General features: G+C 37.2%; 1 pseudogene; it reads right to left on the reverse strand.

Moving 5' to 3' along the window:
• Nucleotides 1-4,265: 4,265 nt before the first annotated feature.
• Nucleotides 4,266-16,821, reverse strand: LOC149996036 (NEDD8 ultimate buster 1 pseudogene; annotated as a pseudogene).
• Between the last annotated feature and the right edge of the window lie 55,268 nt (nt 16,822-72,089).

The following is a 72,089-nucleotide window of genomic DNA, read 5'->3' on the forward strand; positions in this document are numbered from 1 at the left end:
TTCTGATTTTGCGGTAGTTGTATTCCTTCTTAGTGGTGGAGGGAGACAGAGCGCATCAGTCTAGGCCTCCATCGTGGCCAGAAGTCAACACAATGATAACTTTTTATATACACGCTTTGTATCTAAACAGGTGTTCGAGGCATGAAATAATTTCATTTCTTTTGATATTTGTTATAAGAGAAAGTGGAACAAGACAAATTGAAGGCCATGCTGTAGCTTTTGGAAAAAAAAATTATAAAGGCAAGCTCAATGACAATTCCACAAACTAGAAGCCCTGAAATGAACAAGAGCTTGGTGACAACCAAGATAATAGAGAAAACTCCAGGGGTCATTCTTTGGGGTGTGAGTGGAAAGAAAAGGAAATGGGTAATTAGAGAGACTGCTGAAGAGATATTTCCAGAAAAATAAACAAGATCAACCTGTTCACATATCTACTCACTTTTTTTCTTTATACCCAGATACCAATTTATTCCTATATTCAAAATCCTGGTATATATGATTCATTTTTATCGATAACCCTTATGCCTGTCCTTGTTAATCAAGATCTAGCTTTGACCTTAGAAGTCACTAAAGGGGACTTGTGGTGGTGTTGGGTGAGAGGTAATGTGGGCAGTGACTAAGGAGGGTATAGAACTTTGAGTAGATGATTATTCATGCTTAATTTATAAATATGTCTCATCATAGAAATAAATTCATTCTGGTTTAGATTTTAAGTCAATCAATATATTACTGTTGCTCAAGTTCATTATTTAAAAAATAGACTTTTTGGGTAAAACAAGAACATTTCAACCTAATATGAGATAATGTGTTCCATACATTGTTGCAACTTTCACATCTTTGAGTTGCATTAGAATCTCACATATTCTTGAGGGCTGCTTGTGTATATTAAAATAATCTTTTAAAATCTTATTTTGAATAATTGGTTAAATGACTAAAATCATTACTAATCAAGTTCTGTGAATTAAAATGGAAGGGAATAATTTAATATTTTTTCCATTATTTAACATGTTGTTCTGATTATTCTTAAATATTGTGAACATGAAGAGGCAAAATACATAGATAGGTGAAACACAAAATACATGAATTTTACTCTATATTTTACTTGAAACCATCAGTTGGAAATGAAGAATTAAGTAATAGTAAGTTTTTATAGTCAATAAACATCAAAATGAGAGGCAAATAAAAACTATGCATTTTTAGTGCCAACATAGAAACTACTTGAGCAACTATTTACATTTAAATATCTTTACTCATTTTACATGAACATAATTTGATTTGTATATTACTTACATGTTTATATCTCATGAAATAGTTATATTTTTAAAACCATCATTTGGCTAGGCATACTGAAAAACTTTGCCATACATAATATAATTGAAGACATGGATTTGAAAAAGAGAGAAAATAGTTTTGAATATTTTACCATTTTTAAGATGACAAACAAATATATAAGGACTAGACAAAAATATTATTTTTAAATGGAATTTGAAATAAGAAAAAATCTTTAGAGATTTTTGGTTTTGAACATACCGCTGTCAAAATTAGAATTTCAGAAATGAAAGAAGTAGGGATTGTAGAAAGTCAGTAATGTGACCCTTTGTAATACAGTTCACTTAAACAATTTACTAAAATTTATATGTCTTGTACAAGTCATAATTAGGCAATAGAAATGTAAAATTACTAACTGCAAAATGTATTTTCTCACTATATAATAAACTGGACAAATATACACATTTATATGGTATGCCAACTTTGCTTGTCAAACCTTAATTCATTGGGAAAAGAATTTAAACATTTCTTAAGTTTTCATTTCAGATCTAAATCTTCAAATATCTTAAGAGCTCAATTAAGATTTACTGACATACTCAAGTAAAATTACTCCTTTGGTTTATTCACATTTGTTTTTCTGCCAAAAGTAATCTAGACCTTTAAATTTTTTAATGTATTAGAAATTTACCTACCTACCCTTAAAGCCTTATGTCATGCAATATAAATGGTGTATATATAAATATAGAAAACAGCTCTGCCTTCAAAAATCTTGACGTAAATATATGTCATTATTAGATAATAGATTTGTTCAAAGGCTCAAATAGAATATTAAAACCACAAATGAGAAAAGTCATAAATATTTCAATCAATGAGAAAGGTAAGACTAAAACTTCTTGGTCTTACATCTCTAGAAACTATATAGAATAATCTCTCAGTACTCATTAATCCATTTCCCTTATTTATCCAGACATATCTAGTGGCTCCTTCTAATATACACTCATATTCCTGTCAGTGTTTATAGTAAATCAGTCTTCACCCAACAGCTATTCTATTTTTCTAAAGTCCAGTTACAGTTTTACCTCTTCCTCAGGGACTTTCCTGATTAGTCTTCTTTTCTTTAATGTTGAATTTCTATAAAATAATTATTTCATTCACTCTTTTTTTAAATATATTTTATTGATTATATTGTTATAATAGTTCAAATTTTTCCCCTTTGCTCCCTTCCACCCGGCACCCCCCCAGAAATCCCTCCCCAAGTCCATGCCCATGGGTCATACATACAAGCTCTCCCGCTTCACCCTTTCATATATTCTTCTTCTTTTTTTAATAAATAAGTGATTAATTAATTATTTTAACAATAAAAAATAGCAATCCCTCCCTTTCAGACTTAAGACCTTTTATAATCGTATAAAGGACAATGGGCGAAGGTCTAGAGCTCCTCTAGCTGCTTTGAGCTGGACATGGTCATCGTCTTACCTACCCTTGGGTCCAGAAATCCTTAATAAGAGTGGGGGTGCGGAGGGGAGGGTGGCCTTTCCACATGGGGCAGGATCGTGCAGACTCCAGGTCAATTGGCTGTCCCCAGACAACGGCGTGTTTGGTTTAACAGGCTGGCATCCTTGTATTCTGGGGGCAACAGATTTGGCAACAGGTTTAAAATACATCATTCAATCCATAACCACTAGATAACAGAAGGCAGGGATTAATTTTTCAATGTCCCACATTAGGTAAAAAAAGGGCTTCTTTGGAGGAAGGTATGCCAGGCACATCTCACCTGTCCAAAACCCTTTTGCCCATTATGCTTAATTTGGGCTGAGGGAAATATTTTAGGTTTCCCCCTTTCAGACCTCTGGGCCCTTTTTGTCTAAGCCATTAAGATAAAAAAGAGAAACCAGAATGATATAGTATTTTACACTTAAATGTTTGGTGCACAAGGTCTTTTTTTCTTTTTTCAATTACTTGTCACACACCTGGAAACTAAATTCATAACTAATATTTCGTTTGTATTCCTCAGTACCCAGAATCAAAACATGTTGAAAAGCTTTCTTAAAATTCATATTTTGGATGAATGAATGAATGAATAAATTGCATAGAACTGAGCACTTACTTTTACACAGGATGAAATTGTCTACAAATATATGTGTCTGTGTTTAGGAAAAATAATGAGTGGTTTTGTGATATTTATTTCAACCAAGAAATTTAAGGTATTAGAAGTTATTACTTTTTCATTTTTATTTTTAATTAGTATCTCTATACTCATTCGGATCATTTATTTAAGCACCAGTGCATATAATACAAAATGAATAAAATTGAATTTGAACATTTTAAGTCATCGTCAGTCATTGGCAGCCGTCCGTCTCGAGAGACGATGGTGTAGCTTCTTAAGAGTCTATCTGCACCGCCGAGAATGGTTGTGCAGTCCAACTCAGGAGTGACACGGTATCTGTCTCCTCCCATGTTGAATCGACATCTTGCGATGACGCTGGAGTGTCCTCTCCAGTGAAGCTGAAGCTACAGAGCCTGGGCAGGGTGATATGGAGGGTCTGCTGTTGCCCATGCAGCAGACCCCCCCTCTCTTCGCAGCTGAAGGATCCAAGGGAAAGACGGAGTCAATACAGCTTGGCTTCAGGTGCGCAGCAGGAGTTGCCGGTGTTGACTACAACGTCAAACCGCCTTAGGGACTCCGGCTCCGGATTTTCTGTCGGGGTTTACTCCCTTAGCCTTTCCCCTGAAGAGGTATGCCACAAGGCAGCGGAGGTTTTTTGGAGTCAGAGTTTTCCTTCTCTGATGTGCCCTGACTGGAAGATCGAACCAGCGACACTTAGCTCGCAGGCCGACGCTCAATCCACTGAGCCAAACCAGCCAGGGCAACATTTTAAGTAAAGCTTAAAAAAACAATAATAGTTGCATGTGATTAACTTTTTCAGGTTTTTAATAATGATAAAATTTATATGCATAAACTTAGTTTATGTATACTTATTATTTAGTCTTTATTTTTAGATGAGTTTATATTTTATACATAAGTATCGTGCAAAGATAATTTCTTCATCTTCCAGAGCTGAATCAATATAGTCTTTTTCATATTCTGAAATATCTTCCAATATATTCTTGATGGCCTCTGTATTCATATCTTTATTTGTGAGGCACTAGGCATTTGTAACTGTAGGATCTGAAGAGCACATGGAGGGTGTTGATGACGAACCTTCCACTTAGTGCTATAGGTTAGGAGAAACTTTCTCCATTGTAAGCAAGGGTCTGAGCAAGCTGGACATTTCTCCAGAATGATCTAAGGGCAGCTTTGGCTGCTACCACCTCAAAGCCCATGCACACCAGTTGCACACTATTTTCCAGAGAAGGACTTTCTTGATCGTTGTTGGTTTCAGGATCTGAACCATTTAACCACCAAATCTGAGGATTACTGAGAATAAACTTCAGGGTTTTGTCTAGGTTCCCGGTGGTTTTATGGGAGCCTTGCTTGGTTATGTGCATGGATTAGCCCATTCCTTTCAAAGAGTTTATGTTCTCTAGGCAGGGTCTTTCTCTCTCTCCCTCTCTCTCTTTCTCTCACTTTCTCATATATTTCCTTATTTGGGCCAATTCTTCTGTACAGTTGGTAATAGGGTGACTACCTGATCCACGTTCTTGCTGTACACTCTTAGGACAAGCCAAGCTTCCAGGACAGTGAATTCCAACTGGAACAAATTGTAAACTTTTGATGGATCAATATATAGCTCCTTAAATTTAGTGTTGACACATCTTGTTGAGATACAATCTTTTTCATCATTTCCACTGTAACAATATCAGATACCTTGAATCAATTTTCAACAACTTCCTTTTATTTGAACCAGTCTCTGATTTTCTCCATAATAATTTTAAAACATTTCTGAGCCAAGTTTAATTTATTTTTTGGCATTGTGAAGGCATTCCAGTTGTTCCAAGCAGAATTAACACCATACTAAATCCAGCTGCAGTACTGCATAGTTATCTACTGAACCCAATGGGTCTCTACAACACTCACAGAAATATTTATCAGACTCCAGAAGACATGGCAAGGCTATTCCATATTATTTAACTTTGAAGAAAGTTCTGCCCTACTCATGATATCCCATAGCTAACACAGTGCTTTTCTTTATGCTGGAGGAATTCTGACTGATCTGCCTGTCTGGTTAGCTATGTGTAGTTTCTCATTTCCCATCCATCTCAGCTCTCTCTGTTGTATTACTAAGCCTCTCTTGGTCCTCTGGATTTCTTTTTTTTACGTTTACATAGGCTTCATTTTGCTCTTCTTCAACCTAACAGTTTTTTTCTCACATCTTTTCCAGACTGCTTTAATTGGAGCACTACTGCTTTTACATTGGTCTTCAAGTGTTTACTCTAGTTGAATTGTTTCTTATTTATGACAATTTTGATATAATTTTCTTGAAATACAAATGTTTAAGCAATTTTAAAACTTAGTTATTTGCTGGTGTGCAATTGGGTCTCCAACAAGTTTTTTTTTCTATTTTTCCTTAATCTTGAAGGTAAAACACACACACACACAACTTCAATTTTAGAAATTCTTGTGGCTTTATAACTTTAATTTTCTGCTTCACACTCAATTGCTTTGCAACATGTTCTTTCTTGTTATATTCTCTACTTCATTTCACAACCTTCTAGTTTCTGAAAATACTTAGCAAGGGTCTTCAATGCTAAACGAGCTTCTTTACTTTCATCTGTACATGGAGGTTGAATTCCGTCTTCCCTTAGAAACTGGGCCAATTTTTCCTGGAGACATCTTTTTTGTGTGTAATCCTGTGCTATCAGGGCATCTGCCAGGACCCAACAATTACCTGGATACAGCAGAGGAGGTCACAGTTTGTTTTCATTCTGGAAGTGGCTGACCCCACTCCTACCCACATTCAATGTACTTTGATTATGTATCTGTGTAGCAAATGCTCTACCTAATTTTTGAATATTGTTTCATCACACGCACACACACACACACACACACACACACCACAAAACAATAATTTTAGTTATTTGGTTAATGAGATTCCTAACATTTATGAAGATAACAATAAAGTTGTGAATCTAGGATCGATGATGTTCACACATGCTTTTATTCTTTCTACCACTAAGATTTTTGACTCTTTACTATGGTAATTGTTTTCATATTTCTGCACTATCCTGCTTTTTTGGGTAATAGAAAGACAGCAGAAGGGAAGAGCTTTTGTCATTTAACTTACAACTAATTGGAACTCAACCATGCAGGACAATCTGGGCACAAAGAAAAGTGACCCAGCTATAGAAGTTTTTTGTTACAAAAGTTTTTCTTAAAGCACAGTCTTGCAAATGAGGTTTGGTCAATATATATTTGTCCTTAGCACTTGATTACAATTGTTCCTTGTTATCAGAGGTTACATCTTATTTGCTTTTTTATTATCATATTTCACAGTGTTTGTTGAGGAGTGAATTATCAATAATATGGATTGATAACTGACTTGTCCACATCAACAATAGTCAGTCTATAAACTTAGATCTGAGAACAAGCTGTAGTTATGAAAGAAAAAGACTTGGTCATAGCACTGCTAAGGGCTTTAAGTTATGTCTATAAACTGCAAGGAGTAATAAGGGACTCAGAAGAGAGTAGGGGCAAAAGCAGACATTTAATTCTAGAAATACTTTGCCAAAATGGGATAAAACAGATTTATAAGATTAAATTTGGATTTGTAATAACAGTGAATGAAATAATTTTCTCTAGAATCACTAAATACTGTCTCAATATCTAAGGTGACTCACTGACATGGAAGCTCAGAAACCTTGAATGGACCAAAATATCCCAGATGGATAGAGGTCTGAGGAATCTGAGGCTTTTGGAAATATTTTTTGCTTCTTTCTGTATAGGTTTAGAAATTGGGGTTAGAGTGATTTGAATGCAGCAACTCCACCTTTTATGCATTTACACTCAACTACTTCAGAGGTCCATTTACATAACATGACTCTGTACCCAAGTCTGTACATAAACATGTTGACTTGCATAATTATTAATTGAATATATTTACTCTCAAAGGTGTCTCATGTTAAATAATAACATATACTGGTTTTATGGAAACTTTATTTTACTTATATTTGCTTTATTTATAAGAATGTATCTGTCTTATCTACTACAAAAGAATTCAAATTTCTGGACAAGATTCTCTCTTTATTTTTAACCTTTTGCATTTTAATTATGATGTGTCTGGGAGTGTGGCTCTTTGCATCCATCTTGTTTAGGACTCTCTGTGCATCCTGGACTTGAATGTCTATTTCCTCCACCAAATTAGGGAAGTCTCTCATTTTTTCACATAGATTTCCAATTTCTTGCTCTTTCTATTCTCCTTCTGGCACCCCTATGATGTGAATGTTGAAACACTTGAAGTTTTCTCAGAGACTGCTTACACTACCTAGTTTTTTTAATTCTTTTTGTTTCTTGTTGTTCTGATTGGTTGTCTTTTGCTTCCTGATGTTCCAACACATTGATTTGGTTCTCAGCTTCATCCAGTCTACTGTTGTTTTCCTGTAAAATGTTATTTATTTTAATTAATGTATCTTTTGTTTCTGACATGATCTTTTTATGCTGTTGAGGTTCTCACTAAGTTCCTTGAGCATCTTTGTAACCAGTGTTTTGAACTCTGTATCTGCTAGATTGCTTATCTCCCTTTTATTTAATTAATTATTTTTTAAACATAGTTTTGATCTGTTCTTTCTATCTCCTCATTTTGGCAACCTCCTTATGTTTGTTTTCTATATATTAGGTAGGGCTTTTATGGCTCTCTGCCTTGTAGTGGGTGGCCTGTAGTGTCCAGTGGCACAGCCTCACCTATCATCCATGCTGAGTACTTGAGGTGCACCCTTTGTGTGGGTTGAATACAGCCTCCTCTTGTAGTTGAATCTTGATTGCCATTGGCAGGTCAATGGAAGGGATTTATCCAGGCCAGTCGGCTGCAAGAATTGGCTGTGACAACTAACCTCCACCCTCTGTGAAGGATCAGCTCTGCAGGGGCAGGGTGGTGGTGCTCTTAAATGGTCTGTAGCTGTCCACTGGATGTTCGGGGTTTCCCCGGTGGTGCAGGCCAAGGTCAACCCCATCTGTGTTCTTCCCAGGGCCACCCCACCCTGCCTAAGCTATAAAGCAATCTAGGATGGTTGCTAATTGTGCTGGGTTTGGAGATTCCCAGGTGAAGCCAAACTGTGAATCTAGCTTGGCTGCTGCTAGTGCCTTGCCTGGAGCCACTTAGCAAGAGGCATGGGGGTTGAGGTCTCACTGACACTGGCTGTTGCTTGTTTGATAACGTTTAGGAAGTTGTGAATCATGAGCCAAGACAAGCCATTCATAAGGAAAAGCAGCTTGGGTGGCCCTGTAAGTTGGGTGGGACTGAGTCTCTGAGGCTCTCTATGGCAGCACAAACAGTGTTAGCCAGAAAGATGGAAAGTATCAGATATAGTACCAACTGGTAGGTTCTGTGGCACTGTGGGGGGGGGGTGGTCAGAAAAGAGACAATGGTCTCTGATATTTTGATGCTAGATACTTCAGTTCCTCCCCTATGCCATTGGTACTTTCAAGCTGCCTCCCTAGTGCTGGAACTCATAGTGAGTGAGTCTGAGTAAGTGAGTCTGTGTGTGTATTCTTTAAGAGGAACTGCTTGGGACTCCAGAAGTTTCTCCCACCAACTCAATCTCTGCTGGGTTTTACAGCCAGCAGTTGTAGGAGCTTATCTTCCTGGCACTGGAACCCTGGGCTTGGGGCCCTGGTGTGGAGCTGGGACTCCTCACTCCTGAGATATCCCTCCCAAATTTTATCCACCACATATGGATTTGGAACCATCCCATTTTATATCTCCTGTCCTACTATCAGTCTGGATGGATGTGGTTTCTTTAATTCTGTAGTTGTCAGACTTCTTTTCAACTTGATGGTACTGAGTAATAGTTGTTCTATATTTTAGTTGTAATTTTGATGCAGTTGTGCAAGGAGGTAAGCCCTGTCTGTTTATGCCAACATCTTTGGATGATATTAAATTTAAGATGCTTGTGGGCCATTTAACTATAGTTGTTCAGGGAATACATAAGTGTTTTAGAGCTAAAACTCTTATAAATCCTAAAACTTTGGATATATTTTTGCCAATATAGTTAAAAATACCTATTATCTTGGAAATGAATGGAGTACAATTATAGTAAGATTTTTTTCTATTAATTATCATTGACTCCTTTACTTACTTTTTTCTAAGATGTGATGCTCCCTTGTGCTACTGCTGTCATTCTTCAAGAATTCACAGTCACCAAAAGAAAATCTACTTTTAAAATATACTTTCAAACTACATATTTATTCTTTTATTTGGTCTTTATTCCTGATTTTTCCGTTAAACTATGTATATTGGAGTACCATACATTATAATCACTGAGTCCAACAAAACTCATCCATTCTTATATTCTTTGTGTTAGTTAGCACCTGCTTCATGATCAAGTGTTATAGTTTTTAGTGTTTAAGCAAACAACATTATGTCATAGTTTCTGTGGGTTGAGAATCTGAGCATGGTTTACCCAGATCCTCATACTGTCTCTCATAGGGTGCAATCAAGGCATTCACCAAGACCAAAAAAGTCTTAAGGCTCAGTTGAAGGTGAATCAGCTTCCACACTCACTCAGTGATTCCAGTTCAAGGACTGCTAAAGCTCACACACTGAATGTTTTGTTTAAATGAATTTTATTAGATATTACATAATGTTAATTTTATTAAGATAAATACTGTGTATGATTCTGCAACAAAAGTGTGAAGATCAAGCAGAAATTGAATTGATGCAGTTATACTCAAGAAATGCCAAGGCTTGCTGGCCATCACCATAAGCTAGGAAGAGATTCTTCTCTATAGACTTCAGAGGGTGCATAGTTCTGCTGACTCCTTGATTTTAGATTACTAGCATCTAATATTCTTGAGAGAATACATTTCTGTTGCTTTAAGTTATCCAGACATATTGTGGTAATTTGTTATGGAAACCCTAGAAACTAATAAATCAATTTAGTCCTGGAGTGAAATATTAAGAGACTGATGGAGTTCTGTGACAAGTTCTCCAAATTGCTATATCAGGGATGTGTAGTTACTTCTTTGTCTTCCTTTAAATATAAACTTGAGTAGAAGGGAAAGAAAGAAGGAGAGCAAGTATGTAATTTAAAGTTTCATTAAAATATGAACATATCATTTCCTCACTAGAAAGGCCAAATTTATTAACATAAATATACTAGGAATTACAAATGCACTCTGTAAAATTTGCTGAAGAGAAATTTCTAAGATTGAACAAATGAAATAACCAAATACTTTGTGGTTTATCTTAGTATTAATACGTTTTCTGGTTTTATGGCTACTTCTTCAGTGTATTTGTTGCCATTTATAAATATATAAATATATATCACTTCCCCCACTGGTATGTGAGCCCCATATTTTTGAAGGACCATGTTTATGATGCTTGTTATATTTTCCTCTGTTTTTTGAATGTCAGACATGTGTACCATTCAATAAATGCCTATTTAGTTATAAATTGTTAAATTAATGTGCAATTTGTTTTAAGCTTTCAGGACACTAAGGTGATATTTTCACAATATAAATATCATTGTGAAACCCAAACATACATAGTCATGACACTGGCAACATAACTAGTAGGAGATAGGGATAGAAACTTCAAGAAAAATAATGCAAATGGGCAATAACTTACACATAAAAATATATTTCTTTAAAATATTCAAAGAACCTAAAAAGTTTCTATTTTTCTCCCTTGATTGGCAAGAATGAGATAAATAATAATACCTATGAAAAGAGAGAACATGGAGGAGATAAGACTGACCCTATTGGTAATAAGACAAATACACACACACACACACACACACACACACACACACACACTACATACTATAAAAAAAAATTTCTACCTTGATTTTTTCTAGATGGTGGCATTTTATTTTATTGTTATTACTAAGATGTCTAAGTACTAGCCCATGAGTATACATTATTTTTATCTTAAAAATTAAGACTATATAGTGATTAATCACAATTAATTTCAATGTATTTATTATTCAATTCTAAGAGTTGTAATCAGTGCCTGATAGACGGCCATCATTTTATAAATAGTAACTGCTATCACTGCCTTTTTCATCACTGGAAATCGCCAAGGGACAGCCTGTGTTATGAGAAAACACAAGGCTCAAGATGAGATCTTGGGGATTAACAACATTCACTGTCACAGACAAAATTCTTTGTGTATATGTGTGCATTTACAAATACCCATAAATGAAAATAAGGCTTTTATTTTCTTATTTGTTTTATAATTACACATGTAATCTCTAAGTGATTGATGCCCTGTGAGTAAAGTGTGATCTATAAGGAGAAACTGAATCAACAATGTTCAGAAAGGAATGATCTGATAAGCCATCAAAATTATTCAATTGATGAAGCCAAGTTCAGATTATTCTAGTTAATAAAATGTAACTTTAATTGACTGATTTGAAAGTCAAGTATCCTCTTTTAAGTTAGAATGTTCTTGATTTAAGTACTACTTTAATCTAATAAAGGTACAGTTGGATGTTCAGGTAGCTTGATTTTACTTTGCAAAATCCTAATGTAACGAAAAATATATATCAGCTTAAAATCAAGCTATTAAATCCTTAAAAACTCAACATATGCATACTAGACTTATCATGGTGATCATTTCATTAGCTATTTAATTGTTAAATAACTATGTTGTACACCTAAATTAATATTGCATGTTAAATATATCTTAATTTAAAAAACCTAGAGTAATATTAAGTTAAACAAAAACAAAAATTGTTTTTTAAAAATAATTAAAGGTATAATTAACAGGATTATAAAGTTAGTATCAGCACGCATGGCAAAAAAGAAAGTACAGTGTAGTAGTACTTATTTACTTTTGCTAACAGCCTTTTTACTGTAAATCCAATTCAGGAGGTATTCATTGAGAAACTGTTACCTGTAAACTCCAAGTAGGTTAATAGGTTCTGAAAAAATAGGGTTTATATGAATAAAACAATATTTTAGTTTCTATTATAAGATTAGGTAAAAAAAATCTCATTCTCCCATGAAATATTTAATACAAGGCTAAATAACTGACTTAATTCTACATCAATAGTAAGATTTTAAAATTATTGTTATTCAAAATATATTAATCACTTAATTTTCCAATATTATTTAGAGGATAATATAAAAATTGAATTAATACTTTACTATTTTCTGCTATATCTCATTTTTATGGTTATATTATTTTTATTTTCAGATATAAACTTTTCTTTATTAACATCTACATTTTTTTACATTTTATTTTTATTGTTTATGCTGTTACAGTTGTTCCCACTTTTTCTACCTTTTCCCACCTCCTCCCAGGCCCATCCCCACCCCCAACATACCAGTTCCCATATTATTGTCCCTGTCCATGGGTTGTGTGAAATGTTCTTTGGTTAATCCCTTCACCACCTTTCATCCTGTCTCTACCCCAACCTCCTTTCCAGCAGCTGACAGTCTGTTTAATGTATCTAATCTTCAATTACTACTTTGTTAGTTTATTGTGTTCATTAGATTCCACATATAAGTGAGATCATGTGGATTTTTTTGTTTGTTTTTAAGTATATTTTATTGATTATGCTGTTATAGTTGTTCCAATATTTTTTCCCTTTGCTCTCCTCTGCCCAGTACCCTTCTTCCCTCCAGCAATCCCACCCCTCTTAGTTCATGTCCATGGGCCATGCATGTAAGTTCTTTGGCTTCATCCTTTCCTATGCTATTCTTAACTTCCCCCTGTCTATTTTGTACCATCCAATTATGCTTCTTAATCCCTGAACCATTTCCCCATTCCTCTCCCTTCACCCTCCCCACTAATATCCCTCCAAATGATCCCCATACCTATGATTCTGTTCCTATTCTGGTTTGCTTAGTTGGATTTTGTTTATATTTTTTAGATTCAGTTGTTGATAGCTGTGAATTTGTTGTCATTTTAGTGTTCATAGTTTTGATCTTTTTCTTAAATAAGTCCCTTTAACATTTCCTATAATAATGGCTTGGTAATGATGAACTCCTTTAGCTTTACCCTGTCTGGGAAGCACTTCATCTGCCCTTTTATTCTAAATGATAGCTTTGCTAGATAGAGTTATTTGGGTTGTAGGTCCCTGCTTTTCATCACTTTGAACACTTCTTGCCAGTCCCTTCTTGCCTGCAACATTGTAAGGGGTGGAGTCTTAGGTATTCATCAATATGGGGTGACCTGGATCATCATGTCGTGGCACTGTATGTGGGGTTGAGGTTTGAGAGAGAACAATGCTGCTTGCTCAGCACTTGCCCCTTTTCTGGGTATTTCTCCCGCTTCCCATATGGGACTGGTGCCCCTCTAGCTGTTACCCTGGTTGTGGTTCCCAGAATGGGTAGGTTTGCCAATGTTCTAGGACCATGGGAGCCCTCTAAATAAAAGAACTTTGCTGAGAGACCAGCAGATTTTCCTCCACCCCAACCTCCACTGGTTTTCAGAGTCAGAAGTAAGGAGGCTTCATTTTCCCTGGCACTGGAGCTGTGAGCTGTGCAGTCTAGTCAGGGGCTGGGATCACTCCCAAGGTGTCCCTCCCAACTTTTATGATATGTGACTGCATTTTCTGTCAGATGGCCACAGCCACTGCCTTGTTGCCACTGTCAATGCCACCATCACCACTGTCACCACACCACGTCCTCTCTAACATGGCTTTGTCCCTCCTACCCGTCTGGATGAGTATTACTTCTTATATATTTTTTGGACTTCCATGTGTTTTGATTTTCTGGTAGTTCTGGTTGTTTTTAGTTTGAGGTAGTTGTATTCTTTTTATTGTGAAGGGTGGAGAAGCATGTCTACCTATGCCTCCATCTTGGCCCTATAAACTTTAAAAGATTACTTTCAGAAAAGTTTTAGGTTTATAAGAAAATTGTACAAAGTGTAAAGAGTTCCCATTCATATCTCCCCCACCCCCACTATATCCTCCTATTAGCACCCTGCATTAGTGTGATAAATTTGTTACAGTTGATGGACCAAATTCAATACATTATTATTAGCTAAAGTCTATAGTTTGCATTACAATTCACTGCTTATGTCGTACAAGTCCATGAGTTTTGACAAATGCATAATGTCATATCCACCATTAAAGTATCACACAATGGTTTTACTGACTTAAAAATGCTCCGTGCCCCACCTACATGAATTACTTATTTTATTATCATCTCTTATTAAATATTTTATTGATGTTATATTAGTTGTCCAAATTTTCCCTCTTTGCTCTCTTCTACCCAGCATACACACCATTCTTACAGTCAATCCCCACCCTGTTGTCCATGTTCATGATCATTTATACATGCTTCTTAACAAGTTCATTTTTATAGAACTATTTATCTGTGTATTGTGTATTGTGGGCATATTTATAAGTGGTTTCTTTTGTGTATGTATACTGATATAAAAATGGAGAGATTTTGAGTAGAAATTTTCACTTCTCTATCTTATATACAGATCAATGAACTTGAATTTAGATAACCATGGTAATAGTAAGAAGATTAATAGTAAGAGTATACATATTTGTAATAAATATATACATTCTAACACTGTGGAAACAGGCTGTCAGTGTAAGTACCTACATTCTCTAGATGATTATACTAGAAAGTGAAAAAAGAATACTTATATTTATCTTATTTTCAAAAGATAAAGTGTGTATCCATTGAAATAAATTATTATTCATTTAAAAGAAGAGTCCTTTAAAACTACTTAAAAATATGTGCTTTCCTTGGGAAAAATCTGAAGTAGACATTGGGGACACAAATACAATTTGAAATATTTCATTTCTACATTGATAGTCTCTGTTATTACAACTTCTCTCATAGTTAAAGAAGAAATGAAGTACTGAACTTTTTGTCAACCAAAGGGAATAGAAAAACAGTCCACAAACTCAATACTGTTTAGTCTAATTTATGAAATGATTTGAGGCAGGAAATTCAGATACTGAAAAAACTGTCTTTCATTTAAGTACCAAAAAATCCAATTTAATGCAGTTGATATCTTTAGTCAGGAAAACTGTTTCATCTTTATTTTAATCTAGATTGCTACAATATGAAGTGACAGTAGATTTACATGCTCTGATTGTGTATTTATTTTTTGAAAAGAGCTGAGATGCCATAATTTTTCTATTTCATTTGCCATTTCAATTCTTATTCTAGAAAGGCTCAAAGCAGGAAATGGACATGATGATCTCATTATTTTAAATTAACTCAACTTCAAAAAGAGAGAATGATTAGGTAAATCATTAGCACATGTCTAAAAATTGAAGCTGTTAACATGTCTCCCACTCTGATATTTTAAATGAATCAGAAGTATTTATTAAAACCTATTCTATGAATGCCTTTAAATAACTGCTACCAAGGTTTCAATGCCAAGCCTTTTTGAATTGTTTTTTACCTTTCTTCTAATCTCTACCTTAATTTTCTTTTTCTATCTATAGATCATTTGCATCTCTCACTTAAAAGATAGTTTATTATAAAAATACTGAAACAAATGAGTACTGAATAATAGAAAAAAGAAAGTTAACTATAATATATAGATAAGCATGTTATTTCAAAACATATTAGAATCAGAAATGAGACTTCATCTGAGCAAATATATCAGATAATTCAAGTAAAAGGATGATAGAAAAATGTGAAATGGACTTTACAAACACACGGAATAGCTGTAAAGCAGAAAAAAATGATAAAATTATACTTATTACCTGTATTTTTATCTATTTTAGTTCATGAACAGCTTGTTTATAAGTAATTTAACTTGGGTCTTTTTCTGGCATAAAATGCTACCTTTCTAATATATCTTGAATATCCCTTTTTTTCCAGATGTGATCTAGTCCTTCAGTACCAGGTTCATTTTATATTGTTTTATGTCAAACAGTTCATCTATCCACTATTAATTTATTTTCACTGGAATTGTTACATTGTTTCCGTAAAATCACCCCTATCAATATTCTATCATCATCCCAATGTTATTGGATAAAGTATAAACTAAATTGTTTAAAATTCAAGTAATTCTACAGTCTAGTCAATTTAGCTCTGATAGACATTATCAAGTCTTTTGTTCATATTTTCAGATAATAGTTTCAGAGGAATCATCATTCAAATCTGGAAATTAGATGTATATAAAGTTTATAAAGTCAAAAGCCTATACATTCAAAATAAATCTCAAAAATTTAAGATAATTCATAAATATAACTAGGTATCAACTATCAAAACAAACAAGGAAGTAAACAATAAAACTGTAAGATATAAGTATTTAGGACTCTGAAGTTAACTCCGTGTTATGCTATATTTATTCTGCCATATTTGTCAATACTGTTTGACTCACTTATTGAGATAATGTGCTGCTTTATTTTCTATTATTGATATCAATTTTTTTTTGTATTCCTAGACATGTGATTCTCATGAAATTATACATCTTCATCAGCACAATTACCTGCAAGTGTCAGAAAAACACCAGATTTAAATTCTGCCATGTCTGTCCTGTTTTTAATAAAAAGTGTCCAAAATCACAAATAATGAGTGCAATCAGTGTGGTGGTCTGAAGAGATAATAAAATATGTTGTACATATCAGATATGAATATAAAATATGTAATACCCAAACATATTTTAAGAGTGAATAAGGTACATATTTAAAGAGATTTGCTTCAGACTGAAAAAAAATGGAAATAAAAAATTTAAAGTCATTTTACATCAGTCTGTTAATGGAACCCACTGCATTATATTGGAACTATGACATGCTTAGGCAGGACCTAGTTTTGACAACTGTGATATGAAGTGAATACAATTTCAAATTTAAATATAAATAAAAGTAAAAATAACAAGAATTATTTATTGCTGAAACAGTACTGAGCTAGATTCATTTAAACCTATTTTATCAATATTTAGATTGGTCCTGGGCTCCTGATTCACAGTAAAATATGAAAACTTCTGTGAATACACACACACACACACACACACACACACACACACACACACACACATACACATGAGATCTGTCCAGAAAATGTCCAACCGTTGTTAATATGATGAAAATTGTTTGTGTAACAACAATGTAACCTAGAAGCCAAAGAGAGTGGACTGGAATGCACATGTGTGAACAATGACAACTTCACTGTACTAGTCAATAGGAACAGTGGACCCAATTGAGTGAGCATGTGTACTGTGTGGCCATCCTATTCAAAATGACTGAGTAAAGCAACAAATCTGCATCAAATTTTGTGTTACCCTTGAACAATCCTCAGTAGGAATTATTTGGATAATTCAAAAGGCTTTTGGGGATGATGCAGCCCAAACAAAATTGTGGCAACTGGTCATTAGCATCTTCATCAGGACAGTGTGCCCAGTCATGCATCACATCTCATGCAGAGACTTTTGGCAAAACATTAAATCACCCAGGTGATTTCTGGCTTTTTCCAAAACTAAAATCACAATTGAAAGGTAAGAGATTTTAGGCCATTGATGAAATTCAGGAAAATACAATGGGGCAGTTTATGGCAATTCCAACAAAGGATTTTGCAGAGTGTTTTGAACAGTGGAAGAGATGCTGGGAGAACAATCTGAGGTCCCAAGGTGCCTACTTTAAAGGGGATTGAGGTGTCATTGTCCTATGTACCATGTTTCTTGTATCTTGTATCTTCAAAAAGTGTTTATATTTTTCATAATACATGGCTGGATAATCTCTGCACAGCTCTTGTGTGTGTGTGTGTGTAAATACATTTACTATACATTAAATGTATAGTTAAGTGTATATGTATAAATATTTGATACTTAACTACAACATCAACCTTCTCAAAGTTGACCTTCAACTAATGTAACAACATACAAATAAATTATGTCTGTAATTGTTTTCAGTATTCATCACTTAAGAACCTCAAGAATCCCAACCTTTTAGAAAACAGGGGAAAAAAAGTTTTACCTACTTAGTAATTAAGGTTTAGTTTTTTTTTTAAGTAAACTTAAAATATTCTTAAATGACTGTGTTTCTCCAAAATGAATATAGGAAATTTATATAAAAACTACAGGAAGTTTTTTCTATCCCTTATAACATGTGTTTTCTAATTAGTACATATTAGTCTTTATTTTAAATTTGTGTACAAACTCTATATTTATTTTTGGTTATAGAAAAAACTGTAAATATGACATTGTCAAGTGTTTCTTGACAAGGGCAATAAAAAACATTAATTCTGTAAAAGTAGCTAGCTTCCTGCTTTTCAGAAATAGGCTTCTGAATTCTTCTCTGTATCTGTGTTTTCATAACTTCAGAGGCACAGTGCAAAGGAATAATTAGCTCTCCTGGTGTCTGAAGCTGTTATAATCAATTTACCCACCGATATTTTTAATCCAAAACTTACAGTGGATCCAATAGTATCACTAATACTTAGACATGTAAACCAAGAACTCTAATAGGGTATACTAATGGTAGGATGGGCAAATTGCTTTGGGGGATAGCACATATATGTCTGGTTGTGGTCTTTAAGAAAATTACTGTTAAGAAGATGACCTTTGGGGTGATTCTTCACAATAAAGACATTATTGGCAGTGAAGACATCACAAAAAACCTAGACATGGACTTAAAATAATATGGGGCATTTGGAGTATAGAATACAGTATTCCCTCAGTTATTGCAAGTATTAAGTTCTAGACCACCCCTGCGATAGATGAAAATCTGTGAAGTAGGAACCTTACATTTATTTTAGTATTTATATATATATTAAGGCTTTATAAACCCTTCCCACACACTTATAAACCATTCCAAGTCCCTTATTAACCTTTACCACTCCCTTATTAACCTTTTCCATACTTTTATAAACACTACTTATGTTCTTAAACATATTCTACACTCTTAAACCTATGTAAATTTAATAACATACGTATACAGTACCACAAAATCCTGTGATATAGTAAAAAATTTGCAATAAATAATTAAATATAATATTTTTTAAAATCCCTCGATCCAGTGAGGCCACGATAAGTGAACTGCAATATAGAGAGGGACTCCTGTACATGTAGGATTAGGTACAAAGGAGGCAAAGAATATATATCTTAGAGAAACAATTATTTCAATATAATTAGCTAAGTAGTGGAAAATGATCTGTTTATTGAAGTAGGGACATGCATTATTATATCCATTCCAGGCTCTGAACAAAAGAAGAAAATCTCAATACATTTATAACATCAGCTTTACTTTCATTTCAAAATGATAGAGAAAAAGAAAATAAATAACTGAAAGGGCAACCATAGGCCATCTCACTTAGGGAAAGTACCTAATTAAATTTTAGCAAGTTAAATCTTAGAATATCAAAAAAGAATAAAATCTTAGAAATTAATCAATATAATTCATTGCAAACACAAATTAAGTGAATAAAATCCAATAGCAATTTCTAAAATATCAAACTAAAATAAATGTAGAAGACAATAAATAGAATATGATTAATTGGTAGTTATTTTCTCTCAGGATATTGACAATATTATATCACTGTGTTTTTACTAAATTTGTTGATGCTAAGAAGTTATCCATGGGTCTGATTGTTCTTTTTCTCTGTGTGATTTTTAATTTTTAAAAATTGTATTGTATTTTTTCATTACCATTTATCCCCCCCATACCCTCTTTCATCTCAACCTACTCCTTCCCCCCTGATAATCACCATTCTGTAATCTTTTCTTACTGATTATTGATTCTGTGTGAGGTTATTAATTGAACTTCATTGGTATAAGCACAGTGCCTTGGGTTTGAGAACTTTCAATCATCAATACAATGAATTTTTTTTTCTTTTCATTATTTGTTATCTCTAATGAATGGAACATCAATGTAATCTTTTCATTTTCTCATTGGTGATTTAATGTCTTATTTCTTGTTTCCTGTCCTTTTGTTTCACTGTAATGCAGGGATCCCCAACCTCCAGGCCACGGGCCTTTACTGATTCAGGCCTGTTAGGAACCAGGTACACAGCTGAGGTGAGTTTGAATGTAATGTGCTTGAATCATCCAGAAACCATCCACCCAATCCTGGTCCATGGAAAAATTGTCTTTCATGAAACTAGTCTTTGGTGCCAGAAGGGCCAGTGTCTGCCACTATATGGTACTTTGGATAATTTTTTTGAATCTATTTTCAATGCTCTAATTCTATCTTCTGCTGACTTTTATCTGCTCTTGCTTACATTGAGTTTTATATTTCAGTTATTATAACAGTTTTTCTTAAAAGTTTTTAATGGAGTGTGTTAAATGAATTTTTCATTATCATCATTACCTCTTGTTTCATGTTCAATTAGTAAGGTACCCTTTCACTGAAAAAAAATCGAACATGCTTATGTTATAATCTGTATTGGATGATCAATATAATAAAATATATGAAACTCATTTTTCTGTCTGATATATGTCCTAACTTTACCGCAAGGATACTGTTCTTGTTTCCAGGTTGATTTTGTGATTCTGACAGTGAGCGGAAGTTGTCTTCTCCAGACAGAATGCACATTCAGTTCTACCAGTCATTCAGTCACTTCTAACCCCAGAATATTTTCAATCAAGTTCTACCCATGAGGTGTTTTGACCCAAGGTAGCATGGATTTGGGACATAAACTCATCTGATGACTGACTTGTCATAAACACTCCCATAAGGTGCACTGTCCAGTACCAATCCATACAAAGCCGTTGATAGGGGAACATTTACTTTCTACCTTGTATTGTGAATATAATTTTTATTTAACTTTCACAATGGGTATATCTTATTGAATCCTAAATTCTGATTAGTTTTCAATTAGACTCCCAAACTTGGGTGAGCTCTAAATTATTCCTCTTATCTTCTGCACCCTGCACAGCCATGAAAATGAAAGCTCAATACACCCAGGGTTCAACACATACTGTAAGAGTAATAACTGACTCTGACCCAAATTTCACTTCATTTTAAATCTCTTATAATGTCAGTTACCTCTCATATTCTTAGATTTTCATATATTTTTCCAGATTGGCTAATGAAATATATGGTAGAGCCCTGGCTGATGTGGCTCAGTTGGCTGAGTGTCATCCAGTAACCAAAAGGTTGTGGATTTGATACCCATACAGGGCACATGCTTAGGTTGTGACTTCAATCCCTGTTCAGGACACTACGGAAAACAAACCATAGATATTTCTCCTTCATATTGATGTTTCTCTTTCTCTATAAAATCTATTTAAAAAACAAAAAGAAAGTCTTCAGGTGAGGATTAAAATACATATAAAATACTGATATAAATTGATGTGTATTTCAACTGATTTTGATGTTAAATATTTAGCTCCCTTTTTAGTGTATATTTATGACTTTCAATCTTGTGAAGAAAAACTGTCTTTTATCAGTATATAATTTTACCTTACTTTATCCTTGATGTCCTCAACACAAAATTTTGATATATGTAAATGCAATATGTATCTCTATGTTGTATCTGTTTGTATTCTGTTAATATTTTAATGACCTCCTTTATGTCAAAATTTCTTTAGCACTTCAGTTCTCACAAATATTATGCAGTTGGGCTTTATTTTATTATGATATTAGAAGCAACTTAAATAATAAAATCTTCTTACTAGAATTTCATAGTTTCTCCTATCCAAAAAGTGTGGAATCAAGACTGTTTTGATGTCCTATTTGTTCAGAGTTCTGAGCTTATTCAGCCATGTTGCTCTGCTATATTTGGCTCCATCCCTAATGCTATGTTAGGATTCAAAACTTTTGTTGGAGATCTAGCAATTATATTTACAGTCTATTAGTATAAAATAAGAAAGACATTTAAATAATTTTTCACTTATGGTCGGTTCCCAGAAATTGCACATACTACATCCTATTACAGTTCTTTGCTAATATTTAGTAACATGGCCACATCTAGGTATAAGTAAGTCAGAAATATTTAATCTTTAGTATCTGCTAAGTCTTCTGATTTACAATTTATAATATTATGGTTTGAGAAACAGAAGCCATTTTCTCAAACATCAAGGATTCAAAAATTACATGATATTTAGCCACTGAGTATCTTTAAAAATTTCCATTCTTTTCTATCTCTACCTGAAGACTGTCCAATTCTAGCTGAATACTTCTATAATTAAAGGACTTTAATGGAAGTGACAAAAAATGGGCAACCAAGACCAACATTTTTATTTTTATTTTTAACTTTTCTTTATATTGTTTTTCTATTACAGTTGTCCCACTTTTTCCCTCATTGCTCCCCTCTACCCAGCCCACCTCTTCTCCCACAGTCAATCCCCAACCCATTGTCCATGTCCATGGGTCATTTATACTAGTTCCTTTACTAAACTTTTCCCTACTTAACCCCCTTCTCTTCCTTCCTCCTCTCCCCCTTGATAACTGTTATTCTATTCCTTGTTCAATTTTGTTCATTTGTTTGTGTTCATTAGTCTCCTCTATCAGATGATATTGTATGGTATTTTCCTTTCATTGCCTGGCTTATTTCGTTAAGCATAATTCTCTCTAGTTCCATCCATGTTATCACAAATGGCAGGAGTTCCTTCTTTCTTTCTCCTGCAAGTATTCCATTGTGTAAATGTACCACAGTTTTTTAATACAGTCATCTACAGATGGGCACTTAGGCTGTTTCCAGCATTTGGTATTGTAAACAGCACGGCTATAAACATAGGGGTGCATAGGTTCTTTTGAATTGGAGTTTAAGGATTCTTTGGATATAATCCTAGCAGTGGAATTACAGATTCAAGAGGCAGTTTCATTTTTAGCTTTTTGAGGAAATTCCTTATGTTTTGCATAGTGGCTGCATCAGTCTGCATCCCCAACAACAGTGCACTAGGGTTCCTATTTCTCCACATCCTCATCAGCACTTCTTGTTTGTTGATTTGTTGCTGATGGCCATTCTGACAGGTGTAAAGTGGTATATCTCATTGTGGTTTATATTTGCATCTCTCTGATGGCTAGTGACGTTGAGCATTCTTTCATATGTCTATGGGCCATCTGTATATCCTCCTTGGAGAAGTGTTTATTCAGGTCCTTTGTCCACTTTTTAATTGGAATGTCTGTCTTCTTGGTGTTGAGATGTGTAAGTTCTTTATATACTTTAGAGATCAATCTGTTGTCTGAGGTATCACTGGTAAATATGTTTTCCCATGTGGTTGGTTCCCTTTTCATCTTGCTGTTTATTTTATTTTATTTTATTTATTTCTTTTTGCTGAGCAGAAACTCTTTAGTTTGATGTAGTCCCATTTGTTTATTTTTTCCTTTATTTCCCTTGCCTTAGGAGATATATCAGTGAAAATACTATAATGTGGTATATCTGAAATTTTCCTGCCTATGTTTTCCTCCAGGGCTTTTATGATGCCATGTCCTACATTTAAGTCTTTGATCCATCTTGAGTTTATTCTGGTGTGTGGTGTAAGCTGGTGGTCTAGTTTCATTTTTTTTTGCATGTCCCTGTCCAGTTCTCCCAGCACCATTTGTTGAAGAGGTTCTTTTAACTCCATCTTATGTTCCTTCCCCCTTTGTCAAATATTAGTTGGCCATATAGATCGGGGTTTATTTCTGGGCTCTCTATTCTGTTCCACTGATCTACATGTCTGTTCTTATGCCAGTACCAGGCTGTTTTTATTACAGTGGCTTTCTAGTATAGTTTGATGTCAAGTATTGTGATTCTTCCTATTGTGTTCTGTATCAAGATTGCTATGGCTGTTTGGGGTCCATATAAATTTTTGAAGTATTTGTTCTAGCTTTGTGAAATATGTCACTGGTATTTTAATAGGGATTGCATTGAATTTTCTAAATTGCTTTGGGTAGTACAGACATTTTAATGATGTTGATTCTTCCCAGCCATGAACATAATATATGTTTCCAATTATATGTATTTTCCTTAATTTCTTTCTTCAGTGTTATGCAGTTTTCCAAGTACCGGTCTTTTATCTCCTTGGTTAAGTTTATTCCTAGGTACTTTATTTTTCTTGTTGCTATAGTAAGTGAAATTTTTTTTTACTATCTCTGATATTTTATTGTTGGTGTATAGAAATGCCTTTGATTTCTGAATATTGACTTTGTACCCTGCTACTCTGTCAACTTCTCTTGTAAGTTCAAGTAGTTTTTTCATGGAGCCTATAGTGTTTTCTATGTACACTATCATGTCATCTGCAAATAATGACAGTTTTACTTTTTCTTTTCCAATTTGGATGCCTTTTATTTCTTTTTCTTCTTGGATTGCTGTGGCTAGAACTTCCAATACTATGTTGAATAGGAATGGAGAGTGGACATCCTTGTCTTTTTCCTGATCTCAGAGGGAATGCTTTCAGTTTTTGTCTATTGAGTATGATGTTGTTTCAGGTTTCTCATATATAGCCTTTGTTATGTTGAGGTATACTCCCTCTATTCCCATTTTGCTGAGAGTTTTTATCACAAATGGGTTTTATACTTTATCAAATGCCTTTTCAGCATCTATTGATGTGATCATGTGGATTTTGTTTATGCGGTGTATTACATTTTTGATTTGCGAATGGCAAACCATCCTTGCATCCCTGGAATGAATCCCACTTGATCATGTTTTATGATCTTTTTAATGTAATGCTGCATCCTGTTTTCCAATATTTTGTTAAGGATTTTAGCATCTATGTTCATCAGTGATATTGGCCTGTAGTTTTCTTTTGTTTTTGTGTCTTGAGCTGGTTTTGGAATTAAGGTTATATTGGCTTCATAGAAATAGTTTGGGAGGATTCCCATTTTTGGATTTTTTTGGAATAGTTTGAGAAATATAGGCATTAGTTCTTCCCTAAATATTTTGTAAAATTCACCTGTGAAGCCACCTGGTCCAGGGCTTTTGTGTGCTGGGAGTTTTTTGATTCATCATCGGCAGCCGTCCGTCTCGAGAGACGATGGCGTAGCTTCTTGAGAGTCTATCTGCACCGCTGAGAATGGCTGTGCAGTCCGACTCGAGAGTGACAATCCCTGCCACACTTGTTACAGGTGAAGGCAGATGGCTGTTGTTGCTGCTGTTGACGCTGCTTCCGCCTCGATCTTTTCTGGACCGCCTCCTCATTGCGCGCAGCCTCTGCGCGTGACGTACCTTGCCTGACCGCGAGCCTCCAGGCTAGGCGGTCGTCTGCTTGAACTTCCCATGTGTTGAGATTGATGGAGCATTGTGTCATGTCCTTTTTGCAGATGTCTTTGAACCGCAGTTTTGGGCGCCCTGTCATCCTCTTGCCTTCTGCTAGCTCGCCGTAGAGGAGGTCTTCGGGAATACGGCCTGCATCCATTCTTTTGACATGGCCGAGCCACCTGAGGCATCTCTAAGAACTGCATGCAAACTGCTCATGTTGGCTCGCTTCAGCACCTCGGTGTTGGGGACCTTATCCTGCCAGGCGACATGCAGGATGTGTCGCAGGCACCTCCTGTGGAAGCTGTTGAGTTTCCTTTTGTGCCTTGCGTAGGTGGTCCACATCTCGCTGCCATAGAGGAGAGTGCTGAGTATGCAGGCTTGGTAGATGCGCAGTCTGGTTTTCTCAGTGAGGCTGGAATTGTTCCACACTCGCCGGTTCAGTCTGGCCATAACTGTGACTGCCCTGGCGATTCTCCGGTTGACCTCCAAGTCGACTGACAGAGAGCTCGAGATGGTGGACCCAAGGTAAGTGAAGTCGTTGACAACCTCCAGGGTGTATCCGTCGATGGTGATGCATGGGGAAGTCGCCGTGCCTTGAGCCATAACGTTCGTCTTCGTCAGGCTGATGGCTAGTCCGAACTCCTTGCATGCGTGGGAAAGGCAAGTGACTAACTGCTGGAGTCCCTCTTCGGAGTGTGATGTCAAAGCTGCGTCGTCGGCGAAGAGCATCTCACGGATGAGCACCTCTTTGACTTTGGTCTTGGCTCATAGACGGGCCAGGTTGTAGAGCTTGCCATCGGATCTGGTGTGAATGAAGACACCCTTGCTGCAGTCCTTAAAGGCGTATTGGAGGAGCATGGAGAAGAAGATTCCGAACAGCGTAGGCGCAAGGACTCAGCCCTGCTTTACTCCACTGCTGACTGGGAAGGCCTCAGAGGTTGCGCCGTTGTAGGACACCATGCTGTGCATGTTGTCCTGAAAGGACATGACCACAGCAAGCAGATGTGGAGGACAGCCAATCTTCCGTAGCAAGCTGAAGAGTCCGCTTCGACTGACCAGATCAAACGCCTTCGTGAGGTCGATAAAGGCGAGGTAGAGTGGTTTATGCTGCTCGTGACACTTCTCCTGCAGCTGGCGTAGGGAGAAGATCATGTCCACTGTTGATCGGCCAGCTCTGAAGCCACACTGGGACTCTGGGTAGACGCGGGAAGCAAGGGTCTGCAGGCGGGCAAGAGCGACCCGGGCGAATACTTTGCCGACGACGCTGAGGAGAGAGATGCCCCGGTAGTTGTTGCAGTCGCTGCGGTCTCCTTTGTTCTTGTACATGGTGATAATGTTGGTGTCTCTCATATCCTGGGGGATGTAACCCTCCTTCCAGCAGAGACAGAGTAGATGGGAGAGCAGCGGCTGTAGCAGGACTGGTTTCCCGCTCTTTAGGATTTCTGGAGGGATTCCGTCGCTTCCTGGTGCTTTCCCGCAAGCGAGGCGGTCGATGGCTTTGCTGAGCTCTGCCGCAGTAGGTGGGGTGTCTAGCTCCTCCATGACTGGTAGGTCTGGGATGGCATTAAGAGCAGTGTCTGTTACGGTGTTCCTCGTTGCGTACAGCTCGAGGTAGTGCTTCAATTTTACTATTTGTTATTGGTCTATTCAGGCCTTCTGCTTCTTCTTGATACCATTTTGGAAGATTATATGCTTTTAGAAATTTGTCCATTTCATCTAGGTTGTCAAGTTTCTTGCTATATAGTTGTTTGTAGTAATTTCTTACAATCTTTTGTATTTCTGTGATATCGGCTATGATTTCTCCTCTTTCGTTTCTGATTTTTTTTACCAACATTTTTAATATTCACTCTTAAAGATACAACTTCTGTTATATAACAAACATTTCAGATTACAATTTACCTGTTCCTATTATTTTGATGTCATATAATTTGTTTCTCTCTGTACAGCACTCTCTTTCTCGATTCCATATTTTGTTGGTTATCACTAGAGTCACTGAGGATTCCCTAATTTCTTTTTTTTAATGTGTTTTATTGATTATAATGTTACATTTGTCCCAATTTCCCTTCCCTCTTCTCCCCTCCACCCGGTGGCGCCCCTCCCTCCAGTTGTCCCCCCCTTTTAGACCATGTCCATTGGTTGTGCATATAGTTCTTCTCAACCTCTCTCTGTCTATTCTATTCCCTCCTACCATGATCCTTAATTCCTATATCATCTCCCTCCCTCTCCCCTTCCCCCTCCCTGCTGACCTCCCCCCAATATGCTCCCCACACCTATAGTTCTTTTTCCACTCTCGTTGCCTGTTTAGTTTGCCTTTGCTTCAATTCCCTAGCTTCTGTTGTTGTTTCTTGTGATGCAGTTTTCATTTTAGTGTTCATAGCTTTGATCCTCCTTTTTCTAAACCAGTCCCTTTAACATCTCATATAACAGTGGTTTGGGTCTAATGAACTTTTTCAGTTTTATTTTGTCCTGGAAACACTTTCTCTGCCCTTCTATTCTGAATGACAATTTTGCTGGATAGAGTATTCGTGGTTGTAGGTTTTGGATTTTCATTACTTTGAATATTTCTTGCCAGTCCCTTCTTGCCTGCAGAGTTTCTTTTGAGAAATTAACTGATAGTCTTATTGGGACCCTTTTGTACATAATTCTCTTCTTTTCTCTTGCTGCTTTTAAGATTCTCTCTTTATCTTTAACTTTTGACATTTTGATTCTAATGTGTCTTGGAGTGGTTCTCCCTGGATCCAGTTGTTTTGGGACTCTCTGTGCTTCCTGGACCTGTAAGTCTATTTCCTTCCCCAAGTTTGGGAAGTTCTGCTTTATTATATTTTCACTTAATTTTTCAATTTCTAGTTCATCTCTTCGCCCTCTAGCAAACCAATGATTCTTATGTTGGGCCTTTTGTAGCTGTCCCAGAGGTTTCTGATCCTCTCATCATTTTCCTTGCTTCCCATTTTTTCTCTCTGCACTGGTTGACTGTTTGTTCCTTCTTTGTGTTCTGGTTTGTTGATTTGAACTCTGGATTTTATTTCCTCACCATCTGTCTCGTATGTGGTTTTGTTCCTTTCAGTATGAGTGTTTTTTTATTCTTCCTCATCTTTTTCCAGATCTTTTGTTAATTCTGTAAGCCACCTGATAACAATGGCCCTGAACTGAGCCTCTGACAGGTTTCTTATTAGTTCATCTGTCAGATTCTTCATCTGTTGCCTGGTGAGCTGCACCACCGGGATTTCTATAGTTGTCTGCCTCATTTTGACAGATGCGTTTTGTTTTCTTGGGCCGGCTATAGGGGGCAGTGCCTGTGTACTTGTCACAACCCAGCGACTGTCGCCTTTCCGCAACCTTTCTCGCCACGCTGTGGTGCTTTGTCGTTACAACCCAGCGACCAGTGGCGATCAGCAACCTCTTTCACAGCCTTGTGGCGCTTTGTGTGGGGGCGGGGTCCAAGATGGATTCACAGTTATTCTGCTAGGAGACCAGGATCCGTCCTCCCGCCCCCTGGGCCTCACTGTTCGAGGTGATGTGGTGGCTGCTTCTCCCAGCATTGGGGTCGCGAGCCGCTGGGGTTTGACTGCAGCCAGGATTGTCCTCCCTGCCGCTGGGATTGTTCTCCCTGCTGCTGGGATTGCTCTCCCTGCCACTGTCCCTGGTGCGACCGCAAACAGCACCACCCACTTTCGCTCTTCCTACCTGCCCAAAGAGCGCCACTGGTTTATAACTTCATACGTTGGGCTTCCGTGTAGTTTTATTTTCTGGGATTTCTAGTTATCTTTTGTTTTGAAGTAGTTGTATTCCTCTCTAGTTGTAGAGGGAGGCCGAGCATGTCCATCTAAGCCTCCATCTTGGCCAGAAGTCCCCCTAACTTCTAAAATAACCTGAGTTTAAACAAGATAGAAGTTTACTTTTCCCTGATAATTGAAAAATGCTAGAAGTAGGTATGCTGGTACTGACATGTCACTCCAAAAGAACAGGAACTCAAACCTTTGTTCTTGTTTCTCTGCTTGGCAAAGTTTTCACTCCCTGGGTCTTATCAAAGGTCAAAAGCCTGTGGATTTCCTTCTACTACATCCAAACTCTACTTGGAATGAAGACATAAGAATACTCTCTAATGTTAAAGACACTGAGAAGAATTTAGAGATACTGCTTCTGCTTATATATCTTGGAAGGAAATAGTTAATGCATTCTACATTCAAGGAAAGAAAGAAAACAAGTGACTTGCTTTGTCCTTTTAGGCATGTTAATCAGATTCCTGGTTAGCAAACTAATAATATTTGCTACCAATAATATGTATATATGGGACATATTTAGCAGTAAATACTTAGCAAGTTGGAATTGTTTATGATACAAACACCACCGGCCAAGATGGAGGCATATACAGACAGCCTGCCTCTCCCCTCATAAGTAAGAAGGAATACAACTACCTCAAACTAAAAACAACTAGATGTTCCAGAAAATCAAACTGCATGGAAGTCCAGCAAACAAAGATATAAAGAAGAATACTCACCCAGACAGGTAGGAGGGGCGGAGCTGGGGCAGAGAGGTTTCGGTGTGGTGGCAGCAGCAGCAGCAGGCTGGCAGAAAGCACAGGCACACATTTTTAAAAGTCAGGAGGGACACCTTGGAAGTACTCCCAGCTCCTCACTGGACCTCGCAGCCCATGGTCCCAGCACTGGGGAAAATCAAGCCTCATTGTTTCTGTCTGTGCAGACCAGTGGGGTTGGGGTGGAGGCAGAAACTGCCAGTCTCAGCAGAGTCCACTTGTTTAAAGGACCCCCACATTCCTAGAACGTCCGCAGACCCATCCACTCTGGGAACGACGGTCAGGGAAGCAGTGATAGGAGTGCCAGTCTGGTGTGGAAGTGGGAGAGGTGCCTGGAAAAGGGGTGAGTGCTGGGCAGTTGGCATTGTTCCCTCTCGAACTCCGCCCCCACATACAGCACCACAACATGGTGAAACAGGTCGCCCTATACTGACGAATCCCTAAGGTTCCACCCCTACAACGTTACAGGAGTGACATCTCTACCTGGGACACAGAGGCAAACAAACACAGGAGCCTGTCAGAATGGATCAAGGTTCCAGTGGGAGAACTAATTGACAAGGAGATAGACAACAAATAAATGCAGAATTCAAAACACTGGTGATAAAGATGCTCACAGGCTTGACAGATATGCCTGAGTATGGAAAATATATCAGAGATGAAGTGAATGCTATGCTCAGTGAAACAAAGGAAAACCCACACAAAACCAATGGTGAAGGGAAGGAAACCATGGTTCAAATCAATGATTTGGAATATAAGGGAAAAAAAAAGTTAACCAGTGCAGAATGAGGAAGCAAGAGTTGAAAAAAATGAGGAAAACTTCCAAAATTTTGTGAAGAAGATGGACATACAGGTCTGTGAAGCACAAAGGGTCCAGGGCAAGCTGGACCCAGAGGACGCATCATGACTGAGATGCAAAGGTAAAATATAAAGACAGAGTCCTGGGGAAGCAAAGGAGAGGCATAGAGTTGCCTACAGGGGGGTATATATAGGACTATCAGCTGATTTCTCAGAGGATACTTTGCAGGAAGAAAGGGACTGGCAAGCAGTATGCAATGTGATGAAAAGCAACCTACAACCAAGATTACTCTATCCAGCAAAGCTATCATTTAGAATGGAAGGGCAGATGAAGTGCTCCCAGACAAGGTGAAGCTAATGGGGTTCATCATCACCAAACCATTATTATATGAAATTTCAAGGGGACTTACTTAAGAAAAAGAAGATCAAAATTATGAACACTAAAATGAACAAATTCACAACTATCAACAACTGAATCTAAAAAATAAAAACAAAATTCAACTAAGCAAACCAGAATAGGAACAGAATCTTAGGTATGGAGACCATTTGGAGGCTTATCAGCTGGGAGGGGAGAGGGGGAGAGATGGGGAAATAATGCAGGAACTAGTAGGCATAATCAGTTGGTACAAAATAGACAGGGGGTGTTAAATATAATATAGGAAAGGGTGAAGCCAAAGAATTATATGCCTAACCCATAGACGTGAACTAAGGGAGGCTGGGATTGCTGGAGGGAAGGGTGTTACTGGACAAAGGGGAGCAAAGGGGGAAAAATTGAAACTACTGTAACAACATAATCAATAAAATATACTTTAAAAAAAGAAACAAACACCAAATTTATGGATTTGTAGAAAATTGCTCTCTGGAAAATATCACTGAAGTTCTCTCACTATCTGAACACAAAATGAAAACATGTCATAACTGAAATGACTAGCTTCTGTATAAAAACTGTACATGCATACATCACTCAATAACTCACATTTAAATCGGGATTGAGCAAGTCTGCTACAATGAGAAATATCCTGGGAATCCACATGGTAAATCTTGGACCCCTTTTCACAGTGCCTTGGCATTTATTACTTGAGGACTTGATTTTACTAGTAAAGCTCAATACTGGCTGAGATCTCTGATATGTCTGAGACTAATTGACAAGCCAGTAAATTATAGTATCTCAATCTCCTTGGCCAGTATTTAGTCACATATAAATACAAATTAGGCTAAAATATATTTTTATTCTGAGAGACAATGTGCCAGCTAAATATCAAGATTTCTTCTTTTACCTTTAAAAAAGGGTGATTAATATTAGAGGACAACTAGAAATCTCTTTAATTCACTTCTAAATATATATCCTACCTAAACTATCATAATTATGCACTGTGTATGAAAATGTTCACACATTGGAAAAAATAAATATTTTGGCAATAATTTATAGTAGTGAAAAGTGGTTGCCTTTGTTCCTTTGTCTTCTGCAAATTCTCATCATCTACAAATTCCCAATGGCAGCAACAGCAGGGGTAGAGAGAACAAAACCTGGTTTCAGCTGTGAACACTTGGGTTAGAGATATCAATCAGCAGGACCTTCACTCAGACCAGAGTTGTTCTTGTTCATTTATTTCCAGGGGCCAAAATATCTCCTGGAAATGCTGTCTTATTCTTGCCTCAGGCCTTTCCACAGTTGGTCACTAGTTTTGGTCCTCTGGTGCCAACTGTCTCCTACTCTAGAGCAGAGCCCATGACTTTGCTCACATTATGATAGTATATCTGAAGATGCTGGGACTCAGGCTTTCAGTAAACAGAGAAGGGTAGTAGACATGCATTCAATATGTTGAGGCTGTGTTCCATGAACCATCCTCTCTGTTCATCATTTTTAAAAGTATAACATTTATAATTTGGTTCTGCTTTCATAAAGTATTTCTGTTAATATTTTAAAGAAATATGTAAAAATATACTTGGTTAATTTAATGCAATCTATTATTATTTCTGAGCGTTAGAATTGGGGCTTATTTTAAAATATTATCTTGTTAAATTTCTATATTTCCTTAATTCTTTAAATAAGTATATAATTTAAAAATAGAATATTTGTTTCTGAATATTGTAAGAAGCAAAAACAATGTGTACCTTCTGAAAACAAATTTAAGACAAATTCCCTATGGATAAATTTCTCACACCTACAAGACATTCTGGAGAGGTAATGGTTTACCTAATAATTTGTTTTAAAATTTGACAGAATTAAACATTATTTTTGAAGATTTTAAAAAACATTCTTTTCTATATCATGTCTTCCTGTGAAAATAGCTTATCAGAAAAAGAACTGCACTTCACATTAAGCATGATAACTTTACTGAGCATTTCTTTTAAAAATAAAATACTTCTATATTAATATCAACCAATATATTCACACAAAAAACATAATTTTAAAATATAATTCCTCTAGAATAGGTTTCTGTTTAACTAACAATGTTTTTAAAGTCAACACAATCTAGACTATCTATTAAGTCTGTTTTGCATTTAGCAAGCACATTTAAAACCACTTTGTAGAAACAAGATGGCGGAGGAGTAAGTGGAAGCTACACTAACTTCCTCCTAGAACTAGTCTGGATTTACAATGTAATTTTGGAGAAATCATCTGGAATAATGAACCGAACACCAGCTGGAGAGAAGTCTTATAACCACGGAGAGACAGAAAAGGCCGCTACATCACAACGTGACCGGTAGGGAGTGCGGAGACGTGGAAGGGCTGGCTGGGCTCCCACGGGTGGCAGCTGAAGGGGCTGAGAAACAGCTCAGCAGCCGGGGATTCCCCCTGAGAAGGGCAGGGTCTAAACCCCCAGCTGGGCTTCCCAGCCTACAGCGACAGAGTGGAAAGTAAAATAGTATCAGCTGTGAAAAGCGAAAAGCCACAGGCTTTCTTGCTAGCCGGAGAGAAACAGCAGGAGAAAAAGAGCTCTTAAGTGGATCACATACGAAAATATTTTGGCCACCACTTACCCTGGGCTCAAGCAGAGGGAAGGCAGAGAGGACTGGAGACACTTGGGGAGAATTTGGCACGGTGGCTTTGAGGGGAGAACTGGAGGAGCAGCTGACTGGGTCCCAGTGCTGACTCATCCCCAGTACTGCGGGTAGACCATTCCCCTCCAAGTGGCGTCAGCCTGAGGGGAAGCAAAAGCCCTGCCTACAGGAATTAAGCTGCCACACCCACAGTCCTTAAGCCTGACAGCTAATCACAGATTGAATAGATTAACAATCAAAGAAGACAGACAACAGCAGTAGATCCCTGGAAGTCTCCAACAGGCTGCCTAGGGCCAGACTGGTACATGATCTGACGCCACCAGAGGCAGATCCAGGAAGTGCAGATCATTCCAAGAAGCACCAACAAACAATAGGAGTCAAAAAAATGGGGAGACAGAGAAACAACCTCCCATCAAAAGGAAAGGTAGAATCCCCAGAAAGAGTGCTAAATGAAATAGAGGGGAGCGAACTATCAGATATGGAATTCAAAACATGGATTATGGAGAAGCTGAATGAGCTCAGCGGAAACTTCAAAGAACTCCAGAAAAACTACAAGGAACTCACAGAAAATTACGTGAGCATGAAAAAGGACATAGAAGCTATCAATAAGAGCCAGGAGGAAATGAAAAATACGATCTCTGAATTGAAGAACACAGTAGAAGGAATTAAAAGCAGGCTAGAGGAAGAAGAAGATCGGATCAGCGAGCTGGAGGACAACCTACACAAAAACTCCCAGACAATGCAACAAAATGAAAAAAGACTGAACAAGACTGAAGAGGTTCTAAGACAGCTGCAGGACAACATGAAACGTAATAATATCCGTATCATAGGAATTCCAGAAGGAGAAGAAGAAGAGCAAGGGATAGAAAACCTCTTTGAAAAACTAATGACAGAAAACTTTCCTAACATGACGAGAGAAAGAGTCACGCAAGTCCAGGAAGCACAGAGGGTCCCAATGAAGATGAACCCCAACAGGCCCACTTCAAGACACATCATAATTAAAATGCCAACATTCAAAGACAAAGAGAGAATCCTAAAAGCAGCAAGAGAGAAACAACTAATAACATACAAGGGAGCTCCAATAAGGCTATCATCAGATTTCTCAGCAGAAACACTACAAGCCAGAAGGGAATGGCAAAAAATATTCCAAGCAATGAAAAACAAAGGCCTACAACCAAGAATACTCTACCCAGCAAGGCTTTCATTCAAAATGGAAGGTGAAATAAGGAGTTTCCAAGACAAAAGAAGGCTAAAAGAATACATCTCCACCAAACCAGCATTGCAAGAGATGCTAAAGGGTCTGCTTTAAGAAGATGAAGAAACAGAGAGACAGAGAGGAACACGAGTACAAAGGGGGAAAATGACAATGAATAAGTACTGAAAGAAAGAAGGAACTTCTACCATTTGCAACAACATGATTGGAACTAGAGAGAATTATGCTTAGCGAAATAAGCCAGGCAACAAAAGAAAATTACCTTATGCTGTCACCTGTTACAGGAAACTAATGAACAACACAAACAAATGAGCAAAATTGAACCAGAGGTATGTAAACAAGGAATAAACTAACAGTAACAAAGGGGGAGATGGGAGGGAGAGAAGGGGTAAGAAGGGGAAGGGTCTAGTCAAAGAACATGTATGAATGACCCATGGACATGGACAACTGGGTGGGGACTGACTGTGGGGGGGGGGCAGGGTGCAGGGAAGCAAGAGGGGAAAAAAAAAAAAAGTGAGACAACTGTAGCGGAAAAACAAACAAACAGAAAATTTTTTAGTGGGGGGGGAATAAAAATATAAAGAATAGAAATGCAAGTTCAGTGAATATTAGAAGGACAAGGATTTTCCTTCCGATAAGACAGTCCTACAGATTTAGAGACTTGTATGTGGGTTATGTTACATAAATTAACATGTGTTTTCTGTTTTCAAAGGGCATAAGCCTACAACCTCATTACCTGAGTGATTATCTGTATGCATAGGCCTCACTTAATCCTGTCTGCATTGCTGCCTCCTGAGACTCAATGGTTTGGCTGAACTAAGTGGCTGGGTTGGTGAAGAACGGGGTGGTCTGTGGGCTTCACTTTAAAACTGGTTTCTCTTTTCTATCCTAATGGCTTGGACAGAAAAAGCCCAGAGGCCTGAGATGGGGGAAACCTAAAATATTTCCCTCAGTCCAAAATAAGTATAATGGGCAAAAGGGTTTTGGACAGGTGAGATGTACCTGGCACACCTTCCTCCAAAGAAGCCCTTCTTTTCCCTAATGTGGGACATTGAAAAATTAATACCTGTCTTTTGTCATCTAGTGGTTACGGATTAAATGATGTCCTTTAACCCTGTTGCCCCCAGAATACAACAAGGATGCCAGCCTGTCAAACCAAGCATGCCGTTGTCCAGAGACAGCCAACCAACCTGGAGTCTGCACGATCCTTCCCCTTGTGGGAAGGCCACCCTCCCCTCCACATCCCCACTCTTATTAGGGATTTCTTGACCCACGGGTAGGTAGGACGACGACCATGTCCAGCTTGAAGCAGCTAGAGGAGCCCGAGACCTTCATCCATTGTCCTTTATAAGATTGTAAAGGGTCTTAAGTCTGAGAGGGAGGAATTGTTATTTTTTATTGTTAAAATATTTAACTAATTAATTAATTAATTTTAAAAAAAGAAGAAGAAGAATATATGAAAGGGTGAGGCGGGAGAGCTTGTATGTACGACCCATGGGCATGGACTTGGAGAGGGGATTGTTGGGGAAGGGGGGTGCTGGGCGGAGGGGAGCAAAGGGGAAAAAAAATTGGAACTATTGTAACAATATAATCAATAAAATATACTTAAAAAAAAAAATAAAACCACTTTGTAAAATACACTTCTAGAAGAAGGTAAATTTTCCATAAATTAACTACAGATTCTATAAGCCTTAAAGATCAAAAGCTTATCTGCACTTGCACCTAGACAGAACACAACAGCTCAAACTTTATATTCCCTCTCCACACTTAACCAGCATATTTACATGGCAATGTGAAATGTCCAACCCTGGAACACAATTTCAGTAGCTAAGATAAATTGGCTCCCCTGTTTCCTTTGGCTCAAATTAATAACTAAGAGAGTTCTTCAAAATACAATATGATTAGTCATCTTTAATCAAGTGAATAAAATTGACTAATAAGAATCTGCCCAGTGATCATTCACTGGATAAATACATTAATCTATGTATACACTCGAGCCTTCCACCCAGATAAAGGTCACTTACATTATTGGAGCTGCTGCTATACTAACTGAATCCCAAGCAGGGTATACATCCATCTTGCTTCAAGGAATGATTGTTCAGGCCTCCAGATACTTAGAAGACTGAAAGCCAATAAAAATATGTGAGAGACTTTCAAAATTAAAGCAAAATAAGCAGGCTTCCAAATGCTTAGCATTTATTCCTAGTCAGATGTTAGTTTATTAAAATAAATAGTCTTTTTCAAAAACAACAGACTAAATATACAAAAGTAAAATGCAATTTTATAGTTATTTTGATTTAAACATTTATATTTATAACAATATTCATAATATAAGCAAAGGGTTCAAAGTGTTTTAGGGAGGCAGTCATGTAATGTGTCAGTTAAGCTACACAATTTTTTCTTAGAGAAACAAAGTATTACTTTAAAAGATAATTTTTCATATTATAACAGTTATACAAACATGATGCATTCAAATTTAAAAGTTGTGACATCAAATTAGTTCAAATTAAACAACAACAAACATAAATCTTCAACTAGGAATTCAAAATGTATTAAAACCGCACTGTCCTTGGGATGATTCATATTGAAAAACACAGCAACGTATTTCTTAGGGTCATGTTTTAAATTACAGGCACAACCTGCATGTAAGATAAGTTTTGCACTCATTATGCAATATAGCTAACAGTCCAGCCTCTAGTCTTTGAATTTTTTAATTTCATAGGAATTAAACAATAAATTTCATAAGAATTAGGGAAAGTGAAAACCATGTATTTCCAATTTCTCACTAGACTAAAGACAGCCTTCAGGTGTGGTTTTTACATTTTTTTAATTGGTGAAGAGAAAAAAAAGTATTTTTTACATTGCTGGCAGTCCGACTCTCAGGAATTTGCTGCACCTACTCTGTCATGTTACCAATAATGCATACTTATATGCATACTATCACACTTTATCTGCTATATTTTCCCCATTTTCCTTTAAGCAACCAAACATAACAAACTTGAATACCCCTCTCCCTTTCTCACCGCTGTATATATCAACTGTACTATGCATCTGTGTTTAACCAGCAGACCTAGCATCAGTGATCATGTTTTTGATGGAAAGAGTTGGGAATATTTATCCTGCATACTTTAAGCAAAACATGGAAATATAATTATGACTGGTTCTTTCTGAGAATAAGAAGTTTCTCCTTGACTTCTAAAAAATAAAACTACACTAGGAAATGTATCAAATCTCATGTTCTCAATCTGCATTCAAATGGGAATCAAATTTGGAATCTAAATTAGTGATGTAGCATCATGTTAATTAATGAATACTTTCCATGAAATTAATTAATTAGAATTTTAAATGGCAAAAACTTGTAAAGGAGTGGAAGATGGTAGACAAGCAGGTGGAAGCTGAGTCCACTTGCTTGTGCCCCAGCGTGGATTTTCAGCTGATCTTCTGACAAGTGACCAGAGCAATCAAAGGAATCTCAGCTGATAAGAACTTTTTTAAGTGAAAACATACAGAGGATGCTTTGCACTATCCAGTAAGAGATTTTATAAATTGAGGGGAAAATGTCCTGTGCAAGGCGCCTGAAGCAGAGGAGAGATCAGACAGAAAACGCAGCTTAGGGGCTCCCTCTCCTCCCAGAGTGGGTCCCTGGTCCACACAGGGAAACCACCAACCCTACTCAGGAGAGAGTTGGAAGGATATATAAAGTCTGGGATACTAAGGTTATACACACACAGCAAGCATCATGTCCATAACTGCAGTGCCATTTCATAGAATTCCAGAGAGAAACTCTCTCAAACTGTTTGAGACACTGGCAGGCTGTGGTCAGCCCTGACTGAGAGAGACAGTGCTTTGGGGGAAAGGACAGAGGCAGATTTAATGGTGGCGGACCAGACACACACATTGGGCCCCGACTTCTGAAGGGCCCTCGCAAAACCCCAACTTTACACTTTCTTCTAATGACATCATGTTTGGTTTCATGTGTGCAATTTTAATTATGTACAAGTTTACAATCGGCAGTAAAACCTGATAGTATGTTTATATTCGCTTATTTTTATTATTTCATTACTACGTTGCATACTATACACAGACAATGCTGCATAAGCCCTACGCGGCTACGCTACCACTCATCAGAACAATAGAATTATATTTGCTACTTTGTACTTACAAAAGTTCTCCTGCAGTGCAGACTTATAATACTGTATATGCAAATACGCAGGGAGGTAAATTAGTTTGTGGATATGTACTTGCTTCATTTTAGGTTTTAAAAATAGTTTTCTGTGTGTATAAATATTCAGATAAGTTGAAATTATATTAAGATAAAGTTAATTCCTGTTGTTACATCAGTGCCTGGATTTTCATAGTTTATGAATAATTTTTGAATTTTAATTAATTATTAATTTATTGCACTACAATGACAAATCTCTTCTCTAGTATTTTAATCGTTCAGACTATTAAATTTTATATTTTTGTTTTCATTGGTAGCTAGACAAATCAAACAACATCAAAACTGTGATTATTACTATGCTATTATTAATTATGTTGCCCTGGCTGGTTTAGCTCAGTGGATTGAGCGTCGGCCTGCGAGCTAAGTGTCGCTGGTTCGATCTTCCAGTCAGGGTACAGCAGAGAAGGAAAACTCTGACTCCAAAAAACCTCCGCTGCCTTGCGACATACCTCTTCAGGGGAAAGGCTAAGGGAGTAAACCCCGACAGAAAATCCGGAGCCGGAGTCCCTAAGGCGGTTTGACGTTGTAGTCAACACCGGCAACTCCTGCGGCGCACCTGAAGCCAAGCTGTATTGACTCCGTCTTTCCCTTGGACCCTTCAGCTGCGAAGAGAGGGGGGGTCTGCTGCACGGGCAACAGCAGACCCTCCATATTACCCTGCCCAGGCTCTGTAGCTTCAGCGTCATCGCAAGATGTCGATTCAACACGGGAGGAGACAGATACTACCATGTCACTCCCGAGTCGGACTGCACAGCTATTCTCGGCGGTGCAGATAGACTCTTAAGAAGCTACACCATCGTCTCTCGAGACGGACGGCTGCCGACGACGACGATTAATTATGTTATACATATATTCAAATTTTATAGAAAATCAAACATTAATAGTACATATTTTTTATTTATTTAAAAATGTGGTTAACATGTATTTTTATTTTCCCTGTCTCTATTTTTTAAGGAGCCCAATATTTTCTTCTGCACCCAGGACCTCAACCACCCTTAATGCGCCTCTGGGAAAGAGGGGTGAAGCACATGGAGAAATGGCCCAGGGCTTGGTGCTGCATTGATAAGTGCACAAAGAGACTCTTCTAAAAGTAGAGCTGAGTCAAGACTCAAGATTAGGAAGGGACCCTGTGATCATTTACATGCTTACAGTGGTTTTCCCAACAAAGAAACCAGAGGGAAAGCACATTCTGTCCCATTAAGTACAGCTACACAGGAAAAACAAAAATACGTCTACTGGAGTGACTGTGGTCTGCACCCCAGTATGCCTGGTGATCAAAGGACTGTGCAGAGTGGAGAGTTCAGTCTTGAATCTCCTGCAAGAGTAGCAGGCTGGGAACTGGATGGCCAGAAGCTGAACACCTGAGATTCATTGAAGCCAGGCAGGTCCCCTCATAGGAGGCTTGCTCAATCCCCACCTGTGAGATTGCAGGCTCTGCAGATCAGTGAGGCCAGGCTCCAGAGACCCCTGCTCAGTGCATACCCGCAGGGGAAAGGAGAAGCTCTAAAATATCTCTTTGTGAATTTCTATCAGACACTTTGAGCTACTCCGGCTCCTCCTCAGAGTAGCGATGTTCAGGGCAGCGCCCAGCCTCAGCTCTTATACAGAGCTGTCATCAGCACCAAGAAGGAATCAGCTGCTTTTTTAAAACGGATTGGCCCCTCACAGGAAAGGGACAGCTAATTCACCAGAAACCATACATTGGAAATACTGATACAAGCCAAGACTATGGCAAGGGAGCAGGGACACATTCTGACAGTGTTCCCTGAACAGCACCCTCAAGGGTGATCTAGGTATTTCACCCTCCAACTTTTACCAGAAGCCCCTTCTGGAGGCAGGTGGAGGTGATCTGGCAGTGTTCTCAAACATTGGATGAACCACTCCTGGGTCCTGTGGTGATGGAAAGCCAGCAGGGAAGAACTGTGGGGACCAGCCAAGCCTGAAGGAGACAGCCACAGACTGTGGATTGCTTATAGCCTTGAACAGGCTGCCTAAAGCTGGACTGATACACCATCTGACATTACTAGAGGCAGATCCAGAAAGGGAAAACTGGCAAACACTAGGCTTTGCTGAGACTAAGTCTACCATGGTCTTCTTCATTATTTACATAATTTTCCCCCATATAGCTTTTTAACATTTTTCTTCAAATGTTGCTATTTTTAACTATTTTTTATTTTAGTTTACTTCAAATCTCATACTTTACTCCTTCCTCCCTTCTCTTACTCCATTTTGCCTTCTCCTTCCTCTTATTTTTATTTTAAATTTTATTTTTCTCTTTCTATAACTTGTTTCTACTCTGCACTCTTATTATTTCTCCTTCCTCCAACCCCTCAAAAGTGTTTCTTGTATCAGTCAGCTCACGTTATTTTTTCCAGTTCTTATAATATCCCTTTATCCCCACCTTTATTAATCTTTGCTCATTGCTTTTTGATATGGTAGTTGTTGTTGCATTTTCTCAATTTTATTCTTCGATGTTCACTATTTTTCTATTTCAAATCTCAAATTTTACTGTTCCTCTCTCTTACTCCATTTTGTCTTATTCCTGCCCTTTCTTTTCTTAATTTTTACTTTTTTCCTTTCTTAACCTGGTTTTATTCCTCATTTATTTTTTCTTCTCCCTCTATCCTCTCAAAATCACCTTTCTTCCCTTTAGAAATCTCAAAGGAATTTTTCTTTGCTTTTCTTATTTCCTTCTCACCTGTATTAATACATATTTATTTGTCATTGACATTGTTGTGGTGGATGATTTTCTTAAATTTTGTTCCTATTTTTTCACTATCTTTAAATTTTTATGTCTCATGCTACACTCATTTTTCTGATTCCATTTAGCATTCTCCTTCCTTTTTATTTAAAATATAAATTTTATTTTCTCTTTTTGCCTATCCATAGTCTCCACTCTTATTATTTCTCCTCCACATACCTTCTCCAAATCATTTTTCTTTTCATTAGTCATCTCATATTCATTTTTCCTTTCATATAATAGTTTTATCTCTTTCCACTTTTACTAATATTTGCTCATTTGTTGCTCATAGTGTGGTTGTGGGTGGGAATTATTTTTACAGGTGTGGATTTTGTCTCCTGAGATGTTTTGTTCTGTTCTGGCAACAACTATATAATAGCATACAAAGTGTGTGGGCAGTCTGACTCTCAACCAGCCATCCAAAGGGAAAAACCCGCCAAAGAATGACCCAACAACAACCAAAACTCAATTACAACAAAAGACCCCACATAAATGGCATAAAGAGCATCTCAAGAGCATCCAGTTCAGGAGATCAATGAGACTACACCACTGAGTCCCACAGGTCTCCTACTATAGAAGGCCACCCCATGAAGAGAGGGAATAAAAGCAGATCAATAAAAATATACAGAAACAAACAAACAAAAAAAGAGTCACCTAAAATGGGGAAACAAAGAAACAACCCCCAGTTTAAAAGAAAGGAAGAATCTCCAGAAAGAGTGCTAAGTGAAATTCAGGCAAGTAATCTATCAGACATAGAGTTCAAAATAATGGTTATAAGGATGTTCAAGAGGCTCAGTGAGAACTACAAAGAACTCTATGGAAGCTACAATAAACTTGCTGAGAACTACATCAGCATGAAAAAGGAAATAGAAATCATGAATGAGAGTCAGAATGAAATAAAGAATACAATATCTGTAATAAAGAATACAGTAGAAGGAATTAAAATCAGACTAAATGAAGCAGAGGATCAAATCAGTGAGCTGGAGAACAAAGTAGGAAAAAACATCCTGACAGAGCAATAAAACAAGTAAACAATAAGACTCAAAAAGAATGAAGATGGTGTAAGGGACCTGAAGGACAACATGAAATGTAATAATATTCATATTATAGCTTGAGAGCAAGGAATAGAAATGGGTTTGAAAGTAATGACAGAAAACTTTCTTAACTTGGTGAGGGAAAAATACATGCAAGTTCAGGAAGCACAGAAGGTCCCAATGAAGATGAACCCAAAGAGGCCCACTCTAAGACACATCATAATTAAAATGGAAAATTTTAAAAACAAAGAGAGAATTTTAAAGGCAGCAAGGGAGAAATAGCTAGTAACATGCAAGGGAGCTCTGATAAAGCTATCAGTAGATTTCCCAACACAAACACTACAAGCCAGAAGGTACTGGCACAAAATAGTCCAAGGAATGAAAATGGAAAGCCTGAGACCAAGACTGCTCTACCTACCCAAGTTCTCAGTTAAAATGGAAGGCAAAATAAGGAGCTCCCCAGAAAAAGGAAAAAAAGTATAAAATAGTACATCTCCAAGAAACCAGTATTGCAAGAGAATGCTAAAGGGACTCTGTTAAGAAGGTGAAGAAAAGGAGAGACAGAAAGGACATAGTGGCAAAGAAAAAAAAATTGCAATAAATAAGTACCTCTTAATGATAACCTTAAATGTCAATGGATTAAATGCTCCAATCAAAAGACATAAGATAGCAGAATGGATAAGAAAACACGACCCACATATACTGTCTACAAGAGACCCACCTCAGAGCAAATGATCTACACAGACCATAAGTGAAGGGTTGGGGGAAAAAATACTTCAAGCAAACAGAAATGAAAAACAAACCTTGGGTAACAATATTTGTACCAGAAAAAAGAGACCTCAAAAGTAAATCCATAACAAGAGACAAACAAAGTCACTACATAATACTTAAGGGAGTAGTCCAACATAAGGATATAACCATTGAAAACATATATGCATCCAACACAGGAACACTTAAGTACATAAGGAAAAGTTTGGAGGGCTTCAAGAAAGATATAAACAGCAATACAGTAATTGTAGGGGATTTTAACAACATATCATCAACAGTAGATAGATCTTCCAAACAAAGGATCAACAAGCATATTGTGGCATTGAATGACACTCTAGAGCAAATTGACTTAATTGATATATACAGAAGCTTTCACCCCGAAAAAGAAAAACACACATTTTTTCAAACACACATAGAATATTTTCAAAGAAAGATACATGATACAACACAAAACAAGACTCAACAAATTCAAGAAAATGGAAATCATATCAAACATGTGCTCAGATCACAACATATTAAAACTAGAAAACAACCTCAAGGAAAAAATTCAAAAACATTCAAATATATATAGGGACTGAATAATATGTTATTAAATAATGAATGATTTAACAATAAGATAAAAAAGAAATCAAAAAGTATCTGGAAACAAATGAAAATGAACACAAAACAACCCAAAATCTATGGGACAGGAAGAAGGCAGTACTAAGAGGGAAGTGTATAGCAATACAGGTCTACCTAAAGAAGATAGAAGATAATCAACTAAGCAACCTAACCCTACATCTACAAAAACTAGAGGAACAACAACGAAGGCCAGAGCAAGAAGGAGGAAGAAAACTATCAAGATCAGAGTAAAATTAAGTGACATAGAGACTAAAATAAAAAAACTCATTTCAAAAAAATCAATGAATCCAGGAGCTAGTTTTTGAAAAGATAAATAAAACTGACAAATATTTAACCAGTCTCATCAAGAAAAAAAAAGAGAGGACCTAAATAATAAAGAGGTACAACAGAAATACGAAAAAATTATAAGAAATTACTATGAACAACTATATGCTAAGAAATTGGACAACTGAGGAAAAATGGACAAATTTCTAAAAACATACAATCTTCCAAAAATGAATCAAGAAGCAGAAACTTTGAATAGACCAGTCACAACAAGTGAAATTGAAACAGTAATTTAAAAAACTTCTGGCACACAAAAGCACTTGATGAGATGGCTTGACAGGTGAATTTTACCAAGCATTTAATGAAGAACATATTCCTATCCTTCTCAAACTATTTCAAAAAATTTAAGAAGAGGGAAGACCCCCAAGCTCTTTTTACAAAGCCAGTCATGTACTAATTTTAAAATCAGGTAAAAACACAACAAAGAAAGAAAATGGCATGCCAATATCTCTGATGAACATAGATGCTAAGATTCTCAACAAAACATTGTCAACCCAGATCCAGCAATACATTTAAAAGATCATACACCATGATCAAGCAGGGTTCATCCCAGGGATACAAGGATGATACAGTATCTGCAAATCAATAAACATAATATAACACATAAACAAAATGAACAAAAACACATGATCATATCAACAGATGGTGAGAAAATATTTAATAAAATCCAGCACCCATTTATGATAAAAAGCACTCAGATAAGTGGAAATACATGGATCATTCCTCAGCATAATAAAGGCCATATACAAGACACCTATTGTCAACACGTACTCAATGAGCAAAAACTGAAAGTTTTCCCCTAAGATCAGGAACAAGACAAGGGTATCACCTTTCACCACTCTTATTCTACATAGTACTGGAAATGTTAGCCACAGCAATCAGACAAGAAAAAGAAATAAAAGGCATCCAAATTGGAAAGGAGGAAGTAAAACTGTCATTATTTGAAGACCACATGACGATGTACATAGATAACCGCTTAGTCTTCACAAAAAAAACTACTTAATCGAATAAGTAAATCTGGCAAAATAGAGAGATACAAAGTAAATATTCAAAAATTGAGGGATATTTGTACATCAACAATAAAATATCAGAAACAGAAACTAGGAAAGATCTCATTTACTATAGCAACGAGAAAGAAAAGTACTTAAGAATAAACTTAACCAAGGAGGTAAAAGATCTGTGCTCAGAAACTATAGGACACTGAAGAAAGAAATTAAGGAAGATACAAATAAATGGAAGCATATATCATGTTCATGCATTGGAAGAATTAACATCATTAAAATGTCCATACTACCCAAGCAATCTATAAATTTGACACCATCCCTATTAAAATACCAATGAAATATTTCACAAACTAAGAATAAATATTTCAAAAATTTACATGGAACCAAAAGAGATCCCAAATAGCATCAACAATCTTGAGAAAGAACAAAGGAGAAATCATCACAGCACCTGGTATCCATCTACATTACAAGGTCACTGTAGTCAAAACAGTCCAGTACAGGCATAAAAACAGACACATAGATCAACGAAACAGAATAGTGAGCCCAGAAATAAGCCCATGTTTCTATGACTATATCAATCAATATTTGACAAAAGGGCATGAGCACAAAATGGAGTAAAAATAGCCTTTTTAACAAATTGTGTTGGGAGAACTGGACTAGTAAATGCAAAAAGAAAAAGAAAAAGAAAAAAGAAAAGAAACTAAGGAATCAACTTATACCATACACCAGAATAAACTCAAAATGGTGAAATGACTTAAATATAAGTTGTGACACCAGGCTTAGAGTAAAGCATAGCCAGTAAAATTTCAGATGTTGCATGTAACAATATTTTCATCAACTTATCTCTTAGAGCAAGGGAAATAAAATAAAAAATAAATAAATAGGACTATGTCAAATTAAAAAACTTCTCTAAAGCTAAAGAAATCATCATCAAGAAGAACTCAAGAAATTTCTGGAAACCAATGATAATGAACACACAACAGCCCAAAACCGATGGGACACAGCAAAAGCATTTCTGAGAGGGAGATTTATAGCAATACAGGCATATCTGAAAAAGATAGAAGAAGCCCAAATAAAAAAAATCTAACCCTAAAGCTATAAGAACAACAACAACAACAACAAATAAAGCCTAGGACAAGAAGAAGGAACGAAATCAATATCAGAGAAGAATTAAATAACACAGAGACTAAACAAACAATCCAAAAAAATAAACAAAACTAGGAGCTGGCACTTTGAAAAAATAAACAAAATTGACAAGCCTTTAGCAAGGCTCACCAAAAAAAAAAAAAAAAAAAAAAGAGGACCCAAATAAACAAAATCAGAAATGAAAAAGGAGGAATTATGACTGCTACCACAGAAATACAAAGAATTGTAAGAAATTACTACAAACAACTGTATGGCAAGAAATTTGACAACCTAGAAGAAATGGACAAATTTCTAGAAACATATAACCTTCCAAAACTGAATCAAGAAGAAGTAGAAAGTCTCAACAGAACAATAACAAAGAAAGAAATTGAAAGAGTAATCAAAAATCTTCATGCACAAAAAGACCCTAGACCAGATGGCTTAACAGGCTAATTTTACCAAATATTTAGGGAAGAACTAACTCCTACCCTCCTCAAACTATTCCAAACATCCAAGAAGAGGAAAAAATCCCAAGCTCTTTCTATGAAGCCAGTATTACCCTAATTCCAAAACCGGGTCAAGACACAAAAACGAAAGAAAACTACAGGCTAATATTACTGATGAACATAGATGCTAAAATCCTCAACAAAATATTGGCAAACAGGATCCAGCAATACATTAAAATGATCATACACTGAAGATGGCGGAGGAGTGAGGGGAGGCTGCGCTCTCAGGCTCCCAAGACCCGTCTGTAATTTGAACTAATTGCAGACAGAACATCTCAGTGAGCAGCTGGACACTGGGAGGAATTGAGCCTTGGCACCACTGGATTAGAGAAAAACCATCTGGGAACAACCTGTTTAGTGAGGATAGTGGAAGAAAAAGGGACAAAATGGGATTCCTGACTGGGGTGGCTGCCTGAGCTGTGGCTGGAAGGAAAAAAAGGCTTTTTGGCAACCACAGTCTTCCCCAGAGGGGAGTCAGGAGGAAAGTGGATCTCTGCCCACTGGCAGAGACGGGACTCGACCAGGAGGCATTGACACTGGAAGACGGGAGACAGCATGCTGTTATGCAAGTGAAAACGTAATTTTTCCTTTGTGTTTTTCTCTTGTGAACTGCGGAGAGGGGGGGGAAGTTTGAGGGTGATAGGACATTCTTGAGGAGCACAGGTGCAGAAGTGCACTCACCCACTCCCCAACTCTCCCCTTGGGCCTCACAGGCACGAATAGGGAAGTGACCTCATTCACTGGCCCAGGTGCGCAGTGCTGCGCATCCATGTGCCCCTCGGACACACCCCAACAGACATAAGATCAGTTCCCCAACAGGTGCAGAGAGGGCCCACTGGACACAAAGAAGATGTTTCGCAGTCCCCCCTGGCCAGCTCCAGTGGGCGCCAGGCCGGAGTGCCAGGCCAGAGTGCAGAGCACTTGCTCAGGCTCTGCTCGTGCCCACCCAGGCGGACGCAGGAACAGTGGGTGGCTGCATCATGGGAACAGCGGGCAGCAGCGACTCACAAACACTCACTTCTACTGAGCACAAGTGTCCGGGGCCCCACCCTAATAGGTGAGAGACCAACTCCTGGATTGCAGCTCGGCAGGCCTGAGGCTGGCTCCCAGGCCACCTTGGGCGCACACGGGGGCGCACAGGCCTGGGATCAAAAAAGCACCCGCAAATTGCTCACTTCCACTATGCACAGTGTCTGGGGCCCAGCACTGGGAGGTGAGAGACCAACTCCTGGAGAGCAGCTTGGCAGGTCTGAGGTGGGCTCTAGGGCACCTTGCACGCAGGGGCACCTCAGTTAGCTCCAACGGGCGCCAAAGGAATGCGCTGTGCCAGCCACTGTGCACACACCACTGCTGCGAGGAATAGGAACCTCTGACCCGCCACATTAGACCAGCTGTGGATGCAGAAAAAGAAGAGGACACACAAAGGCTGAAATGAGTAAAAACATTCCTTCTTTTCCTTTCCTTTTTCTTTTTCTTCTTGAAAGGAAAAATATATATATCTCTAATTTGTTCCATATAGTCTCTCCTGCTAATCCTTCCACGTTAATTGTTGTTTATTTGTTTGTGGGTCTAGTTTAGCCTCCCTTTCACTCAAAATAAATAGAATATAAATACTATATAAATCCAATACTATACAATTCCACTTTCCTACTGTATTCTGCACTCTTCCCTTTTTTTCTCCTATAGTTATTAACATACAATGTAAATATTACCTACTGTCTTGAACAGTCACAACTATTATTAATCTATTATCCCCCTCTCAAAAATAATATTTTTCTCCCTAAAAACACCTCTTATCTATTCTTCCTATAGTATAAAAGCTCTAATCTCTCCACATTTATATTAATACTGGCTCATTGGCTGAAAATAGCAGGATAGAGGGTGGGGGGTATTTTTGAGGGTGCGGGTCTCCTGCCTGGGCTGTGTGTTTATGTTTTTAACAGCATCTCCACAAAATAACTCAAGACAAAGTGGATAGAGTGACTCTCAATCAACTGGCCAGAAGGAAGATCCTACCAAAGATCATCTGAAATATAAACAGACAGCATAAACAAACGACATAAAGGGTACCAGAAGAACATCAGGCTCAGGAGATCAAAGAGACTGCACCACTGAAACCGCCAGATCTCCGATAAAGAATCTCATCCAACAAAGCTGAGAAGTCAAAGCAGACAAACCCCCCCCAAAAAAAAAACAAACAAGAAGAATCCAACATGGTAAGACACAGAAACAACCTCTCAATGAAAAGAGGAATCCCCAGAGAGGTAGATGGAATAGACGTAACCCAAATGTCAGACACGAAATTCAGAACAATGGTGGTGAAGAAGCTCAATATACTCAACAACCCTAAAAACAACTATGACAACCTCCAAGAAAGTTACCAACAGCTCCAAGAAAATTACAGGGATCTTGCAGAGAACTACACCAGCATAAAACAAGACATAGAAACTATCAACAAGAACCAGGAAGAAATGAAGAATGCAATCTCTGACCTGAAAAACACAGTAAAATCAGTCAAAAGCAGACTAAACTAAACAAACGATTGGATTAGTGAATTAGAAGATAATGTAGAAAAAAATTCTTAGACGATACAGCAAAATGAAAAAAGACTGAAAAAGTATGAAGAAGAGGTAAGGGAATTACAGGATAGCAAAAGGAAGAACAATATCAGAGTCATTGGAATTAAAGACGGATCAGAAGAATAAGGAATAGATAAACTAGGAGGAGAAATAGTGACAGAAAATATTCCTAACCTGGTGAGAGAAAAACTTATACAAGTCCACGAAGCACAGAGAGTTCAAATAAAGAGGAACCAAAAAAAAAAAAAATCCACTCCAAGGTACATTATAGTTAAAATGGCAACATTCCAAGACAAAGAGAGAACTCTAAAAGCAGCAAGAGATAAACAGCAAATAACATATAAGAGAGCTCCGATAAGGCTATTGACCGATTTCTCAACAGAAACACTACAAGCCAGAAGGGAATGGTCAAAAATATTTCAAGCAATGAAAAACAAAAGCCTACAACCAAACATACTCTACCCAGCAAGGCTCTCATTGAAAATAGAAGGTGAAATAAGGAGTTTCTCAGACAAAGGAAGACTAAAAGAATACATCCCCACCAAACCAGCATTGCAAGAGATGTTAAACGGAATGTTTTAAGAAAAAGGAAGAGAAAAAAAAAAGAGGAGAGAAACACAGATACAAAGGGCAATGAGTAAATACCTGTTGATAATAACCTTAAATGTAAATCAATTAAATGCTCCAATTAAAAGACATAGGTAACAAAATGGATAAGAAAACAGAACCCACATATTTGCTGTCTACAAGAAACATACCTCAAAACAAAAGATTTATATAGACTGAAAGTAAAGGGATATAAAAAAATATTCCAAGCAAATGGACCTGAAAAAAAAGCTGGGGTAGCAGTCCTCATATCAGACAAAACGGATTTCAAAGCAAGGGCAATAAAAAGAGACAAAGGAGGACATTTTATAATACTTAAAGGAACAATACATTAAGAAGATATAATACTGATAAACATATATGCACCCAACATAGGAGCACCCAAATACATAAAGCAAATACTAGAAGACCACAAGAAGGATAGTAACAATAACACACTCATAGTAGGGGACTTCAACACACCATTATCAACAATAGACAGGTCATCGAAGCAAAGAAACACCAAGGATATACAGGCACTGAACAGCACACTAAACCACATGGACTTAACTGATATATATCAAACTTTTCAGGCCAAAGAAGCAAAATATACATTCTTTTCAAATGCACATTGGACATTTTCAAAAATAGACCACATGATAGGACACAAAACAAGCCTCAACAAATTCAAGAAAATTGAAATCATATCAAGCATCTTTTCAGACCACTATGCCTTCAAACTAGAAATCAACCTCAGAGAAAAAAATCAAAAACACCCAAACTCGTGGAGAATGAATAACATGCTATTAAGTAATGAATGGGTTAACAATGACATCAAAGAAGAAATCAAGAAATTTCTGGAAACTAATGACAATGAATACACAACAGCCCAAAACCGATGGGACACAGCAAAAGCATTTCTGAGAGGGAAATTTATAGCAATACAGGCATATCTGAAAAGGATAGAAGAATCTCAAATAAAAAATCTAATCTTAAATCTACAAGAACCAGAACAACAACAACAAACAAAGCCTAGGGCAAGAAGAAGAAAAAAAAATCATCAAGGTCAGTGCAGAATTAAATGACATAGAGACTAAACAAATAATTCAAAAAAATGAACAAAACTAGGAGCTGGTTCTTTGAAAAAATAAACAAAATCGACAAGCCCCTAGCCAGGCTCATCAAGCAAAAAAGAGACAAGACCCAAATAAACAAAATCAGAAATGAAAGAGGAGAAATCATGACTGATACCACAGAAATACAAAGAATTGTAAGAAATTACTACAAACAACTGTATGGCAAGAAATTTGACAACCTAGAAGAAATGGACAAATTTCTAGAAACATATAACCTTCCAAAACTGAATCAAGAAGAAGTAGAAAGTCTCAACAGACCAATAACAAAGAAGGAAATTGAAAGAGTAATCAAAAATCTCCCTGCACACAAAATCCCCAAACCGGATGGCTTCACAGGCGAATTCTACAAAACATTAGGGAAGAACTAACTCCTACCCTCCTCAAACTATTCCGAAAAATCCAAGGAGATGGAAAAATCCCAAACTCTTTCAATGAAGCCAGTATTACCCTAATACCAAAACCGGGTCAAGACACAAAAAAGAAAGAAAACTACAGGCCAATATCACTGATGAACATAGATACTAAAATCCTCAATAAAATATTGGTAAACAGGATCCAGCAATACATCAATAATATCATACACCACGATCAAGTGGGATTCACCCCAGGGATGCAAGGATGGTTTAATATTTGCAAATCAATAACTATAAAACATCATCTAAACGAAATGAAAGACAAAAATCACATGATCATATCAATAGATGCAGAAAGAGCATTTTATAAAGTACAAAACCAATTTATGATGAAAACACTCAGCAAAATGGGAATACAGGAAGCACACTTTAACATAATTAAGGCTATATATGAGAAGCCTGAGGCCAACATCATACTCAATGGACAAAAACTGAAAGCATTCCCCCTGAAATCAGGAACTAGACAAGGTTGTCCACTCTCCCCACTTCTATTCAACATATTGTTGGAAGTCCTAGCCACAGCAATCAGACAAGAAAAAGAAATAAAAGGCATCCAAATTGGGAAAGAAAAAATAAAGCTATCATTACATGCAGATGGCATGATAGTATATCTAGAAAACCATATAAACCCCACTAAAAGACTACTAGATATAATAAGTGAATTTGGCAAAATAGCAGGGTACAAAATAAATATACAGAAATCTAAGGCATTTCTGTAAACAAACAATAAAATATCAAAGACATAGACAAAAAAGAAAATCCCATTTACTATAGCAACAAGAAAAATAAAGTACCTAGGAATAAACTTAACCAAAGAGATAAAAGACCTGTACACTAAAAATTATGCAACATTGAAGAGAGAAATTAAGGAAGAGACAAATAAATGGAAGCAAATACCATGTTCTTGGATGGGAAGAATCAACATCATCAAAATGGCCATACTACCCAAAGCGATTTACAGATTCAATGCAATCCCTATTAAAATACCAATGACATATTTCACAGACCTAGAACAAATACTCCAAAAATTCATATGGAACCAAAAAAGACCCCGACTAGCAAAAACAATCTTGAGACAGAGGAGCACAGCAGGAGGAATCACGATACCAGACATCAAACAATACTACAAAGCCACTGTGATCAAAACAGTCTTGTACTGGCATAAGAACAGACATATAGATCAGTGGAACAGAATTGAAAGCCCAGAAATAAACCCAGGCCTCTATGGTCAACTAATATTTGATAAAGAAGGAAGGAACATAAAATGGAGTGAGAAGAGCCTCTTTAAGAAATGGTGCTGGGAGAACTGGACAGGGACATGCAAAAAAATGAAACTAGACCACCAACTTACACCACACACCAGAATAAACTCAAGATGGATCAAAGACTTAAATGTAAGCCGTGACACCATAAAAGTCCTAGAGGAAAACATAAGCAGGAAAATTTCAGATACCACACATAACAATATTTTCACTGATACATCTCCTAAGGCAAGAGAAATATATAGAAAAAAATTAACAAATGGGACTACATCAAACTAAAAGTTTCATCAGCAAGATTAAAAGGAAACCAACCATATGAAAAAACATATTTGCCAATGATGTCTCAGACAAGGGACTGATCTCCAAAATACATAAAGAGCTTACACAACTCAACATCAAGAAAACAGACAACCTAATTAAAAAATGGGCAAGGACCTGAACAAACACTTCTCTGAAGAGGACATAAAGAAGGTCCATAGACACGTGAAAAAATGCTCAACATCACTAGGCGTCAGAGAGATGCAAATAAAAACCACAATGAGATACCACTTTACACCTGTCAGAAAGGCCATCATCAACAAACAACAAATGCTGGCGAGGATGTGGAGAAATGAGAACCCTACTGCACTGTTGGTTAGAATGCAGACTGTTGCATCCACTATAAAAAACGTTATGGAATTACCTCAAGAAACTAAAAATGGAACTGCCTTTTGAGCCAGCGATTCCACTGCTAGACTATACCTGGAAAATCCTAAAACCCTAAGTCAAAAGAACTTATGCACCCCTATGTTCATAGCAGCACTGTTTACAATAGCTAAGTGCTGGAAACAGCCTAAGTGCCCATCTGTAAATAAGTGGATCACAAAACTGTGGTACATTTACACAATGGAATACTATGCAGCATAGAGAAAGAAGGAACTCCTGCCAATTGCAACAACATGGATGGAACTAGAGAGAATTATGTTTAGTGAAATAAGCCAGGCAAAGAAAGAAAAATGTCATATGATATCACCTAATACAGGAAACTGAAGAATAACATAAACAAATGAACTAAATAGAACAAGGAGCAGAATAACAGTCAATAGGGGAGTGGGGGGAGGGAGAGAATGGGGGTAAGGGAAAGTTTTAGTCAAAGAACGTGTATAAATGACTCATGAACATGGACTAGGGGGAAGGATATGATTGTGGGAGAAGGGGTTGTCAGTGTGGGGCAGAGCAATGGGGAAAAAATGGAACAACTATAATTGAAAACCCAAAAAATAAAATTAAAAATAAAATAAAATAAAATAAAATAAATAAATACAATAAAATAAAAAAGAAATCATCATCAATATGAAATCGGAACCAACCATATAGGAGAACATATTTCTCAGTGATGCATCAGATGATAGTTTGATCTTCATATTATAAAAGGAACTCATATAACTCAACACCAGGAAGACAAACAACACAATTAAAAAAATAGACAAAGGACCTGAATAGATATTTCTCCAAAGAGGACATAGAGATGGTCCATAGACATGAAAAGATGCTCATCATCACTAGTCATCAGAGAGATGCAAATTAAAACCACAATGTGATATCACCCCACACTGGTGGAATGGCCATCATTAACAATTAACAAATCACAAGTGCTGGTGAGCATATAAAGAAAAGGAAACCCTAGTGCACTGTTGGTGACAATGTAGACTGGTGCTGCCACTGTGGAAAACAGTATGGAATTTCCTAGAAAATCTAAAAATGGAAATGTTTTTTGACTCAGTGATTTTACTGCTGGGAATATACCCTAAGAATCCTGACTCACCAACTTAAGAAAACTTAAGCAACCCCTATGTTCATAGCAGTGCTATTTACAATAGCCGTGTGCTGGGAACAGCCTAAATTCTCATTGATAAATGAATAAATCAAAAAGTTGGTAGTTTTACACAATGGACTACTATGCAAGAGAAAGAAAGCAGGAAGTCCTACTTTTTGTAACAACATAGATGGAACTGGAGAGTATTATGCTAAAAAAAATTTGCCAGTCAGTGAAAGACAAATACCATATTATCTCACCTATAAGAGGAACTTAATCAACAAAAATTAACTAATGAGTGAAATAGAAACAGAATCAAGGAAACAAGGAACAGACTGGCAGTGTTCAGAGGGAAGGTGGAGAAGGATTATGACAGAAACAAGTGGAAGGGACTAATTAAAGAACATGTATGACAATGACAAATGTGCAGGAAGTGACTGTGGGAATTGGGGGTGGAGGAGAAGAAAGGGGAAAAAATTGGGGCATCTGTAATAGAATAACAATAAAAATTTAAAAAACAAAAAACAAAAATAAATGGGATAAACTTCATTAAGCCTAAAAATGTTAAAGATTAAATAGAAAACAATAACTAATGCGGTATATTTTAAAATAATTAAACATGTTATAAATCTCCATTGTACATAGAATTGTTTACTCTGAAACTTAATTTACCAATATTCTATTCTATCTAACTTTATTGCTGAAAAATACAGAGAAGGTACTGTTTGATCTGGGATTATACAGCTTGTTCTTAGAACTTGGCAAGCAATTTCAGAAAATTTAGGTACCCAAGATAACAACTTTGAAGTTGGATGAGCTGTAATCCTTGAATAAAAGCAATGTAACACCCAAGATTTTTGATACAAATCATATACAATACATTTCCAAACTATACCAAAAGTAAAGGCCTGAAATGCACAGTAACTAATCTATACCTCAGGGATATATGAACAGCTAACTTAGTTTTCACTACTCATAAGCCTTTGGATTGTTTTGGTTTTTTGCCTTTAAAAATGTGATGCTGATAACATCTTCAATAATCAAAACTAGACAGCTGTAAAAATACATGTCCCTAGGTTATGTCACATTAAGCACATAATCACATTAAATACACTTAGCTATTAAAGAATGTAGAATGTTCTGCAAATAATATTGTATACTGAAAATAATATTTAAAATATCTGGCAAGTTCTTATGTCCAAGAAAATTATAGAACTATTCTTCTATTTAGTAGTTAAAAATAAAACAAAGATGTGGCTGAATATAGCATATGAAAATGTGTTATATTTACTCTAAATCATGCATAAAATGAAAGAAATTCATTTGATCTTTTGGCATCTAAGTTTTTCCTTTATGAATTATAGCTAATAAGCCAATTTACAGATTCTTCCATAAGCCTACTGAACCACTTGGTTGGGTGGGTCAGTTGGTTGGAGTGTTGTTTTATACATCAAAAAGTTGTTGGTTTGGAGAGGGGAAGATGGCGGCAGAGTAGGGGCAGTGTTCTCAGCTTGCTCCTGTTAAGGAGAGACTCTAGGAACGAATGCAGAGAGGAGTGACTGAGTGAGTGTGGATCTCCGATAGCGTGAACAGGGAGGAGAGCGTGGGAGCAGAGTGGAGGGGTGTGGAGGGGCTTACCACACACTGCAGGCTGAGTCATTCCGGGACCCGGTGTGTCTGCAGTACCAAGCCGGAGAGCTCACTAGCTGAGAGCTGCTTGGAGGCTCCCCCTGCTAGGGGCACACCGATAAGTGAATTCTTGTAGGGAGTTAGGGAGAGGATTTGGTTGAAAAAGCCAGAAAAGTGAGAGAACAGTGAACAACCAGGACTGGGAGAAGCTGTGTGATCTGAGTCTAGAGAGAAACCTCCTCAGCTGAAACCTCCGACCTAAAGCGTGGCATTCCGGGCGCGCGCAGCACTTGCAGTAGTGCCCTACAGAACAAAGGGACAGTTTGGGGGCAAGGAGACCGGCCGCACAGAAAAGCTGCTGCAGAACTCCGGACCGGGGGAGAGCTCCTGAGCAAGAGAACAGTGCATGCCCCCAGCGCTTTGAGCAATCACGCTAGAATCTCACATAACAAAAGGCGGGTTGGGGGCTAGGAGAGAAATAGGGTGCACAGGGCATATAAGTAGGGAAGAGAGCGGAGGCGGTGATTCTGGAGTGGAGACAGTTTTAGGGCAGGGAGAAGGGCCCGCAGGGAAAGGCTGCTGCGGAGCTCCGGACTGGTGTAGAGCTCCTGGGTAGGAGAGCTCTGCGCTGACTGACCACACTAGAATCCTGCAGAACAAAGAGATGGTGCTGGGGTAGGAAGAGAGATAGAGCACGCAAGCCTATAGACAGGGAAGCCAGCGGAAGCTGTAGCTCGGAATAGAGACAGTTTTGGGGAAAGGAGAAGAGCCTACGTAGGAAAGCCACTGCAGAGATCCAGAGTAGGGGAGAGGTCCTAGGCAGGAAAGTGCCACTGGGCCCGGCACTTTGACCAACTGTGCCAGAGTCCTGCAGAAAAAAGGGACGGTCTTGAGACAGGGAGAGAGGTAGGGTGCACAGGCATATAGACAGGGAAGAGAGCAGAAGCTGTAGCCTGGGAAAAGAGACACGACTGGAGGCAGGGTGGGCATTGCTGGCAGGCACAGGCTGGACCAACACTGAGAAGGAGTAGCTGGACAAACCTGAGGAGGGCTGAGGGTGCCACAGGAGGGGACAACTAAATGCAGCTCACAGTAGAGCGGCAGTAGGCCCACGAATAAAAGACTAGCAATCCCAGAATCAAGCAGAACCCTCCCACAGCCAGCCAACCAAACAGAAAAGATTTGAAAACCATGGAGTTTTGAATAGGGGCGGACCCAAGAAGGAAGGAAGGAAAAACAAAAAACAAACAAACCAAAAATACCGAGAGACTGTACCTAAAAGTTAAATTGAATTAAAATCCTCTCATTCTTTTATTTCTCACTCTCTCTCTAACTGCCCCTACCGTCCTTTCTTATTCTCTCTCTTTTTCTCCCCTCCTCTTCCCTCCCTTCTCTCCCCTTAACATGTCTCCCCTTCATCCTATTCTTTGATAATTTTTTAATTTTAAGTTCTCTCCTTTTCCTTCCTATTCCCTTCTTCTAATCCCCTTCCCTCACCCTTATCCTCATCCTCCCTCCAATTCCTTTCTCTCTCTCTCTCCTTTCTCTGCGCTGAGCACTTTCAATTTTATTAAATTTCTTTCTTTATTTTGTCCCCCTTCAGTCTACATTCGTTTTTCTTTCCTCCCTTGCCCTTATTTTCATTCTCTCCCTATAAATATTCTCTCTCTCTTTCTTTCTCTCTCTCTATTCCACTTTATATTCTAATATTTTAATACTTAAATTTTAATTCTAATCTATTCCCCTCCCCCTCCCCTTAACCCTTCTCTCTTTCCACCCCATCCCCTCATTTCTTTCTCTCCCTCTTGTATTTCTCTCCTTCATCCTATCTTTTGTCAGCTCTTCAATTTCAATCTTTCCCTCCCTAATATCTCCTCTTCCTCTTGATTTCCTTCCCTCCTCCGTGTTCTTTCCCTCCCCATCCTCTTGCTTTCCGATCTCTTATTCCTCTTTCTCTATATTCTCTCTTTCTCTCTATCTTGCAATTTGTATCATGTTTTAATCTCCTAATTTTTTTATAATACATATTTTTTAAAAATTTTAATCCAGTCCCCCCCTTCTCCCTCCCCTTCTTCTTTTGTTTTCTCTCCTACCCTTCTCTTCTCTATCTCTCTCTCTTTCCTCTCTCCCTTCCTGTCTTGATATTTTCTACTCTGTATTTTTATTCTTGAAAAATTCTTTCTCAATCTGTTTCCTACCTTCTAACGTCCTCAGCTCTCCGTTTCAGTTTCTGGCTGTCTTTCTGCCTGGATGGCTGTTGTGTCTATCCTCCCTTCCACGCTAATCATATAGCATATACTGATTATATAATCCTAATACTATACACTTCCACTTTCTCACCCCACACTGTAACCCTCTCCTCCTTTTCAAACATACAGTGTAAATGTTAATTGCTGTCTTACATAACGTTGATCCCAATTGCTAATATTATTACTCTATCAACTTCCAGCTCAAAAATTACCCTTCCTTCATTTAAAACAACTCCTTTCTGTTTCTCCTATGAAATAAGAGTCCCAATATCTCCACAAGTATATTAATACGAGCTCATTTGCAACCTATTGTGAGATTGAAGTTGGGGGAGATACTGGAGGGTGTAGGTTTCTTGTCTGGGTTGTGTGATTATGTTTTATCAGCACCTCCACAAAAGATCTCAAGACAAGGTGGGCAGAGTGACTCTCAATCAACTAACCAGAGAAAAAGACCCATCAAAGGGTAGCTGAAATACAACCAGACAGATTAACGAAATAACGTCAAGGACAACACAGACGGAGATCCAAGATGGCGGAGGAGTAAGTGGAAGCTACACTAACCTCCTCCCAGGAACAGCCAGTGCTGACTCAGCCCCAGTAAAGCAGAAAGACCATTCCCCTCCAAGTAGCATCAGACTAAGGGGAAATAAAAGCCCTGCCTACAGGAATTAAGCTGCCTCACCCACGGTCCTTAAGCCTGACAGCTAATCAGAGATTGAGTAGATTAACAACTAAAGAAGACAGACAAAGGCAGTAGGTCCCTGGAAGTCTCCAATAGGCTGCCGAGGGTCAGTCTGGTAAATGCTCTGACGCTACCAGAGGCAGATCCAGGAAGTACAGATCATTCTAAGAAGCACCAACAAACAATAAGAATCACAAAAATGGGGAGACAGAGAAACAACTCCTCATCAAAAGGAAAGGTAGAATCCCCAGAGAGAGTGCTAAATGAAATAGAGGGGAACAAAATATCAGATATAGAATTCAAAACATGGATTATGGAGAAGCTGAATGAGCTCAGCGGAAACTACAAAGAACTCCAGGGAAACTACAAGGAACTCCAGAAAAACTACAAGGAACTTACAGAGAATTACACGAGCATGAAAAAGGACATAGAAGCTATCAATAAGAGCCAGGAGGAAATGAAGAATACGATCTCTGAATTGAAGAACACAGTAGAAGGAATTAAAAGCAGGGTAGAGGAAGCAGAAGATTGGATCAGCAAGCTGGAGGACAATGTAGACAAAAACTCCCAGACAGTGCAACAAAATGAAAAAAGACTGAACAAGACTGAAGAGGCTCTAAGACAGCTGGAGGACAACATGAAATGTAATAATATCCGTATCATAGAAATTCCAGAAGAAGAAGAAGAAGAGCAAGGGATAGAAAACCTCTTTGAAAGACTAATGACAGAAAATTTCCTTAACATGATGAGAGAGTCACACAAGTCCAGGAAGCCCAGAGGGTACCAATGAAGATGAACCCCAACAAGCCCACTTCAAGACACATCATAATTAAAATGACAACATTCAAAGACAAAGAGAGAATCCTAAAAGCAGCAAGAGAGAAACAACTAGTAACATACAAGAGAGCTCCAATAAGACTATCATCAGATTTCTGAGCAGAAACACTACAAGCCAGAAGGGAATGGCAAAAAATATTCCAAGCAATGAAAAACAAAGGCCTACAACCTAAAATACTCTACCCAGCAAAGTTCTTATTCAAAATGGAGGGTGAAATGAGTTTCCAAGACAAAGAAGGCTAAAATAATACATCTCCACCAAACCATCAATGCAAGAGATGCTAAAGGGTCTGCTTTAAGAAGATAAAGAAACAGAGAGAGAGACAGAGAAGAACACGAGTACAAAGGGGAAAAATGACAATGAATAAGTACTTATCGGTAATAACCTTAAATGTAAATGGATTAAACGCTCCAATTAAAAGACATAGGGTAGCTGAATGGATTAGAAAGAATGACCCACATATATGCTGTCTAGAAGAGACCCACCTTAGAACAAATGATCTACACAGACTGAAAGTGAAGGGATGGAAAAAAGTATTTCAAGGAAATGGACATGAAAAAAAAGATGGGGTAGCAATACTTGTATCAGACAAAACAGGTTTCACAGCGAAGTCCATAAAAAGAGACAAAGAAGGGCATTTCATAATACTTAAGGGAAAAATCCATCAAGAAGATATAACCCTTATAAATATATATGCACCCAACTTAGGAGCACCTAAATATATAAGGAAAATTTCGAAAGACTTCAAGAAAGATATAGACAGCAACACATTCACAATAGGGGACTTTAACACCCCATTGTCAACAATGGACAGATCTTCGAAGAAAAGAAACACCAAAGATATTGAGGCACTGAACAACACTCTTGATCAAATGGACTTAGTTGATATATATAGAAGTTTTCAACCTGAAGAAGCTTAATATACATTCTTCTCAAATGCACATGGGACATTTTCAAAGATAGACCACATGGTAGGACACAAAACAAGCCTCAACAAATTCAAGAAAACTGAAATTATATCAAGCATCTTCTCAGATCACAATGGCTTAAAATTGGAAATCAACAACAAGGAAAAAACTCAAAAACATTCAAACTCATAGAGAATGAATACATGCTATTAAATAATTAATGGGTTAACAATGACATCAAGGAAGAAATCAAAAAGTTTCTAGAAACTAATGATAATGAACACACAACAACCAAAAACCTATGGGATACAGCGAAAGCAGTCCTGAGAGGAAAGCTCATAGCAATATAGGCCTACCTAAAAAAGCTAGAAGAATCTCTAATAAAAAATTTAACCCTACAGCTACAAGAACTAGAGGAAGAACAACAAGCAAAGCCCAGATCAAGTAGAAGGAGGGAAATCATCAAGATCAGAGCACAATTAAATGACATAGAGACTAAACTAACAATTTAAAAGATCAACAAAAGTAGGAGCTGGTTCTTTAAAAAAATAAAATTGACAAACTTTTAACCAGGCACATCAAGAAAAAAAGAGAAAGGACCCAAATAAATAAAATCATAAACAAAAGAGGAGAAATCACAACTGATACAACAGAAATACAAAGGATTGTAAGAAATTATTACGAACAACTGTATGGCAAGAAATTTGACAACCTAGAGGAAATGGACAAATTCCTGGAAACCTATAGTCTTCCCAAACTGTATCAATAAGAAGCAGAAAGTCTGAATAGACCAATAACAGCTAGTGAAATTGAAGCAGTATTCAAAAAACTCCCAGCACACAAAAGCCCTGGACCGGATGGTTTCACAAGTGAATTTTACAAAACATTTAGGAAAGAACTAAGTCCTATCCTCCTCAGACTATTCCTAAAGATACAAGAAGAGGGAACACTCCCAAACTCGTTCTATGAAGCCAATATTACCCTAATTCCAAAACCAGGTCAAGACACAACAAAGAAAAAAACTACAGGCCAATATCGCTGATGAACATAGATGCTAAAATCCTCAACAAAATATTGACAAACAGGATCCAGCAGCATATTAGAAAGATCATACACCATGATCAAGTAAGATTCATCCCAGTGATGCAAGGATGGTTTAATATTCGCAAATCAATAAACGTAATACAGCACACAAACAAAATGAAAGACAAAAACCACATGATCATATCAATAGATGCAGAAAATGTATTTGATAAAGTACAACACCCAGTTATGATAAAAACTCTCAGCAAAATGGGAATAGAGGGAGCATACCTCAACATAATAAAGGCCATATACAAGAAACCTGAAGCCAACATCATACTTAATGGGCAAAAACTGAGAGCATTCCCCCTTAGATCAGGAACAAGACAAGTATGTCCACTCTCTCCACTCCTATTCAACATAGTCTTGGAAGTTCTAGCCACAGCAAACGGAGAAGAAAGAGAAATAAAAGGCATCCAAATTGGAAAAGAGGAAGTAAAACTGTCATTATTTGCAGATGACATGATAATGTACATAGGAAACCCTATAGACTCCACAAAAAAACTACTCGACCTAATAAGTGAATTCGGCAAAATAGCAAGATACAAAGTCAATATTAAGAAATCGAAGGCATTTTTATACACCAACAATAAAAACTCAGAGATAGAAACTGAAAGAAAAATCCCATTTACCATAGCAACAAGAAAAATAAAATACCTAGGAATAAACTTAACAAAGCAGATAAAAGACCTGTATTCAGAAAACTACATAACACTGAAGAAAGAAATTAAAGAAGATACAAATAAGTGGAAGCATATACCATGCTCATGGATGGGAAGAATCAACATCATTAAAATGTCCATACTACCCAAAGCAATTTATAGATTCAATGCAATCCCTATTAAAATACCAGCAACATATTTCACAGACCTAGAACAAATACTTCAAAAATTTATGTGGATGCAAAAAAGAGCCCGAATAGCCATAGCAATTTTGAGGAAGAACACAGTAGGAGGAATCACAATACCTGATATCAAACTATACTACAAGGCCACGGTAATCAAAACAGTCTGGTACTGGCATAAGAACAGACATATAGATTAATGGAACAGAATTGAGATCCCAGAAATAAACCCAGGTTCATATGGTCAACTAATATTTGACAAAGGGGAAAAGAACATCAAATGGAGTGAGAAGAGCCTTTTCAACAAGTGGTGCTGGGAAAAATGGACAAGGACAAGCAAAAAAATGAAACTAGACCACCAAGTTACACCATACACCAGAATAAACTGAAAGTGGATCAAAGACTTAAATGTAAGCCGTGATACCATAAAAGTCCTAGAGGAAAAAATAAGCAGGAAAATTTCAGATATCCCACATAGCAACATTTTCACTGATATATTTCCTAAGGCAAGGGAAATAAAGGAAAGAATAAACAAATGGGATTATATCAAACTAAAAAGTTTCTGCTCAGCTAAAGAAAACATCAGCAAGATGCAAAGGAAACCAACCATATGGGAAAATATGTTCGCCAATGAGATCTCAGACAAGGGATTGATCTCCAAAATATATAAAGAACTCATACAACTCAACACCAAGAAGACAGACAACCCAATTAAAAAATGGGCAAAGGACCTGAACAAACACTTCTCCAAAGAAGACATACAGAGGGTCCATAGACATATGAAAGTATGCTCAACATCACTAGCCATCAGAGAGATGCAAATTAAAACCACAATGAGATATCACCTCACACCAGTCAGAATGGCCATCATCAACAAATCAACAAACACCTTGTGCTGGAGGGGATGTGGAGAAATGGGAACCCTGGTGCACTGCTGGTGAGAATGCAGACTGATGCAGCCACTATGGAAAACAGTTTGGAATTTCCTCAAAAAACTAAAAATGGAACTGCCTTTTGAACCAGCAATTCCATTACTAGGATTATATCTGAAAAATCCTGAAACACCAATTGAAAAGAACCTATGCACCCCTATGTTCATAGCAGCACTATTTACAATAGCCAAGTGCTGGAAACAACCTAAATGCCCATCTGTAGATGAGTGGATCAAGAAACTGTGGTACATTTACACAATGGAATACTATGTAGCAGAAAGAAAGAAGGAACTTCTACCATTTGCAACAACATGGATGGAACTAGAGAGAATTATGCTTAGCGAAATAAGCCAGGCAATGAAAGAAAAATACCTTATGCTGTCACCTATTACAAGAAGCTAATTAACAACACAAACAAATGAGCATAATTAAACCAGGGCTATGTAAACAAGAAGTAGACTAACAGTAACAAGTGGGGAGGTGGGAGGGAGAGAAGGGGGTACGAAGGGGAAGGGTCAAGTCAAAGAACATGTATAAATGACCCACGGACATGGGCAACTGAGTGGGGACTGAATGTGGGGGAAGGGAGTGCAGGGTGCAGGGAAGCAAGAGGGGGAAAAAAGTGAGACAACAGTAATGGAAAAACAAACAAAAAAATTTTTTTTTTAGTGGGGGAAAAATGAAAATATGAAGAATGAAAATGTCAGTTCAGTGAATATTAGAAGAACAAAGGTTTTCCTTCACATTGTATATTTTTCTCCCTATCTGATCCCTCCAGAGTTTGGCATTCTAAACAAGTAAGTAATGACATGTTTCTTTGCATAGAACTAATAAGACCAGTTGTTAATAGACGTTCCTTTTTTTTCTTTTTTTTTTTGACCAAGTCTTTGAGTGGAATGTCAAGCCTAAAGGAGACATGCTTGGGCTCTGGTTGTTACCAAAAAGCCCTGAGGAACTGGGAATGACTTTCAAAGGTAATAAAAGCCCACGAGATAAAAGGCCTGCTACCGTGGTTGGTTGTGCGGTCCACAGCAATCTTTCCAGGGAAGGAATGAAGGTTGTTTTCCTGAAAGATGGCTAGAAGGGACCTTAAGGCACAATGAAAAACCAGAAAGACTTGGAAAGGACAGGTGTGTACAGGCAAGGCTGAATGCCAGGTATGTGGCCCAGCTTCTGTGCCCTGAAGAACAGACTGAGGGTCACCCTAAATGTTCCTTGGGTAAGTTCCAGCAAAACAGAACTAAAGATCATAAGTGATCATTTTCCTGCTCTTGTTGTGTTTATGCAAATGAACAGGATAAATTAAAAATGGACTTAATGTAGTCTCTTTAAAGACAAGGAGGGTAATCTTAGGGAGAAAAAATCATTATTCAACGAAAATCACAATGATCAGTGGTAGACTATAAAGTAGTGCAGCTAACCATCTCAAAAGTTTCTTTTCATTTAAAATATGGTTTCACTTGAAAATTGAAGCATGTCTGTGATATCATCAAAGATATTCAAGTTACAGGCAAGTAGAATGTCAAGTGTCTTGGAACTGGATGTCTTCCCAATAAGACAGTCTTACAGATTTAGAGATTTGTTTGTGGGTTATGTTACATAAATTAATATGTGTTTTCTGTTTTCAAAGGACATAAGCCTATGACCGCATTACCTGAGTGATTGTCTGTACGCATAAGCCTCACTTAATCCTGTCTGCAGCACTGCCTCCTGAGACTCAATGGTTTGGCTGAACTAAATGGCTGGGTTGGTGAAGAATGTGGTGGTCTGTGGGCTTCACTTTAAAACGGGTTTCTCTTTTCTGTTCTAATGGCTTAGATAGAAAGGACCCAGAGGTCTGAGAGAGGGGAAACCTAAACTATTTCCCTCAGCCCAAACTAAGTATAATTGGCAAAGGGGTTTTGGACAGGTGAGATGTGCCTAGCACACCTTCCTCCAAAGAAGCCCTTTTTTTCTTTTCTTTTCCCTAATGTGGAACATTGAAAAATTAATCCCTGCCTTTTGTCATCTAGTAGTTATGGATTGAATGATATCTCTTAACCCTTTTTGCCAAATCTGTTGCCCCCGGAACATAACAAGGATTCCAGCCTGTTAAACCAAGCACGCCGTTGTCTAGAGACAGCCAACTGACCTGGAGTCTGCACGATCCTTCCCCATGTGGGAAGGCCACCCTCCCCTCCATACCCCCACTATTATTAGGGATTTCTGGACCCAAGGGTAGGTAGGATGATGACCATGTCCAGCTTGAAGCAGCTAGAGGAGCTTGAGACCTTCGCCCATTGTCCTCTACAAGATTACGAAGTGTCTTAATATCTGAGAGGGAGGGATAGTTATTTTTTATGAAGATGGGTACAGACTTGGGGGGTGATTGCTGGGGGAGGGAGGTGCTGGGTGGAGGGGAGGAAAGGGGAGAAAATTGGAACTATTGTAAATATAATCAATAAAATACATTAAAAAGAATTTGTCGGTTTGTTCTCTAGTTAGAGCAAACATGGGAGGCAACCAGTCTCTCTCTCTCTCTCTCTCTCTCTCTCTCTTTCTCTCTGTCTGTCTGTCTCTGTCTCTGTCTCTCATCAATGTGTATATCCTCAAGTGAAAATTAAAATGAAAAACATAACAATCCTTTCCACTATAGTAAAACTATATAAATTCACTAACATGATAAAAATAAAACACTTGACCAAAAAGGCCATAAAGTCATGACTAATATAAATATTAATTCAATAAGTTTTTCTGAGTACTGTCTACATACTTGGAATTGCCATAGCCTTAGTAGTATAGAACAGTTTGCCATTGGCCTATGGGCAAGATATGGCCTGCCACTAGCTTTTTAAAATAGTTTTTTAAACACAGACCCACCCATTCATTCATTAATTTTCCATGAATGCTTACTCTCCAGAATGGCAGGGTTGTATAATTCCAACATAGACTAAATATCCAGGAAATTAAAAAAAAAAATTATATGTGTCCTTCCCGTTCCCTCCAAAAATTGCCTGATTTCATAAGGAGGATTATGTGAACATGCAGGAAAGACAGTATCTTTATAGGCAATAAAAAAAGAATAGCAGAACTGTTGTGTTAATAAAAAAACCATTATGTGAAAATATACTAGTGCTAATATTAAGGCATGTATAAATGTTTAATAGATGTTTATCAAGAAATTGAGCTAAGGTCCTGCCTGGCTTGTTCAGTTTGATAGAACATTGTTCTGATGTACCAAGGTTGTCAGTTCAATCACCAGTCAGAACATAAAAGAATCAACTAATGAATGCAAAAATAAGTGTAAGCACTGGGGAAAATAAAGTCTCATTGCTTCTCACTGTGCAAACCAGTGGGAGTTGGGGTGGAAGAAGAAACTGACAGTCTCTCAACAGAGTCTGCTTGTTTAAAGGGTCCCCCCGGTCCTAGAATGTCCACAGACCCACCCACTGTGGGAACGCTGGCCAGGGCAACAGCTAGAGAGACACCAGTCCCATAAGAAAAAGTGGGAGAAGTACTAGGAAAAGGAGTGAGTGCTGAACAAGCAGCACTATTCCCTCTCAGACCCCTCCACCACATACAGCACCACAACGTGGTGAAACGTGTTGCCTTGTACTGACATATACCTAAGGCTCTGCCCCTTACAACATAACAGGTGAAACAGCTCTACCTAAGATACAGAGGCAAACAAACATAGGAGTCTGTCAAGTTGGGAAGACAGAGAAGTATGGCCCAAGAAGGGGAATAGATCAAGGTTCCAGTGGAAGAACTAAGCGACAAGGAGATAGCCAACCTAACAGATAACGAGTTCAAAACACTAGTTATAAAGATGCTCACAACACTGACAGATATCCTTAAGTATGGCAAATGCGTAAGGAAAGAAGTGAAAGCTATACTAAATGAAACAAAAGAAAGTCCACACAAAACCAGTAGTGAAAGGAAGGAAACTGGGGTTCAAATCAATGATTTGGAACATAAGGAAGAAAAAAACAGTCAACCAGTACAGAATGAGGAAACAAGAATTGAAAAAAATGAGGAGAGGCTTAGGAACCTCTGGGACAACTTTAAACATGTGAACATCCAAAACCATAGGGGTGTAAGAAGGAGAAGAGGAAGAGCAAGAAATTGAAAACGTATGTGAGAATATAATGAAGGGAAACTCCCCAAATTTTGCGAAGGAAGTAGACATACAAGCCTAGGAAGCACACAGAGTCCCAAACAAGCTAGACCCAAAGAAGACCACACCAAGACACATCATAATTAAAATATCAAAGGTTCAAGATAAAGAGAGAATCTTAAAAGCAGCAAGAGAAAAGCAGAGAGGTACCTACAAAGAGGTGCCTATTAGACTCTCAGCTGGTTTCTCAAAAGAAACTTTGCAGGCAAGAAGGGACTGGCAAGAAGTTTTCAAGGTGATTAAAAGCAAGGACTTACAACCAAGATTATTCTATCCACAAAACTATCTTTTAGAACACAAGAGCAGATAAAAGTGCTTTCCAGAAAAGGTAAAGCTTAAGGAACTCATCATCATCAAATTATTATTATATGAAATGTTAAAGGAACTTACTCATGAAAAAGAACAAAATTATTAACATTAAAATGACAACAAACTCACAACTATCAACAGCTGAATCTAAGAAACAATAACAAAATCCAACTAAGCAAACCAGATAGGAACAGAATCATAAATATGGGGATCATTTGGAAAGTTATAAGCTGGGAGGGGGAAGGAGGAGAAATGTGGAAATGGTTCAGGAATTAAGAATCATAATTGGTTGGTACAAAATAAACATGAGGAAGTTATGAATAATGTAGGGAAGGGTGAAGCCAAAGAACTTATATGCACAACCAACAGACATGAACTAAGGAGGTGGGATTGCTAGAGGGAAGGGGGTTACTGGGGGAAAAAAATTGCAATACTGTAACAACATAATAAAATATACAAAAAAATTAAAAATGGGGATGCCACTGTTAGACTATAGGATATTAAAAATATATAAATAATATTCTGAAAAAAATCCAACTAATCAAATTAGAATAAGAACATAATCATAGGTATAGGGATCATTTGGAGGTTTATCATCTGGGAGAGGGAAGGGGGAGAAAAGCAGAGAGGCACCTACAAAGGGGTGCCTATTAGACTATCAGCTGATTTCTCAAAAGAAACTTTGCAGGTTCTCAAAAGAAACTTTGCAGGCAAGAAGGGACTGGTAAGTTTTCAAGGTGATTAAAAGCAAAATAAAGAGGGGGAAGTTAAGAATCATATAGGAAAGGATGAAACCAAAGAACTTATGTGAACAACCCACGGACATAAACTAAGGGATGTGGGATTGCTGGAAGGATTAGTCAAAAAACATATATGAAAGACCCATGGACATGGACAATGGTATGTGGATTGACCAGGGAAGCAGGGTATGAGCTTGGCAGAGAGGAGCAAAGGGAAAAAAATTGGGACTATTGTAATAACATAATCAATAAAGTACTTTAAAATAAAATGTATCCACTAATATTCATTGAGAACATAGTGTATTTAAATCAGTCAGGTGCTTACATAAATATGAAGAATTCTTTCTGAACTTCATCGTCAACTTTACTTAAAGTACATGAAAATAGTAAATTTTATGGATGAGTCTGATCTTTATTTTCTGAATAATCTTAGAAGTTTTACTTTACTTTCAAGTCCTGCGTTGTTGAGACCTCTTGTTTGGGATACTAACAGGTTTGTAGTAATGAATATATGCAATAGTCCGTGTAGTAATGGTAAAAACTTGGATCCTGTATATATTTTAAAAGTATAGTCAACATAATTTCATCACTAACAGCATGCAGAGTGTGGGAGTAGTCAACAATAATTGTAGATAAAGAAATACAGATTGATAGATATAGATTTTTTCAAAAAAAATTGGTTGGATAGAGCAACTCTTGACATACTTGGATAATTCTATGTAGCATAGATTCTAAGGAAAAGAATCTAATCATTTTCAAATATGTCAACTACTTGTTGTTAAACTACATATGAGTGATGTTATGTCCTAGGTATTTAATGCATAAAAACACACATTAAATGACATCTGGACTTCTCTCAAATAGATGTCTGCACGGAGTATTTGTTTTTTCTTTTTATTATTGTTTATACTGTTACAGTTGTTTCAATTTCCCCCTTTTCACCCCTTTGCACCCCTCTGTCCAGCTCATACCCTGCTTCCATAGTCAATCCCCATACCATTGTCCATACCCATGGGTCTTTCATATATGTTCTTTGACTAATCCCTTTCTTCTTCCCCTCTTACCACTATCAGTCTGTTCCATGATTCTATGTCTCTGACTCTATTTTGCTCATTAGTTTATTTTGTTCATTATATTTCCCTTATAAGTGAGGTTATATTGAATTTGTCTTTCACTGACTGGCTTATTTTACTTAGCATAATATTCTCCAGTTTCATCCATGCTGTCTCAAAAGGTAGGAATTCCTTCTTTCTTTCTTCTGTGTAGTATTCTACTGTGTAAATGTACCAGTTTTTTGACCCACTCACTTACTGATGGTCACTTGGGCTGTTGGGAATATACCCTAAGAATCCCCAAATACCAATTCAAAAGAACTTATTCATCCCTATATTCATAGCAACACTATTTACAATAAGCCAAGAGTTAGAAACAGCCCAAGTGTGTGGTATATTTGAATAGAACAGGGTAAAATAGTGTGACAGAAAGTTATTTTTTCCCTAAAGTGTTAAAAAAGAAGCCATGGAAATAAATGGCAGAAGAAAAATTGAACTCAGATGTTAATTTCATCATGTCTCATTTTTGCACATTAGAACATCAATTAAATTTGAACTGTTTCTTTAGGATATCAGAATGAGGGAAAAATAATTTATTTTGAAATAAATTGCTTTTATTAAGCATGTAGAAAGATGAGATGAATATTTCCAAAAATGCATACATAAATTTAAATATATTTTCAAAACAGAAAGTATGTAGCATTTTCCACTATTTCACTATGGTGTTATAAAGTCAATTTGATTTCCCAATTGAATGAACATTCTCATACCTTTTTACTAATGCAACGAAGAAGTGAGTGGTTTGTAATTTATAATTATACTGTGTAATTGTCACCAGGGGAAGGAATAGAGCCATATATATATATATATATATATATATATATATATATATATATATATATACTTTTTTTTATTTCCTTAAAAATCTAACTCACCTTCAATGAATATTAAATTCCATATTATTCATTCTTCGGGGTAAATGAATAGATTGTGTAACTTTTCATTATTAGCTGTTTCATAAATGGAAAAACAAAACTTCCTTTAAAATAAAATTTTAAGAAAATATTTTTAGGTTAAATGATGTACTGCAGTGATGAAATCATTAAAAGGAGTGTATATTTATGCCCATGGAGAGAGAAATGGAAAAAACTACCTTCCCTGAAAGAATTTCTCAGAAGCACACCACAAAATTCAATTCTCTCACCATCAATAAATGATCACTTAACTATATTTTAATTTTAGGTTGTCATCTTAAAAATTGAAACCTATTTTCTTTATCATGCAATTGTAAAGGAATACATATAAATATTATATAAAGTGTATTGGTTTATTTAGGCACAAAAGAAAGTCTGAAATTATGAATATTCTGCTTTGGTCATTGAACAAAATTATTTCAGTTACTGATAAATTTATTCCCCATTTAAATTATTCAAAATCAAAAGATATTCGACTTCTAATAAAGTAGTATCCCAGTAAAGAGATGACATAATAGAAACAACAAACTATAGGCTTATTGTACTATGATTGCTACTTCAAACTATCAATTTTTTATTCATATGACTCACTGATTCATAGATGTCTCTACCTCAGCTCT

This window comes from Furipterus horrens, unplaced genomic scaffold, assembly GCF_987537825.1.
Source record: "Furipterus horrens unplaced genomic scaffold, mFurHor1.1.pri manual_scaffold_12, whole genome shotgun sequence".
In the NCBI taxonomy this organism is placed as follows: domain Eukaryota; kingdom Metazoa; phylum Chordata; class Mammalia; order Chiroptera; family Furipteridae; genus Furipterus; species Furipterus horrens.